Genomic DNA, 72,089 nt, shown 5'->3' with positions numbered 1-72,089 from the left:
AATTATCATGTTGCTTTATAAATTATAATTTGCATTCACTTATAAATTATAATTTGCATTCACTTTCTCTGCATGCGTCTAATAAAATGTAATTATTATATGGAATCAAATGATAAGTCATAAATATAACAAACTTTTAAGTAACTAGAGTTTGATAATTAATGAATAATATGAAAATAGTTATATAATTACTGTAAAAGTCGAAAATATTCACTTTATGTATGAGAAACCATAACCTGTATAGTACTAGTGCGTCTGTGTATTGGGCACAATGATTTGTATAGTACTAGTACATGTCTGTGTATTGAGCACGATACTTGATATAGTAATAGTACATGTCTGTGTATGGGGTACGATAATTGGTATAGTAATAGTACATGTCTATGTACTGCGGCACCATAATTGGTATAGTACTAATATATACATTTGTATTTTTGTATGAAGAAAGGTAATTTGTATAATACTAGTATGTGTGTATGGTACTAGTATAGGTCTGTGTATGAGGAATGATGAAATATGTAGCACCAGTTTATGTCTGATTATGAAGAACAATAATTTGTATAGTACTAATACATGTCTATGGGGCACGATGATTGGTACGGCACTAGTATGATTATGTCTGAAGGATAATTTGTATAATACTAGTATATCTGTGTATGGGGACATCCATAAATGATGTCACACGATTTTGACTGATTTTTTACCCCTCCCCCCACTCGTCACACGTTTTTTAAACAAATTCCTTCCCCTCGTCACAAATGTGTGACCCCCCTCCCCTCCCCAGGTGCATGACGTCATTTATGGACGGTTCCTATGGAAGTAGTGCATGTCTATGTATGAGGACTGGTATGTTGTGTAGTACTAGTATACGTCTGTGTATGAGGAATGATAAGTTGTATAGTATTGGCATATGTCGGTATGTGATGAACGCTAATTTGTATTGTCAAGTATGAATGTGCATGAGGCACGATAATTTGAATAGTACTAGTTTCATTGTATGAGGAATGATACCTTTTATAGTACAAGCATGTGTCTTTATATAAGGAACAATATTATGTATTGTAACATTATGTCTGTGTATGAAGAACGACAATTTTTATAGTACTAGTATACGTCTGTGTATCAGGAATGACTACTTGTAACGTACTAACATATGTCTCTGTATAAAGAACGATATTTGGTAAGTTAGTGGAATGTTTGTAATTAACGAATGACAAGTTGTACATTACTAATATGCCTGTGTATGAGGAATGATAATTTGTATAGTACTAGTATGCAGGTGTACGCGAAACCATAAATTGTATAATACTAGTACATGTCTGTGTATGAGAATAGATAATTTGTATAGCACTAGTATATGTCTGTTTATGAAGAAATATTATTTGTATTGTACAATTAAGTATGTGTATCAGGAACAGCAATATGTCGAGTACTAGAATATGTCTGTGTGTGACAAATGGTAATTTGTATAGTACTAGTATATGTCTGTGTATCAGCAATGATACACTGTATAATCTTGAATGACCTGATATAACAATGATGCAATCGAGAATGTCTTTGAATGAATTCACAAAACTCCCATGCCAATGAGCACTTCCAATAAATAATTTCAATAAATAATTCCTCCACAATTACTTTTTATTTCAGCAACACAACTGAAAACTGAATAGATTCTAAGAGGCTGATCTTACACCGGAAATGACGTTTTTGTTTATCAAACTCGCTAAACATATACAAATATATATGTTAAGGTTTAAGGCAAAACAAAATGTTACAGATGAATAGCTCAAGCCTTTTTCAGTTACTAGATCTCTCCATTGTATTGTAGTGTCAAGAAATGGTTCATTCATCACAAAATTTCTCATTCAGATTGTATCACAAAACAAAACACATAACTATTTAACACAGATTATTATATTACTTCCAGACGTACATGTGTTTCCTCACAAAATTTAGTGTTCAAAATGGTGAAATAGAATATTTGCAAATGTGCAGAATGACAAGTATAACACATGTGTGATAAAGCATGTTGAAATGACATCAATGATATCAGTAGTAAATTGCTTGTGAAAATAGAATACATGTTCAATTCATCATAATTCAAATAATCTCTAACTCAAATATTTCCAAACTAATCTTACACAGGAAAGTAACTTAATAGTTCTCGAAATTCGTTCCTATGGCATGCCGAAGTAGTAATGAGTTTGTGTGTCAATTCAAGATTCGGAAACAGCCATGGACTTGTGTTTTAGAGTCCAATGGTAAATTTATTAGAGGCACAGTATCTAGCCAGATATAAATAGTGTCTCGCGTGCGTTGGCTACGACAAACTTGCCGTTTGTAGCGACACAGTCTAGAACCGGATGTCACGAGAGTGTCGCGTGGGTTGGATGCAGTAATATGTCACTTTGTAGCAACAAAGTGAGTCGTTGTGTCGGGTATATTATTTTGACATCCAAATGACACCAAAACTACAAAATGGCTGTTGTTGTTGTTGTTGTTGTAGGGTTTAACGCCATTTATCAGCACACGATAGGCTATACATGGCGGCCAGTATTAATGGTGGAGGAAGAAGCCGGGAAAAGCCTGGAAAGAACCACTGACCCGCAAGAAGCTACTGGCACGCTTTCTCATATACAAACATTGACTACAAAATGGATGCATATTTGTGATTTCAAAATGATATATGTAATTGAGTAGGTAATTCGGTTGTGCCAGTCAGAATACCAATTTTCCAATGGTGACAATTGTCGTCAGTCAAATCCCTCAGTGGAAACTTTTATCTGATATACAGAGTGAAATAAAAGTTTAAACAAAGTGAGCGAAGTATTTTGATCATTATTAGTACTAAGGTGGTGTGTCTCAATGACAAAGTCTATATTGGAGAATGACCAATGAACCACCGTTCTCAGCCAGTAATCGGCAGTGTGTGAAGACACTCGAATAGTCAGAATTAATAATTACTGATTGAATTTAGGCATAATACACTTCTAATAATTTAATGTGTCGGTAGTCACTAACCTACCTTAATTTTAATATTTGAAGAAATTATCATTTGAGATCAAAATAGAGACACCTTTGTTTGTTTGGTCTTTAGACCTTCACTGGAACCCAGCAGAACCACAACTAACAAAACAGTGGATTTCATCCCTATTTAAAGGTTTAGGGAACATATTCGAGAAATTGATGACAGTTTTTATGAATATTACTAAATATGGAAGAATTGGGAAAGATATTAAACTGAGTGCCTCCTAGTGAAAAGCCGAATGGTCAATACACACAGTAGTGAAAATGGTGCCCGATTTCAAATGCAAAACTAGCAAATATTTCACAATAAATTATAAACAGATTCAACATTGATGATGAACCATTTTATCACAGGGCTAAATAAAACTTACGAAAGTATATGAATATAACCTTAATCCTGGAATTGCCTATTTCTCTCGCAGAAAAGACGGTAAGAGACAACAGTTTACAATAATACCATGTTCCCAATGGGGCTTCAAAAACATATCCTCGGATGATGAATATCTAAACAAATCCTTTATATATAATTTATATATTGTACAAAATTACATTTCTTTTGTACAAGAGTTATATGTTACACAACTTTGATAATAATTAAACTAGAAAGGAGATGATTATGGATGATTATGGATGGAAAAAGACATTTTTAAAAGATCTAATACACATACTATACTTATCATTTGGAACTTCATGCTAATATATAATATTCCACATACAAAAGATGTCATAATCATTCAATTATAGTGGTAAGTATCCCCGCCCTTCACGCTGGAAACCAGGGTTCAATTCCCCGCCAGAAAGTCAATTATAATGCTGGAAACACAGTGCCATTTGATAGTTATATAATTCCACTTATTTTTCTTCTTACAGTTTTGAATTTCCATTTAGAGTAAAGTTTTGATTGTCCCCCTCTACCAAAGAAAATGATCGAAACTCCAGAAGAAGATGACTATTTTGAGGGATAATGATTATTAACACTAATAAAAGCAACAACAAACAAATCCCAAAAATCCAAATTAACCTAGTTCAAGTTAAAACTGAAAATGGAACACTGCTTACTTTTCTTCAGTGGTCTTGGCAAACAGTGCAATTGATGCTGAAGATTCCTCTGTCTCTGTCTCCATATGTCTGGTTCATGGTCTTTCATTATCAGCCATGGTGCATCTTCTCTCTATTTTGATGACGATGGTCTGGGAACCACATAGACGTTAATATGCAAACTGTCCTGTCTGCCAGAATTGCTTCTCAATTCTCTTCAATGAAATCTAAGGGATGAGTAAGATGGGTATGTTGGGTCGACTCGTCCAAATAACTTAGTCTTCATTCTTATTCGCCTCAAACATTCTGCCAGGGGAATTTTGGAGTAGATGCTGAGAGCTCCTGCTAATGCCTCTCTCGGATCAGCATCGTGATGGGGGGAGGGAGTAGAAAACGGTCTGTATATTCATGTACGGCACCTTGAGTGGGCATCTCCATGTGGATCGACCTGACCATATAAGTCGGTGCTGGCGGCAGAAGTTCAACCTGGGGGGATGGGGGGGAGAGCTAGATGTATATGGCTACCACATTTCTAGGGGTGTTGGAAGGTATGCTAGCACTGATTCCATGCAAGAGGATCCCAAATACGGTTCATAAGGTGAGTCATATGTAGATTATGATGTTAGTGCCAGGGCTGGTTGGTGCATTGACTTCTCCTCTTCTTTCACAGCAAACTTCGACGCCGGTTCATTGCCAGATCCAATTAGGACTTGAGGTCCCTGGGGAATATGTAAAGAAATTCCTCTTGCATCTTGACACCATGGCTCTCCGCTCTGGCGTTGAGGTAAAATCTTCTAAATAAATTGGGGGTGGGTGATTTAAACGGCATTATTGGTACAACGGGGTGATATGGGGTGCTCACTGGAGTCTGCCTGATGATCTTCTGTAGTTTTCCTAAATCTGGCGGAACTCGAAGCTGATGGTACACAGGGACTGGCTGAGGAGACTCTCCCGTGCTTCGTTTCTTTCCCACCTATCAGGTCGAAAGACTCTTCTAGGGTGCTTAGCAACACAGTGTACCCTCATCCGGTACTGAGTAATCCTTGTTACAGTGTATGTGCAATATTCGCATTTGATTTTGTCACCATGATATCTGCAGTGTCCATGGAGCAGTTGCTAGTTGGAATGGGACATGCCACACTCAGCACACAACCATTCTGAAAAGTATCCAGAGAGACAATATTAAAAGGACTTAAATCCTATGGCATTTTAAAAGCTACAATATAAGGTTTGCAACAGCCCGATTCATTTCAGCAATAAACTTTACTATTAAATATTTTTCTTTTCTGTTTCCGTGTATAAGAATGAATTAAACTCAATAAAGTAAAACTACCATACGCAGAGAGTTATTTTACTAACTTGTATTTTTTTTGTTGGGGGTAAGTGTTAAAAAATGCCTTGCCATTTCTGTCATAATTATACAAAATGAGTGATATTCAAAATATCTCAATTTCTTGTAATCAAGAGCACCAAAACGACCCCACAATACAATGGACAGAACTGCACATACCCTGCTTCAACACGTATTAAAACGTATCATATAAAATGCTACTCTGTCTATCAGCCTCCACTATGTGAATAACAAAGCCTTCAGGAGTGAAAGTCCTCACTTCCTTGACTTCATTTTCATGTTCTGGACTTTCCTTCAGGAGACTGAGAATACAACAAAACTACCAGGTAACCTCAGCACAAATATCTGCGAGCATTTGCTGACTAATGCCTCAGAAAACAAATAAGTACATTAATGCCGGTTACCCAAAATGAGCCCTGTTCACTCCAGGAATATAATTTACAAGAACACCAGAACTTACATGCTTAATCTCTGTATCTTGTTAAACAAAAATGGTCAGGCTGAACACAATTTAGAAGTTTCGATTATTGATTTGGATCCTGCCATAAAATGGCTTCAATCTGGACAATTTTTGTTACTGCTTTAAGGTCGTTCTGTACTTTATATACATTACTAAATCAGACAACACTCCAATTACATGATATAAACATTCCCAGTTTGTTTTCAGATTTAGAATATGACCTTTCTTCATTCTTTTTGTGTGGAGCCAAACAATGTCTCCTATTTTATATTGTCTTACCCCGTATCTTATGATCATAGCATCTCTTCTGTCTGGCGCTTGCTTTCATCATATGATTCCTTGCCTTTTCGTGAATTTTCCACATTCGGGTAAGTAGATTTTAAATATGCTCATTTTTGGAGGGTCATCAAGTTTCTTGTTCCACTTTTGTGGGAGGTCTGAAAATTAAATCAACAGGTAGTTGAACTGGCGCAGCAACAAATGCGCGCCGACAACTGTGCCCAATGACAAACAACCCGGCAAATACATGCAAGAAAACAGCGCGCATGTATACAAAGATAAGGTTGAGAAGACAATACAAAAATGTTAACAAGGAAGACAATATGCACAAGTAAATTGTACGGTCTTCTTTACAATTTAACTGTGTGGATCAACTAACTTTTTGGTCCCAACATATGGGACAGTACCGTGAGAAGATTACTTGCGAGGAATACCTCATAACATTATTATCTAACATTTCTACTTATGATTTATACATAAATCAGGCTAGTTTTTCACAATATTCTCCTTTTTTAGTATTTTAATAAGTGAATAACTGGTTTGTTAACATTTCACAACAAGTTTGTATAGGGCGCCCACCGTGTATAGTGTAATATACATTCTAAGCAAATTTATATGTTTTATTTATTTAATGCATTATATTGTAGGAACATTTGTTCCCACCTTCTTAGGCATGCTTATGTCTGCGCGCTTATGTCCTGCATCCATTTGTCGCTGCACGCTTTTGACTACACCCTTATGTCAGCGCGCATTTGCCTTGCGCGCTTTTGTCGGGTCACCACTTGAACATCTCATCCCATCATCAGCATGTTTGGAGTTGACCCGTGCTTTCATGTGCCAACGATCTGTATGCAAGCAGTCAGTTGAAGATGTTCATTATTGTCTCGCTGATCTTGTGTAGTATACTGGCTTAATTTATCTTCAATAGTACGGTTAAACCTTGCAATAATACTGTCACTTTGAGGATGAAAGGCTGTTATCTTGGTTTTGTCAATTTTCAAGTATAAAGCTGAATTCACTAAATACCTTTGACTGAAACTGACCACCCTAGTCATTTCTTAATTTTTGTGGTAGCCCAAAAACGGCAACAAAATTCTTCTACAAATAAATTAGCTCTAGTTACAGTGTTTTTTGTTCTGGCATAGGAAATAACTCTGTCCACCGTGTGAAATAACCTGCAATTACAAATGCGTACTTGTTTCCTCAATTTGATTTCGTTATGGGATCTAGCACATCCATGGCTACTCCTTCTAACTGGGCACCAATAATGTATTGTTAGATAGCTACTCTTAGGCATAGCTTGGGACCTTGCGGGATTGACATATTTCACATTCTGGACACCATAGTCTAACAGTCTCCTTATAGCCCACACAGAAGAAACGGTTTCGTACTCTGGCAATGGTGCGAGTAACACCAAGAAGCCTAGAACTTGGGTCATCATGCAGCATCTTCAAGATATCATTTTCTACCAGTTATGCAATAGAGTTTTCCATCTAGAAACTATACGATCCCATTGAGTAAGTCTTAACTATTGAATTGTATGGAGATGCATGTTCCCACGATGGTTTTGTGTCTCTAGTCTGCTTCCATTTCATGATAAAAGAAAGATTTTCATCAACATGCCTGTGCATCTGAAATCAATTGATATTTGCTTTGGGCAAACCATATTTCAGCTGGCTCCACTTCTTCAACTGCATCATCAGTATAAGGATCTGTTGAAGTTTGGGCTTTTCTCTTATGGAAGGCCATGATTGTGTTTGTTTCTGCCTCTAGGGTGTGCGCCTGGTCAAATGATGCATCCTTCAGTTTTTGGCATTTCCAGTAGTCACATGGCATGCAAGGTCGCTTTGACAACCCATCTGCATGCTTTGAGTTTTGCCTTTTCTGAAAGTGTAAGTGTTGAGTACTTGCAGCCATCGGGCAATTTGGCCCTCATGAATTTTAAACGTAACAGCCAAGTAAACGTGCCGTGACCCAGGCCATGACCTATTGCATCTGTATCAAGGATGAAATGTTATGGTCATATCTGGGTCGCTGAGAATTAGAGCTTATGTTAGGAAAGTGTTTGGAAAGCCATTTCGTGGTCTGCGTTCCAATGAAACGGAAGTCTTTTCGGTAAGGTGATGAAAAGGTTTAGCTCTGGTGGAGAATCCTTTGATAAATCTGTGAATGAATGAACAGGCTCCTCCAGTGCAAAAGAAAGCTGCCCTATGGGCAGCTAAATCATGTTTTCACATTTGTCTATAGGGTTGGGACTGCAAATATTTTCAGGAATGTAGTCCTACAATAAAACTTTTAAAAATTATACAGAGAACACTGTAATAAATAAAATGATGTTTCTCTATATCATAAATAAAGGATCTCAAATGGGCAATGATTCAATATTAAATTTATGAAACAAGTTGAATAATGTCCAGATTTTGGGAGTCTTATTATTAAATCATTACCTATTTGAGATTATTTCTATCACATAGTTTTTATGTCAGTGGAAATTATTTAGATAAAAGAACAAATAACTTCGTTCATTCTGATAGAAGGTACACCTTTCATTTATTGTGCATAAAATACAGTCCTAAACAAAGTTGAAATAGTAAAAGTATATTGTACCTTTTTCAAACCATAAATCAAAGAAAAAGCTTCCATTCAAATAAACAGAACCTTTTATAACAACGAAATCATTTTTCAAAACAGAATGATCAATGCGATGTGATGCCACATTGTTTGATATAGTACATATTTACCCTAAAATCTCACTTTCTGAACTAAACATCACACTGTTGCAAGTTTCATGTGAAATAGGATTACTGGGTGCAGAAATTCCCACATTTACTGCAATGCATTTGTGACCAGATATTTGCAGTATTTGACTGGAACATTAGACTGTACAGAAGACGTAAACAAATTTCTTTTCAAGTCTGATTTGCATCCCATATAAACTGCGTAAAGATTCTGTGATTGGATAAAGTTCTTTCAGTTAGGAGACCCATTTATGTCTAAATTCTTCTGTGAACAGAGGTGAGTTTATTTTTTTCTGTAAGTTAACATTTAAACCAAGCTTGTATATATGGTGGATTCTATATGTTGCAGATATACTGCACCCTCCCCCACACCACCATCAAATACCCTTAGTTTTACTTCTTATTGTTGTTCTTTGTCTTGTAGCTTTACGCCATTTTCCTCATTATGATGATGTTATACATAACAAATCCCTGGGGAGGTAACATTTCCATATTCTGACAGCCAAGATAATTTTTCCTCAATTTCTTTACGCGAGTTAAGTTAAAAAATGGCCACCAAAAATGTCATTCAGAACAAAACATTCTAGAAGGCTGGGTTAAGAACGTTTTTCCACTATCCCAGCCAGTTAGTAAAGAGGATACTACACAATAATTTCATGGGCTTATTCAGACCTATCAGAATGATCACATAACATATTTTAATGTGTGGTATTTAACATAAAAAATATGAAACTGCCCATACTGTAGGAAAACTATACCTACTAAGTGATAATTCCTAACATTTACAACACCTTAAATGCAGTGGTCTGCCCTTATTTTGTCTGCCTTTGAAACAGAACAATGTCAATCATCTGCAGCCAAATTGCTTTGTCCACAAAGCTTCACCAATGGAGATAACTCTGCATGAAATATGATTTTTTTTAAAAACTAGATTGTTTTCATTTCTACTAATATGTACAATATAAAATGCTGCACTACACAAAGTATAGCTTGTATCAAGTTCAAATCTTACACTGGTGCCGAGACACCATTATTTGGTTTTGGACTCACTGGATTCTTCAGGAGATTCCCACCCCCCACCCCCCAATTTTGAGAGCCAGAATTCCTTGAGATTCAAATGTCAAAACCAGTACACATTCTAGGTTTAGTTACTGTTTTGAGTTCACAATCATGATTAATAAATGTTGAATACAAAACTGAACTGGTTTCTGTTTGATATTATCATTGAAACTAAGACACCAATAGCACAAGTTTTAATTTGGTCATACTGTCAGTTAGTGAAAAAATATCTTAATTTAGATTACTGATAATGTGTTTCAAATATGACAAAGAATTCTTGACAAAAGAGAAATTTAATTTTGATTCATATTACACTTACAAAATAGGGAACTTTAATCATTAGACATACATAATACATTGCACCTTCACCTGAACAACCTTTACCTGAGAGACTGACTTTGATGATTGGCAATTGCTTACATTAATTAATTAATAAATTCACACGAGAATCTTATTTCAAACACCAATATTGTTTGATGCTTGATTGTGTATACCAGTAGAATGATCAAACATCTTTTGGCTTTTTGTTTGAGAATGCATTGAAGACAAACACAAATAAGTCTTAATTTCTTTATTTTTCATGGGCCAATTATAATAATATTAATACTAACCAGCTGTAGGGGCCCTGAGTGGCCAAGTTGTCTAACATGCTCTCCGTTACGGATCACCACCATCTCACCTCTGTCTGCGTTGGTTCGAGTCTCAGATTTGACCAATGTGGGTATGTGAGAAAGCTTGCCAGTAGCCAGTGGGCCAGTGGTTCTTTCCGGGGGTTTTCCCAGGTTCTTCCTCCACCATAAATACTGGCTGCCATGTATAGCATATTGTGTGCTGAAAAATGGCGTTAAACCCTACAACAACAACAAGCTGTGTAATTGGCTGAGGTCTTTTGAAAATAAACAAAGTTCAAAGTGCAGTGATTGACACAACTGAAATAAACATTCACAATTTAAAATGTTTAACATCTTTACTCATATCCAGAAAGATGTTTTTCAAAATGCAACTCATCTTGCAAAATTGTAAATCAAAATCTTTTTCTTTATTTTGGCACAAAACCATGCCGTACATGAAGACATTATTATAATATTTTAAGCTATGCCACAACATGCATTATTCAAATGTGTTATAATGAAGGGTATTATATAGGGGTTTCACTGTACACACATAAACATATGCACATATACACACACACATATATAAATGTACCTAAATACATATACACATGTACACTTCCATACCTCCATGCATACATATATATACACACAAACACATACACGTACATACATATGACAGCAGTCAGTTACCATTCCCCTTTCATGCACCTAAATTCTAAACAAAAATAATGGAATTATAAAATAAGGAACTTCCATTGTCTATTCCATCTGAATAGTTGAGAAAAAAGTCAGTATGATTTAAATCAAACAGTTTTAAACATTGTCTGGTAAATTCTGTCTCTTTTACTCCTTATTTGTCATTATGTGTGACCATGTGTCTCTTCAATGTAATACTCTGCCTAAACATTTTATTGCAGACTTCACATTTGTATGGTTTATCTCCAGTATGTATCCTCATGTGTACCGTCAAAGCAGCACTCTGCCTAAACATTTTATTGCAAATTTTACATTTGAATGGTTTATCTCCAGTATGTATATTCATGTGTGTCTGCAAAGAAACACGGTGCCTAAACATTTTATTACACACATTACATTTGAATGGTTTATCTTCAGAATGTATCTTCATATGCATCTTCATAGAACTCAACTGGAAAAAAGTTTTATCACAAATGTTACATTTGAAAGGTTTATCTTCATCATGTATCCTCCTGTGCCTCTCCAAATCATTGCTCAAACGATAAATTTTATCACAAATTTCACATTTGAAAGGTTTCTCTTCACTATGTATGATCATGTGCACCTTCAAATTGCTATTCTGCGTAAACATTTTACCACAAACTTCACATTTGAATGGTCGATCTTCAACATGAAGCAATGATTTATAACCAGTATGTATCTTCATGTGCATTTCCAAATTACTATTCTGCTTAAACATTTTATCACAAACTTCACATCTGAAAGCGTTAACTCCCGTATGTATACTCATGTGCCTCTTTAATGAAACACTCCGGAAAAACAGTTTAGCACAAACTTCACATTTGTATGGTTTATCTCCAGTATGTATCATCATGTGCATCTTCAAGTTACCATTAGTTCTAAACGTTTTATCACAAACTTCACATTTGAATGGTTTATCTCCAGGATGTATCGCAATGTGCCTCTTTAAATTACTACTCCTATTAAACATTTTGTTACAGATTTCACATTTGAATGGTTGATCTCCAGTATGTATCAAGGTGTGCCTCTTTAAGTTACTATTATCACTAAAAGTTTTATTACAAATTTCACATTTAAATGGTTTATCCTCAGTAGGTACCATCACGTGCTTCTTTTGCCTGGACATCCTCCTTGCCTCTTCAAATCACTACTCTGGCTACTTGAATCTGGTGGTTTTATCAATGGAATAAATTGGTGATATTGGGGTCCAAGTTGGAATAGGCCATTACTCCAGAAATTGCGCGCAACAAATTGGAATTCCAAATTGTTGCGCTCTTTCTCGAGAAATTGCACGGCCGTTGGCACTACCATGGACAGGCCATTTCTCGCGAAATTGCGCGCAACAACTTGGAATTCAGTCCAAATTCGCAGGTCATACTGGACGTCTTATCTGGAGAATTTTCATCCGACAAGGACCTATGGCAGAAAAATGAGAATAATGTTATGCTGAATATACAAATAAAAACAAACTAATTATTTTTTTTTAGAAAGCATGCATGTGAGCTTTTGACTGCGGTAATCAGATTAATTACTTTTACAACAGGTGGCTTTTATGCTGAACCAACATTGCCACCATCCTATCTTATTACATTCATTTCTGACAGCAAAGATCTATTTTCAATATTTTCCTGTGACATGGCAGCTAAAGAATCAGTATGTGTCTTATGCATGAATAAAGTTCACTAGTACTATAACAAATTAGCACACTTTTCAACAACCCTAACCATCTCGATTTTTAGATATTTTCCTCTGTAGTAGATATAAGTAAATACGTAAGCCAAGTTGGCTGTTCATTTGCAGCCCAAGTTACGCATTTGATCGGCGCTTGTACTTAAATCTACCGTGTGTGTGTGTGTGTGACTTAGATTTTTTAACGTAGCTTAAAAAAAAAAAAATCAGTCATATCGCTACGATGTCTGCAGTGTAGCAGGTTATAGTGATGCCTAGCACTGGAGCATCATGCCGCAGACATGTAGCATGATTTCCCACCCTGTCACATTATCCTGACACTGGGGCGGACCAGTCCTAACACTAACCTCTTAATGCTGAGCGACGGTTAGTACCATTTTTATAAGTCTTTTGTATGATCAAACCCACAACCTCCCGCATCCGAGACGGACGCTCTAACTACTAGGCCACCTGAGCGATATGTATGTATGTATGTATGTATGTATGTATGTATGTACGTACGTACGTACGTATGTATGTATGTATGTATGTATGTATGTATGTATGTATGTATGTATGTATGTGTCCCAAATGAATGTGTTGAAACCAATAATATTTATTTATATCTATTTTGTTTTCTTTTCAGTTAGTGTTTGTGTGTAAAATATGTCATTAAGGACAGCAGTTTTTGTGTTGTTGTTTCCATGAATACATGCAGAAAATTATACCTCCGGACAAAATTTAATTCTATATATCTTTTAATTAAGGAAATGTATTACCCACGTAGTATAAATATAATCAACCAGTCCTGCTCTTTTCTACACCATAACTCTGACGAACATAATGCATTCTTATTTGTTCTAAACTGTCATTCAAAACTACGATTTGTTTGTAAAACAGTTAAAATAAATTTACTCTCTTCTTTTCTTAACTTTGTTACAGATTAACACATCAGAATCAGAAAAGGTTAATAAAATTACTAACGCATAATACCAACAAAACAAACAAACAAACAAACAAATAATACCCCAAAACATACATCGATGCATTGTTTTTAAATATATGGAATATCTATGCAACATTTCTAGAGTATACAAACTATCACATCAAATAAGCAGAGTGTAATTTTATGCGCTAAACAAAATGTAAGAAATGGTCACTTACTGTGTACACACCTCTCTATTTAAAACATGAATAACACATAAGAATACTTCACTGACATTATTTAAGGGGGGGGGGGGGCTAGCAGTTCTCATGGAAAATGTAATTGTATATATCCTTTAATTAAGGAAATGTATTATTCACATAGTATAAATATAATCAACCAGTACTGTTCCCTTCAACAACATAACTCTAATGAACATAATCCATTCTTATATGTTATAAACTATCATTCAAAATTAGGATTTGTTTGTAATATGACATTGAAATAAACATATAATTTTTCTCTCTTCCTGTCTTAGCTTTGTTACTGATTAACACATCGGAATCAGAAAAGGTTAATAAAATCACTAATGCATAATACAAATCCCACCCCCACCCCGAAAACATCGATACATTGCTTTCAAACTTATGGAATACATATTAAACATTTCTAGATTCTACATGCATAATATCACATCAACTAAGCAGAGTGTAATTTTGTGCGCTAAACAAAATATAAGAAATAGTCACTTTCCTACATACATCCCTCTCTGTATGTATGTTAAAACATCAATCAAATATAAGAATACTTCATCGGCTTTATTTAATGGGGTGGGGATGGGGGTGGCAGTTCCCTTGGAATTTTCATCTCAAAATATTCAGGGTATATCTATCGGTGATGAAATGCAAGCAATTTGTGTATTATACTGTTCTAGAAAGATTCATCTATTTTGATTATATGATTTATACAGTCTGCAGGTTTAAGCACCACTGTAACAAAATATTGGAATGCACATCTGTATTCAGATGTACAAATTTAACGTCTGTCACGTGGTTTTCAGTAAGAACAATAATACAAACAATATCATGGAAAAGAACACTGAATGCCATTACACCGGTTCGCCTTGTCCGAAAGGCTATTTTTTTAGAAACTGACATAAAACAAGCCAACCCACTTTCAAGCCTAACTCAAAGTAAATCTAAACCACATTACAGATTTAGCTTCTGTGTGAATTTATAATGCTAGGCTTATCATAATTAGGTTCATGCCTTCTACCTTAACAATTAAGGAGGTGTCAAAATATGAAAATATCCAGTGAGACCTAAACCCGAGACGGATGCAGGATTCGGTAATATTAAAAGACAACTCAGACTCTGCTCCATGATCAGTATGAGTATTAGACTGTAACGCTTATTTACTGCAGAGTAGAATCTGATGAAATAGGCATATTTTTCATCACTCCTCAACCGCCTCGAATTTTTAGATATTTAACTCTGTAGCAGACATACGGGGGCCCCGATTTGCCGAGTGGTCTAAAGCGCTCTCCGTTACGGATCATTGCCATCTCACCTCTGTCTGCGTAGGTTCGAGTCTCGGATTCGGCTAAGGTGGGTTTGTGCGAAAGCTTGCCAGTAGCTTCTCGTGGGTCGATGGTTCTTTCCTGGGTTTTCCCGGGTTCTTCCTCCACCATTAATACTGGCCGCCATGTATAGCATATCGTGTGCTGAAAAATGGCGTTAACTTCTACAACAACAACAACAACAGACATACGTAAATGGGTAAGCCAAATTGTCTGTTCATTCGCAGCCAAAGTTACGCATTTGATCTCCAGTGCTCTTATCCATGTTCAAGCATAACTCAAAGTAAATCGAAACCACATTACAGATTTAGCTTCTGTGTGAATATAAAAATGCTAAGCGTATGATAATTAGGTTCATGACTTCTACCTTAACAATTAGGGCTTTGTCAAAATACGAAACTGTCCGGTGAGACGAGACCTCAGAGGTATTAATCGATGTGTGTGTGTGTGTGTGTTCTGTACTTTGAAATTACATTATGTATACGAAATTTACTAAACGTTTATTTTCCGGCATTTAGGAAGCAGAAAATCAAAATGATAAGCAATAAATTTAACCAAATAAGAAAGAAAAAATTAAAGCACGAAAACAATTAATAAAACAATATAAAAAATGAACCTGGGGAAGGAAAAGAAAAAGCAAAAACAAAATTACAAGAAATCTTAGATAAGAAAATACAAGGAAGATAAATTAACGCTGGGGAATTTACAATATTACACACTAAAAAGCCCCAGAGGGTTTATATAAGAGAGGCGAGCTGAGAAAGGGAGAGGGAAAAAACCTAGTGGTGTACACGAAAAGAAGAAGAAAGTCTTAGAACACATAAAGAATTATTATCAAATTTTATATACTACAGAAAACATAGAAAATACAGAAATAGACAACTACCTTCAAGGAGTGGAATGTGAGATGATCTCATCTGAACAGATAAACATGTGTGATGATTTCATCTCAAGAGAGGAAATTAAAAATAAAAACTTTCTCACCAATGACCATAGGGAAATCACCAGGGTTGGACTGTCTAACGGCAGAGTTCTACGTGAAATTTCAAACAGAACTTAATGCCAATACTGGAATCCCTATACAACAATTTATTTTTAGGTCATGTCCAAATGTCTAAAACAATGAAGGAAGTGTTAATCACGCTTATCTACAAAGGGAAATGAGATAGAGAAAAATATTAAAAATTGGAGGCCAATTTCTCTATTAAATAATGATCATAAAATACTAAGTATAATTCTGTCCATCAGAATAAAAATTGTACGGAGACGATAATCAACAATAATCAAAGTTATTGAGAGAAGAATATACAGAGTAATATTTTAAATATACAAAAAGTAATGGACTTTATCTAGATAATTGGACAAAAGGGGACCATGGTCCTCCTTAATCAAGAGAAAACCTACGAAAATTTGATTTAAATTCGTTTGTACTTACATAATAAGTAACATTCATTGGCCAGGGCTATTCTACTTACAGGTAGGCATGCATCAATACAGGTACACTTACAGTCATAAATACATATAAAAATAAAACATTTTAAGTACAAATCTAGGTTTATTTCTACGCTAAAGATATATCTAAAATAAAATTTAATTTATATTAAGGATTTCATGAGGATAAATCAATTTGTAACAATAAAACCTAATTAACAGCTCACCTAAAATTAACTGCAGTGTTAAAAATATGCATGCATAATTGCTAGCAAATATACACTTGCGTTGCAGTTTTACACGCATGATAAAAATTTCATTAAACACAATGTCTACAAGTTGAACAAGACTATTTAAGCACAGAATGAACATACACGCCCGGGATCACAAAGTCACCTACAAAAAAGGTGAAGTTAGGCTTAAGTTTGGAAGGTGAAAACAACTTCGCTCTTCGTTTTTTTTCCCCCGTTACTGCCGTACATTGAGGAACAGTAGTTGATATTCTTTGTGCTGCTCCTTCCACCTAGCATGGCAATTTTAGTGATGTGTTGTTGCCAAGGGCAACATGTATTGAATGCATTCAAAGAGCTGGTCTTGTCAAATGCACCAACGATGATACCTTTGGACAGTGACACGCATGCGTTGCAGCTGATAGTGATGTCTAGCACTGGGGCATCATGCTGCAGACATGTAGCATAATGTCCCGTCCAGTCACGTTATCCTGAAACCAGGCCGACCAGTCCTAACCCTAACCGCTTAATGCTGAGCGCCAAGTGAGGCAGCTGTCAGTACCATTTTTAGAAGTCTTTGGTATGACTTGGCTGGGGTTCGAACCCTTGACCTCCAGCATCTGAGGCGGATGCTCTAACCTCTAGGCCACCGGAGCGGTCAATAACGAAACAAACAGATGTAATGAATGAGAAAGTCAAATTATATTTATTAAAAAAAGTCGCTAACCACAGCACTCTAGCTTCTATCCTTTCCAGCAACTACAACTCCAGTGGTTTCACTTCAGAGATACTACAAGGATTTTATCCAATCGGTGTGGGTGAGGGACTCTCACGTGCCACGAAAATGAGCGGAGAGTAGAACAAAAAGGAGAAGGAGAATGAAACAGTCATACTTCAATATTTACCTAACACTTCAGTATCCATCTGTCTTTATTCCAGCTCCACTCTGTTAGTGTCCTATTTATATAAAAATCTCTAAGATGACACTCCTAGTTGTATTTAATCTGTTGATTTATTCTGAGCTTAGTCTGTTTATGAAGACTGCTGAGACCTCTGCTGAAAGGGCATAAACGTCACTAGTTTAGCCAGTTAGAACAAGTTTAGAAACTGTTCTGTATGGTTGTTATGTACAAATTTATACAGCTCACATGTAATGGCTTTTGGATACTTCTGCTCCAAGATAAGATTTTTCACTAACATAAATTCTGCTATAGTTTCACTCTCGTTAATCATTGGGTTACTGACTACTTTGCCAAGTTTATGATCTATTCCATAATGCTGTATTAGGATTTTAAATCCATCAATACCAAATACCAGTCTGCTTGTTCAGACGGTGATATTGTGATCAAGTAATATCTTTTCTTTCTTAACTTAATTTCCTTATTATATTCTGATCTATCAAATGTATCTGAACCATTATCGGACTATATGTAACTATGCTAAAGGTAGTTTGAAATATGCAGTTTTAAGAAGAACTGTTAACTATTTTATTTACCGGGGTTTCATTATTACATACTTACATTACATTAACCCTAACACATTATGGAGAAGGAGATCAGCAGTTTTCTTGTCAACAAAAGGGAATTTGTAAACATGTCAAAACTGAAACCCTTTTTTTTATAAATAAATGTTGTGATAGCCCTACATTTCTTTAAATGAATTAAGAAGACAGTGAAAACATGAATCCCCATGTTTTTTTCTATCTAGGATATTTAAGCATTAAATAGTCCCAGACTTTACATTAGAATTCACCTTGCATTGACTTACACAGAAGAAAGAAAGAAAAAAAAAACACACAATCAAGGTGAATCAAAATATATAAATTCTTGTTACTATTCTTTGTTTCAAATGCATGCATTCTTGCACCTGATAATTTAAAACACACATTGAAAAAAAACTTCCATGATGCAGGGTTCAAACTATGACACAATGTTTTGTCCAGGATCCATTGTGCCAATATATTAAAGCTAGTAAAGTGAAAGGTTGTGCATGTCTTAATGTGGTCATGTGATTGTGAATGTATTAATGTGGTCATGTGATTGTGCATGTATTAATGTGGTCATGTGAATGGTGTGGTACTCATGATATCCAATTACATCCTGTGGATTATGATAATGAGTGAGATGCTAGCATATGATGGAAAACCTAACTGTACTTCCAATCATCGCACAATGTACAATAAAAGACTCAGAATAATATTCTCCCATCATAGTTTAATTTTAATCAAAATCTCCAACATTAAATGACTTTCAATTTCCAAGGTGAAATTTTAATGACTTTCAAGGCCTTTAATTAATGTTTATGTCTCAATGAATTTCAGTGACTTTAAATGAGTATGTGCACTCTGTTGATAATTTTGTAACTGAAAATAAAGTTTTGCTTGAAAGCAATCAAAAATAGAAATATGCATCTTGATAAATACAAACATATAATCTTTCATATATATATATATATATATATATATATATATATATATATATATATATATATATATATATATAAATATAAATATATACACACACACATAGGTAGGTAGGTAAGTAGAAGTGTGTGTACTTCCTGCTGTGCTCCCACTTCTCCCATTCTGTACAAAAGGAGAAGTTTCCCTAAAATTGGAGTCTAGCTTGTCCCATTAAAAAATGGTTTTGGACATTTATTTTAAGAATTTATTGCTTTTCAGAATCTGTTAGGTATTGAACATTTAATTCATGAGGGTTGCAGTCGTGGGGCAAGGATTTTATTTTGAGTCAATGTATCAACCTTAATACGCTACCATGGAGTGTCTTTGAGCAGGACACTTTACTCAATTACCTCCATATTAAAATAACTTATTTGTGTTGCTGTGGCATAAAGTACCAAACCAAACCAGTTATAACACTTTCTGTGTACAAAGCGTAGCACGTGAGGTATGTATTTGATAACAGTTATAACACTTTCTGTGTACAAAGCGAAGCACGAGTTATTTATTTTATAACAGTTATAACACTTTCTGTGTACAAAGCGAAGCACACGAGGTATGTGTTTTACAACAGTTATAACACTTTCTGTGTACAAAGCGAAGCACATGAGGTATGTGTTTTATAACAGTACCAACTGTGTTCTCATTACATTCTTGGTTCTCTATAATTAGCACTCACTTGAATAGCACGAATAATCATAAGCAATCCCATGACTACTTACTAGTTACATATGACGAAGAGTATATAATTATTTGACAATACAGTTAAGTTAGGGCTTTGGTGACTTGTGCAACTTTTATACGTATATAACTGTTCCTTGCGTTCTGTTTCGGGTAATATGTTCACCCAGTAATATACCTCGTTTATGATACGTATGGAAGTTACAACGATTCAAGTGTGAAGTTTGTTATAAACAACTTAGGAGCAGTAGCAATTGAAGACGACCATGATGATATATATATACAGGAAATAAACCATTGGATTATGGAAAATTCATATTTTGACCGTGGTAATTAATCCATAAATTTTAATTTTGGTCACGGACCGGATATAGTAGGTGCATAAATCAGCCACACACATGCAATGATACTGACAGGCGTTTTAGTGGATGATATCGCCTTTTCATTAAAACTGGCTGTTGAGCAACCGTCGGGTAAAGGGTTATTTTGATGATATATAGATAATATTTCCAGATCAAATCCTACGTTTGGTGACTTGTAAATTTATGTGGAATAACACAATCATCTTTCCTGCGGCCATCTCAAATTTCGCGCTAAATGTGGCAATTACAAAGATGTGTCTAAACTGAATGTTTACGTGCAGCAATGATTGCACATGTTAATAAACGTGTGACATGATCTCGTGCTTATTTTTGTTTTTGTGGGGTGGGTTGATTATCCGACTACAAATATATCAGTTTTCGTAGAATTAGTTATAACTTCGTATGGCAAAGTACACTCTGTCAATTTGCATGACAGTTACTGCAAGGCTGTTTTTGAAGGTCAAGCGCGTATAGTTTTATTTTCAGTTTAGTTGTTAATTTGTTACATTTAGAACCGATTATACTTTATAAGAAGTTATCGTGAATACAAAAGAAATCACGCTTACTCTAAAGAACACGCACAAAATGTATATTTAGACAGCATTTTAAGCAATTGCTGTATTTTGCTGTGTGTAATTCAGTTGATAAAGGCAGAATACCTCTGATTATGGCTAGGGTAATCGGAAGTTCAAGAAGAAAGAATGACCCTCTTTTTGGACAAAGTATATATTAGCTACCAAAATAATTGTTGATACATATTTTGAGGATGTCAAGATAAAAAGAAAACCTGGTACACCAGTCAAAAGAACCAAATTAACAGGAAATTATAGGGAAGTTCATTTTGCAGGACTGATGATCCATGAACAAGCGTTGAACATACACATTGCAAAACATCATACTTACCTCATCGAGAGTAGTGAATGGGGACACCCTAGGGACAAGGGGACTTTAATGTTAAATAGGGGTATATCCACTCTGGGGACAATGGAAATTTAACATGGGAAGCAATATCCACGCTGAGGACAATGGAAATTTAACATGGGAAAAAAAGACATCCACTCTGGGGACAAGGGAATTTAACATGGGAGAAAGGAAATATCCACTCTAGGGACAAATGCATTTGGACAATGGGAGAAAAAAAATATCCATTCTAGGGACAAAGGCAATTGAACATGGGATTTTTTTTTTAAAAAAAAAAATTAAAAAAGTAAAAAATAAAAAAGGGGTAGGCAATGGAAAGTCAATCTCTTTTCGAGAAATGTGGGTGGCCCTGAAAAGGGCCTTTGGATTTATGTTAATATGCCCTTAACATAAAGGGCATCTGCGGCATCTTCTTGTCCTCAAGCTGCGTCTTACTCGAGGGCCATAAATCAGTGTCCTCTTGAGGCAACCTTGTCTCTCCACGTACACTCTTTGTATCCACAGACTGGTGTCTGACGTGTGGACAACGGTCCACTTGGATCGGACATACATGAGCATGTCCGTCCTAAACATCATTGAAGACACAAGGGTGGATGATTCGACTGTGGTCCACATCTTGAGGCGACGAGAACAGGTGAATCAATGCAGTGAACTGCGCTTATATATAGGTAGAGGAAGGATTGAAATGGATTAAGTTCATTGACCAATCCAAACACGCGTTACAAAATTCAGTCAGTCCGCATCCAATCCGAAGAGAACAGTCTGTGACGTCACGTGGTCTATATAGATTCGCTAGCGACTGTGTGCAGTCAATCTATGCGACAGTGATTCAACATGACGGAAACTCAGAAAACGATTCATTGGGGTGAACCAGCAGTGGAGACCGCCCAAGGGAACCCGGACTTACTTTCAGAAGAGGTAAATTGGGATTTTGTGGATTTTCTTACCTCGCAAGAATTTGTTCCGGAACCTTCGTCACCTTCATTACCGCAAGTGGAGAATTTTAGACAGAGACAGAAAGAAGAATTGGAGAAATTTATACAACGACAAAAGGAAGCGGAACAAGCTTTTCTCCTACAGCAACAGCAGCAAGAAGAAGAGGTAAAAAAAAACAAGAAGAAGAAGAAGTAGCAGCAAAGAAACAAGAGGGTGAAAATCAAAAGGTCACGGTACTGTTGGACATTTTAGCGGAGTTAAGAAGTCTGAAACAAATGTATCAGACTTCTTTATTACGACCGAAGAGAATACGACCTTCCCGAGCTAAACACGTCAACCCTGTGACTAAGCCTACCGTACCACCCTTAGTGATTTCAACCAAATCATCATCATCATCAACAGTACGCAGTCCAGAAGTAGGCCTTGGCTGTGGCAAAGGCTTAAGGCAGTTAAAGTGGATTGCTTAAACTCACCCCTACACCAAGAAAGGCCCTTTTCAGGGCCACCCACGTCTCTCGAAAAGAGATAGCCTTTCAATTTGCCAATAACTCAAAAATCAACAACAAAAAAACATTTTACCCCTATAGTACGTGTATATGAGTGCGTGAGTGTAGCTTCTTATTTAAAATCAAAACTTAAAGGCACTTACCTTATATAATTAATTTATTCTTTTATCCATAGTTACAATCCAATTCACAACTCACAACAGAGCACTTTAAAAAGTTTATACACTTCTTCTGTCTCATTGTTTAGTCTCTCTGTGTTTTCAATTTCTTCACCGTCACAGGCTTTTCCTCTTCTTCCTCCTCACTTTCTTCCCTTCTTCTTTTCTTCTCCTGTTTCTTTTTCTTTGCCTCTTGTAAATAGAATTGTCTTCTTTCTTCCTCTTCTTCCTCTGAAGAATCCCTCTCTTCTTCTGACTGCTTTTGTTTCTTTTTTGGGCAATCTGGAGACCAATGCCCTTTTTCTTGACAATAATAACAGGTATCTTGACTTTTGTCTTTTCTAGCCCCTTTTTTCTTTTTTGACGGTCTGGACACTCTGAAGACCAATGCCCTTTCTTTTGACAGATATAGCAAGTATCTTGACTTTTATCTCGAAAGGAAGGAGAGTAGTCCGTCGGCTGGTCTGAAGAGAATTTTCTAATGACCCCTCGCAAAGCTCTGATGAAACGTTCGATTTGGCTAGTCTCTTCCATCGTTGTGCTCGGTTAGAGAGTGAAATGAATAGTGAAAGGACAAGCCACATACCCTTTTATATACGCTGGTTTGCCATGACTATAAATTAGTCTATGGTGTTTAAACTTGAGTCATTTGACGTTTTGCACTTAAGATGAAACGATCCTATTCATTCGAGAAGAAAGAAGAAGAAGAAAGTAAGAGGCAGAAACGTGATCTATCGCCTCGTACCAGAGCTGAAGTCTTGGCACAAATTCATGCCAGTGATTTTGAAGAGGACATGAGTGAACCAGAATCCGAATCCTCTAAACAAAATTCACCACCCTTAGTCAACCCTGAAAAGTACTATTCCATTCGAGAGACGAAAAAGCGCTCCTCTAGAAAATTTAGAACCACCGCTTACACCTACACAGTGAAGTTTAAAGATTTCAAGTCCGACGTACCATTGGAGAAAGCAGAAGGGTTTATCACCGAGATGTGGGATTCTTCGCTCACCGCACTCAAGTGACAATGTCAACCCAAAGAAGACGATCGCTTGACACTATCCATAGATCACGACAGCTTGAAATCCCCTGTTTGGATCGAGTTTAGCAGACCCGCAGAACTAACCCCTTCCAAAGTCATGGACAAGATTCAACACGTACAACAATCTAATGACCAGTTTGACATCACCGATGGAAAAGCCACACTGAAAATGGCCCACGTCTCTCCTCCTCAAGGGACTGGACGCAAAAAGGTCTTATTGGTGGACGACCTTCGCAACACCAAAACAAGTCTCGTCCGAATTAACAACCCTCAAGACCAGATGTGTTTAGCCCGTGCCATCGCGGTGGGACGAACCTATGCCAACAAAAACGACACGGTAGAATGGAAAAGAGCCTGAGAGACTATTCGAAAATCGGACCGAGCCAAACAACGAAGTGAAGCAGAACTCCTGTTACGACAAGCCGACTTGCCCAAAGACAAACCCCGTGGCATTCCTGAGATGCAAAAATTGCAAGATGCCCTAGCTCCACGATACACCTTGAAAGTGTACCCTCAAGAAGTGCGCGGGTCTCTGTTGTTTCGAGGGAAAGACTTTAAGGACGGAAAATACATTCACCTTTATCATCACGATGACCATTTCGATACCATTACCAGTATCACTGGATTCCTGGGATACAAATATTACTGTGAGAAATGTGACCGTGGTTATAATAATCGAGAGCAACACAAGCATTGTGGATCGAAATGCCCAGGATGTTTGGCCTCTCCACCCTGTCTGAGCAAAGGACAAGAAAGAGTACATTGTCCTGCTTGTCTGCGCGCGTTTGTCAGCCCTGCCTGTTACCAACAACATCTGAAGACGCAAGGTTCACAGCAGAAATGTGCTTGTCAACTGCTGAGATTGTGCCCTACGTGTGGACACGGCCTACGTACCAATAGTGACAAGGCACACGTATGTTCAGGAAAGAAAAAATGTCACATTTGTCACCACATCGTGGACTTGGAACACGAATGCTACGTGCAAAAATACCAATCCCCACCAGAGAAAGAGGACGGTCACAAGAAGAAAGGCAATTTCATCTTTTTTGATTTCGAATGCATGCAAGAGACCGGCATTCACATTCCTAATTTTTGCGTGGCTCATCGAGCGTGCGAGAAGTGCGTTCAAGAACCTATCTTCAATCATTGCCCTCACTGCAGCAAGATTCCTGGAGGACGTGAAAAAATCTTTCGAGGACCGAACACGCTAACCGATTTTGCCCAATGGGTCTTAGACCCCATCGACAAGACGTGGAGCCAAGAGGACACCGGACGTTACGGAGATTGTCATCGCCATGCCACGGTGATGGCTCACAATTTCTCCGGATACGATGGACAGTTTCTTCTCAGATACTATACGGAACATGGCACCGAACGTCCTAAAGTGACTTTGAACAGAGCCAAGATCATTTTCATGCAAGTGGGACAAGTGCAGTTTAAAGATTCGATGAGCTACTTGGCCATGCCTTTGAGCCGAATGTATTAACGTTTGGAATGACAGAAATGGCTCAAGGGTACTTTCCACACTTTTCAATACGGAAGCCAATCAACACGCCGTTCTACCCCATTTACCTGAGGCTCACTATTACGACCCCGACAACATGCGTACCGAAGAACGAGAAGCTTTCTACGCTTGGTACCAGGCTCATGCCTCCGACCCCTTCGACTTTCAGGAAGAAATGTTAAAGTATTGTCGTTCCGACGTGGACATTTTACGGCGTTGCTGTGGAAAATTTTCGAGAACTGTTCATGGAACACGGAGGGGTCGATCCTTTGAAAGAAGCTTGCACCATTGCCAAAGCGTGTTCCTTAGTGTATCGAGAACGATTCATGCCTGAAAACACCGTGGCTGTCATCAGCCCTCAAACGACCAACTTTGTCAAACGTCAATACTCGGTCAAAGCCCTACGTTGGTTACATTACTTGTGCGACAAGGAAGACAAATGGATTCAGCATGCCCGCAACGGAGGAGGCGAAAAGACCATCGGAACGCATTCGGTAGATGGCTGGGACTTAGAAAACCCCAAGATCGTGTACGAGTTTAACGGTTGCTTATTTCACGGATGTCGCGTCTGTTACCCTGACCGTGGCACTAAAAATCAGTTTTTACAACGAACCATGGAAGACCTGTACCAGGACACTTGTCAGCGACGCCTAAAGTTAGAACAGCAAGGATACCAAGTGGTGGAAATGTGGGAACACGAGTACGATCACCGTTTGAAAACCGATCCCGAGTTTAAACGCCTCGTGGAAAGTTACTTGCTGATGGACCCCCTGAACCCGAGGGATAGTTTGTACGCAGGAAGGACCAATGCCACCTGTTTGCTGTACCAAGCCGACGAAGAGAAAGGAGAAGAAATCAAATACTTGGACGTGTGTTCGCTGTATCCCTACGTGTGCAAATATTGTCGCTTTCCTGCAGGGCACCCACAATTGTTTACGGAACACATCGACCTGAAAAACATTCGACAATACGAAGGCTTGATCAAGTGCAAAGTTTTGCCTCCCACGAACCTATGCCATCCCGTCTTACCTCACCATTGACAAGGCAAACTGATGTTTCCTTTGTGCCGTACTTGTGCTGAAACGTGCAACCAAAACCAGCCTTGTCATCACACCCAGGAAGAACGGGCCTTGACGGGACCAGTATTTAAATTTCATTTCAAAAACGATATTGAATCATTACCTAAAGAACTACAAGAGAAGATTTACAAGAAAGTTTGGCAGGGACTTGCCAGAGTGAAATCTCAATGGGTGACTGTAGAACTTTTGTGCCGAGAAATTCACAAGAGGAAAGTGAAAAAAGTCAACCAGTGTGTTAGATTTCTTTGGGTAAAGTGTGCATTTGTCCTATTATATTACTCTAGACCGTTTACATCAAAAGAGTTCAGTGACATTCTTGGACGTTACCCTGAGTGGCAGTGGTCAGAAATTACTCACTATGTGGATTACTTTTGCTCTAGGAGAAGATTGTGAATTGTACGGACTGACCTATTCATGGATACTTTACAAGAGAACATTCGTGCTTTGCCTGTGGAGTTGAGAGAACGTATTTACCAAGAGCTGGTCAAAATACAAGTGAAACGTAAAGAATAATTGCATCCGTTACGTCACCAGATCTTTAACCACTGGTACCTGAATGGTATAAGAGAACTGATTCGTCAGAAATTGTGTCAGTGGTCAGACCTTGTTCAATACTTCCAGGGCCCGGATGATCCACGTGTTGATCATTTTGGTTACTTCGAGATTCACCTAGTGCAACACATTGAGAAAGACAAAGTAAAGGATTACCGACATATTTTACGTGGAATCTACTTAGTGGAAGAGGAAACTTCTAAACGAAGTCTGACGTTTAGGTTACAGTATGCAACATTTAGATTCCCCACTGGAGAACGAAGATGTCTGGCTAGAAAGTACGTGTATTGTTTCCGAAACAAAGAGACTATAAAAACAGGCTGCCATGCCACGACTTATGTCGTATGTAATCCAACAGATTCCGTGGAAGGAACTCAATGACCATATTCAAACCGTGGATCATTACCATCGATTATTACATGAACTGTATCCATTCAATTTGGGACGACGCATAGTGTGTGTCTTAGTGACTTGTTTTCTAGGATTTCGTTTACCAGCCGATTCCTTGTGGACTCTTTCCGAACAGTATTTACCACCCATTCAACATGAAAGTGGTGCCTTTAAATGTTCACGAGAGACTCCTTTTGCTCAAAGCCTTACGTTTTCATCTGGATACTTCTCGACCTCTACGGGAAAAAAAGATTCGTCAACTTTTAGCTACCCAAGACGTGTATGACGATGTGTGTGTAGCTTGTGACTTACATCCCCATTGGACAGATGTCCGTGCCTGGAAAGAATGGGATTTTGAGGCTTGGACCCAAGAAGTGGCCCAGTATGCACGAGAGTTGTTCAAGGAAAAAAGTTACTTTTCAACCTGTGTTAGTGACGGTGCTAGAAGAAACCGTCACCCAGGACAGGACTGTCGTGGACAGGCCTGAAAGACCCTTTCGGGAGGACACTTGTGTGACCTTACCCACTATAGAACTGGTCAGAACTTTACCCAAAACATGTTGTACAGACACTTGTTTTTATTCCACGTTAATGGTTATCATGTGCCTTTTATCCTTGTACTTAAGCCTTTGGCTTTTATGTATTTTTGTCTTTCGTATTCATGTTTAAAATATTCAATAAACGTGTTCTGAAAAAAGTCTATAAACTCTTGTCTTGTTTGTTTTCGTGTCACAAGTGACATTCCTCACACTATGGCTACCTCTGCTGTCTCTGCTCCCTCTTCCTCCACTGTCAAAGTCATCGACGAACACTTAGATCGTGCCAGTTGGGAGGCTTTGTATCTTCGCCATCCCTTTAACATGCTCATTGCTGGACCTAGCGGTTCAGGCAAAACCGAATTCGTCAAACGTTTGATCGAACATAAATATCATTTGAACGATCGACCACCTCCGCGGATCGTGTGGTGTTACAAAGAGTGGCAATCGGCGTACAGCCTCTTGCGAGAAAGTCAAGGCGATTCCATCGTGTTTGTGGAAGGCATTCCTAAAGAAGACGACGGCATCGTTTCTGACTCCCGTCAAACCCATTTGGTCATTTTCGACGACATGTTAGGAGAAGACGAAGAAGAAATTAAACTGTGGTTCACGCGCAAAGGGCATCACCGTAATGCCAGTGTCGTTTACATCACCCAAAATTTGTTTCAACAAAGTAAAGCCCATCGCACCATCAGTCTCAATGCGCATTACGTGGTCTTGTTTAAAAGCCCTCGAGATAAATCGCAAGTGCAAGTCTTAGCCAAACAGTTAGGAACGCCTTGGCTGACTCAGGCGTACGACGATGCCACTCAAACGCCACACGCCTATTTACTCGTCGATTTGAAACCTACGACTCCCGAGGATTTGCGATTTCGTACCCACTTGTTTCACCACTGGTGGCAAGACGGAGGACCTGTCCTGTACACGTCTCCGTCCTCGACTTAATTTCATTCCACAAAAAATCTATAAAAACCTCAGACCCTTTTCGTCTGTCTCACACAACGTCAACATGACGTCCCTTCAGTCGCATCTTCCCGTCAAATTGATTCGTGCCTTGTATGGCATCAGTCGAGAAAAAAATCCACAAATACGAGCTCGTGTCTTAGAAGCTAGTCTCAAAGAAGTCTTACGATGGTTCACGGTGACAGCACGTCAATTACTCCAAGGGATCATTCAGATTCCTCATCAAACCAAACGCTTTTTTGATCGAAACAAAGTCGCTTTGACCCAACTGGCCGATCCTCGCATCGACACTCAAACCAAAAAACAAATCATTTTGAAACCTGGAGGGAGCGGTACTCTAGGAGGGGTCATCATTCGCTCTCTCTTAAGATGGGATCCTAGTGCCCCCAAAGTTCTCCCCAAGAAAAAAGTCAAACGAAGCTGCAAGAAGAAGAAAAAGACCAGGTCCCCAAGGAGAACTTCTCCAGTGGCGGGTCCCTCCTCTTACCAGACACCACCCCGGAAAAAGAAAAGAAGCCCCCAGAAAAAGAAACAGAGAAAAAGTCCCCAGAAAAAGAAAAGTCCACAGAAGAAAACTACTCGCAAAAGAGGCATTTCGGCCAGGACGCAACCTAACACTCGCAAACCACGACCTGCCACGGCGGTGACCGCGTCTCCGGTAGCCTCAAGTTCATCCACTTCTCCGTTGATGACACCAAGAACTGAAGAGTACTTGGAGACGTTGATAACACCAAGAACTTCTCCGTTGATGACCAGAAGAAGAACTTCCCCAGTGGCAGGACCCTCCAATTTAGTGGCAGTGGCTGCTGCTCACAAAGTACCTTCTCCCAAAATCAAAATCCAAGAAAGATCGGGCATGTTACAAAGTTTACTGGATTTGTCCAAGCAAGAACTGGCTCGATTTAGTCCCTTGCGTACCCCTCCACGACGTGTCATGCCTGTCCTCAAGTTGATACGACGTAAAGACAATCAGTGGCGACGCGTTCCAGTATAAAAAAGGTGTGTGACCAAGTAGGGTATCAGTGTTTTTGGTGCTCCTCAAGACTCAAAGATGTCACCCTCCAGAAAACATCCCTCTTCTAAACAACCCCAAGGAAAGAAAAGAAAAGGACTGCCTCCTCGTTTAGTCAAACATGCGGAGATGTTACCTGTCCTGTCCAAAGCTTCTCCACCTCTACGAAAAAAACTCATTCAATCAGCCTCCAAAGAGGTCATCGATACCGTGTGCGAATGTTGTTTGAACGTCTTGAAAGGCACGATCCCTTTGTCCAAACACCAGAAACAATGCTTAGGCAAACATCGTCACGCTCTTCGCCAAATGGTTTAAAAGAAAATTCCCATTCGTCAAAAGAAGAAGATGTTGGTCCAACGTGGAGGCATTTTACCCCTCTTGTTAGGTCCCTTACTGAAAGGAGACTTGAGAACCATGTTGGGAGGACTGGTGGGAGCAAGATAAAAAGGCCCTCTGAAGTCCCAAGATCTCAGAATCGACCGCTGACAACCCCATGGAAGGACGAAAACTGGCTTTAGTGCCTTACAAACGATGGATGGAATACCATCGATGGCAAGAACAACGCACCCCGCATTTACCTCCCAATCCCAATTTGAGCGAGATGTCCCAGTTACAACACGAACTGCAGTCCTTGATGGATCGCCAAGATTTGTCCGGAACAGAAAAATCGCAAAAGTACGGTCAACTCTTGCAACGACTGCAACTCTTTCACCAGAAAGCTTTAGACGAAACAGCTCTACCCACTTTGAAAGATTTTAAGACCTTGATGAAAAGTCCAGCACCATCACCAGTACCAGTACCAGTACCAGTGACCAAGACAGAAAAAGGAGAAGAAGAAGAAGGGTTTCAAACTCCACCAGAAAAAGTACGCAAGTTAACAACACCACCTACCTCCAGAATTGGATGGATTAAAAAGATGATGACCACCCCTTCTTCATCACAAGAGAAAAAGAAAGTGAAGACAGAAGTGGAGACAGAAGTGAAACAAGAACCGATATCTCCCGCTCAGACATCCTCCTCCTCGACACCTATTGCCGGTCGCACACGCAAAGCATTGCAATCCAAGAAAGTACCCCAAGAGAAAAAGAGTAGCATCCTCCAAGAGTGGGTGCCTTATTAACACACAAACACAAAAAAAAAATGGAAAAGGTCTTAGCCAGCATTTACTACGATCCCTCCCATCCTGCAGGTTACGCAGGAGTTCAAAAATTGTATCGTGCTGCCAAAAGTCGACTGAAAAGTCTCCGTTTACCTCAAGTGCAACGATGGTTACAAGAACAAGCTACCTACACTTTACACAAACCCATTCGACGCAAGTTTGCCAGAAGTCGCACCCCAGTGGAAGGCATCGATCATCAATGGCAAGACGATTTAGCCGATGTCTCTCATTTGGCCAGCTACAATCGTGGCTACAGATATTTGTTTTGCGTCATCGACGTCTTTTCCAAATTTGCCTGGGTCGTGCCCTTGACTTCCAAATCGAGCAGCGAGTTAGTGCGAGCCCTGCAACGGATGTTTAAACAAAGTGGTCGTCACCCTCTTCGATGGCAAACGGACAAAGGCACCGAATTTCTGAACCAAGCTTTCCAAAAAGAATTAAAGAAACGTGACATTCATTTTTTTACCACCGAGAATCCCGAAACCAAAGATAGCATCGTGGAACGTTTTCAACGCACTTTGAAAGAACGCATGTGGAAATATTTTACGCATCACCACACTCTGAAGTACATCGACATCTTACTGCACCTAGTGCAAGCGTACAACCAATCTTACCATCGAAGCATCGGACGTGCCCCGCAAGAAGTGACTCCCGACAACGAAGTGTTGGTGTTTGAGCGCCTGTTTGGTACGTCCCCGACGAGGGCTGTCCCCAAGAAAAGTGGAGAGCTGGCCATAGGAGATTGGGTGCGCATTGGCAAAACCAAACGCACTTTCGACAAAGGTGTACTTACCTAACTGGACGACCGAATTGTTTCGTGTCACTGGACGAGTGCATGGCCGTCATCCTGCCGTCTATAAATTGGAAGACATGAACGGAGAAGTGCTCAAAGGAACGTTTTATTTGTCCGAGTTACAACGTGTCACCAAAAAAGAAGACGACGTGTACGACATCGAAAGCATTCTCGAACGCAGAACCCGTAAAGTAGGCAAACGACGTGTCAAAGAAGTCAAAGTACGTTGGAAAGGATATCCACCCAGTTTTGATTCTTGGATCGACGCTTCGCAAGTCATCGACTATAAAAAGAAGTGACCATCATCCCCTTTCACACAGACGCAGCTACGTCGACCAGTCCTTCACCCAGTTCTTCTCTACAAGATTTGCAAAAACAACCCTTGTGGGTGTGGTGCGGAGAACGTGTACCTAAAAAGCAAATCGTCTTTTTCTGCCAAATCTTCGTGGTGTATTGTGTTATCGTGGCAGCCATCGAGAATTTGAGTTTGCAACAAGGAGACAAACAATTGTGGACCATTTTATTGAGCAGTTGCATCGGTTACCTGCTTCCTAATCCCTCCCTGAAATTCTCCTCGAACGGGAACCACTGGAACCTTGTGTCCAGTGCCAGTGCCAGTCACCAGTCCAATAACAACAACAACCAGAACCCCATTTTGGGCGGAGACACGCCTCTGACGTCCAGTAACCCCTCGGACAGCCACAGAACTCTGGAATTATGAGTCACCAAAACCAATTGTACTTAACCTTACCCAGTGACAGTTCCATGGAGGTGTTTCCCAATAACACGTTGTGCTGTTACACGGCCAAATTACCTCAGACCATCCCATTAGATCATGAAGCCCATTGGGAAGTGGCTTTAGTAGAAATCATTCACCCGACCCAAGTCCTCAATGTCCTTCCCAATCAAAATGTTTTTGATGTAGAAGTTCATGACGATTCATTGCAACAGTACTTGGATACCTATGGCAAATATGACAAGAAAACCCCTAGCACAAATAATCAAAAGTACACCACCTATCACTTGTTCATTCCTCCAGGCTATTATTTTAGTTTTCAACATTTGGTCAGCACCATAGCCTCCAGGTTTAATGTCGTGTTTTTGAAAGCTTTGGAAAGTGTCAAAAAAGTGTCACCATGGAATACCACAAAGCAGCTCGTCGCTTCTTGATGAAATTTGACGGGAGTAAAATCCTGTCCATTTTATTTTGTCCTGAATTGTTTGACATGTTGGGCGGAGACATGGACATGAGAATGGCCATGCTGAAGAAAAACGAATTACCAATCGTTTACGACAACGAGTCTTTTAGCAAGTTATTTCGTGCCCCGGTAAAACTGAACCAAGGACTGAATTTGATGTTAGTGTACTCCGATGTGGTGGAGTACAACGTGGTGGGATACACCTCCGTACCGTTACTGCATGTCATTCCTTTCAAAGTGGATTCTGCCACGAACGCTGACGAGGAAGGTGGAAACACTTACCATGTTCACCGCAAATTTGTACATCCTAACTATTTGCCTGTCAGCAAGTCGTATTTGGACACGGTCAACATTGCTATAAAAGGAGATCTGGGACAAAATATTCTATTCACCAAAGGAAAAGTCACGGTGAAACTCCATTTTCGAAAACGATTCTCTCACGACTCGTAAGTCATGTATCCAATGTACCGAGGGGTTGCTCGACAGCGAGGACACAGTTTAGGAGATATGTTAAAATCGGCTTTTCGTTCGGTGGCTCCGGTGTTGAAACCGATGGTGACACGCGGATTGCACGCCTTGAAAGATGCGGCACTGACGCAAGGCAAAGAATTTCTCCAAAATGTCATCATCGACAAACAAAACTCTAAAGAAGCCTTCATGAGGGCTGGCAAAAATGTCTTGCTGCAAACGGGCAAGGACCTTTTGGGCCGACGCGAAACACCTATAAATTCCCTGCACGCTACTGAGTCAGGCATTCAGCAAGGACAAGGCAGAAAGAGACGACGAAGAAAACACCCTTTCACCAGACTTCACACTTCTAAAGCGAGAAAGGCAAAGAAAAGAAGAACCGTTCGAGACTTAGACGTTTTCGATTATTGAGACACAGAACAAAATGATGCACCGAGAGTCTTGTGCTTGTTCCAAGTCGGAACTAGATCTCTTTGCCATGCCCTCTACCATGATGACGATGCAAGAATCTCAGTGGGTCGAATTTCATCCCGTCTCTTCTTTGACGGAATCAGCTCCCATCGAGTTTGAAATCAAAAGACAACCCGAATATTACATCGATCTGAATAGCAGTTACCTGTATTTGAAAGTGAAAGTGATCAAAACGGACAACACCAATCCAGGAGGCGATGCTAGAGTAGCTCCTGTTAACAATTTCATGCATTCCTTGTTCAGCGAAGTGGACTTGTACTTGAATAACAAACTGGTCAGTAGCAGCATGGATACTTACCCATATCGTGCCTACTTGGAAAATCTCTTGACGTACGGAAAAGAAGCCAAGAATACTCATCTGGATGCTTGCGTGGTATGGAAACCTGACACGGCAGGTGTAGGCACGTTTAGCGACACAGTCCTGACAGAAGATGACAATACTCACAATGTGGGGTTTAACGACCATCGTAAGAAAATTCTGCAAGGGCGAAGTTTAGAACTGATGGATCGTTTGCATTTGGACATGTGGTTACAAGAAAAGTATTTGCTGAACGGGGTGGATATCCATCTGAGACTGAATCGTAGCAGTGCCGCTTTCCATCTGATGGCCCATGCCAATGAATACAAAACTATCATTCAAGAAGCCCGACTTTACGTGCGTCGTGTGGAAGTGTTACCTAAAGTGGGAAACGACGTCAGTCAGACGTTGAGCAGAACGACCGCCAAGTATCCGATACGACACGTAGAAGTGAAAACGTTCACCATTCCCAAGGGACAGCGATCTATGATCGAAGATCATCTGTTCCAAGGACAGTTACCCAAACGTTTGATTGTTGGTATCGTCAGGAATTCAACCTTCAACGGAACCCACGATCAAAATCCTTTTGAGTTTCAACATTACAATGTGTCCAAGATCGAAGTCAGTCGCGACGGCAAGACCTTGTGTACCCGACCCTTTGAGCCCAACTTTGGTGTCGCAAAGAATTATTTGAGATCGTACTTGTCCCTGTACGAAGCCACGGGACAGTTAGGAACCAACACCGGTATTTCGTACGACGATTATGCAGGAGGCTACGCTTTGTGGGGTTTTGATTTCACTCCAGACCAAAGCAGCGACGAGGGACATTTCCACCCTATAAAATCGGGTCAGATTCGTGTGGAACTTCAGTTTGCAAATTCACCTCCAGATCACACAGTGAACGTCCTCCTGTATGCAGAATTCGACAATACCATAGAAATCAACAGTTTGAGAGAAGTCATTCTAGACTATTAGAAGCCATGGAAGACTGTTATCCCTCTTTGCCTAGTGGAGAAACTTTGGAGATGGAATGTGAGGAGACCGGGGAAGGAGAATCCCAAGACAAAGACGAAGAAGTTGTCATGATGAAGTCAAGATGGCCAGAACAAGAAGCCCATTTAGTCTTCTGTTTTGCCAAACACTTGGTCGAGAAAATGACGGATTTGATCAAAAAAGATTGCTATGGATGTCAAAACGATCATCCCAGTCAAATTCAACACAATAAATGCCTGATGCTGAGTCAAGAAGAAAAATTGAACGAGTATCTGGACGAAGCTTGGAGTCTCATCTCGGACGGAAGTCGTGTTGCACCAGTGGTATAAAGACTTGCGGGAACATTCTTGTCCACCATTAACCACTCAATAGATCCATCGTATCGAAGCTCTTCTGAATCAGAGTGAGGAAACGAAACGAAGAAACGGTTATTTGTCAGACATTTTCAAGCAAAAAGTCAGGATCGAATTGATGACTTATTATTACCTGTGAAGAAGAAAAAAAAACACACAAAAATGGATGCCTGGGAACTTTATTACCTTTTGAACCACAGTTCGTATACGGCTTCTTGGAATCCTGTCGTCTGTGCTAAAGATGAACTCCCTCATCGCAAACCTCAAGACCATCTAGCTTACGTGATCAACACGGACGACAGTCATCTGCCAGGAACCCACTGGGTAGCCGTCTACTTTCCTCAAGAAGGATGTGTGGAATATTTTGATTCGTACGGATTGCCCCCTTTGGAAGACGATATCATTGACTTTATGAGAAGAAATGCTCAGACCACCCGATTCAATAATGTGAAATTACAAGGCACAGATTCCTTGGTGTGTGGACAGTACTGTGTGTATTTTCTGCATCATCGCAGCCTGGGCTATTCCTTAGAACATTTAGTGACTCATTTTGATCCTCGTTCTTCTTCAAGAAACGATGTGAAAGTAGATCGATGGTTTTGTGACCATTATGCTTATCTTTTGTCTCAAGCTAGGAAACGTAGTGTCCATCAATGGCCTAATGACTTCCAACAGTGGAAATCACAATTTCATTCACAACGTTGTCAGCCCTGTTTAAAGTAGAGTGTGAATTGAAAAAAAATGTTTGTGATTTGAAAAAATGTTTGATGTTATATTGTTGGATTATTGTTAAAAATGTTATTGTTGTTGGTTAGTGTTAAGTGATTTTGAATAAAAAAATGTTGTGTTTTGAAAAAAATGCCTTTGTCTTTTGTTTGGCTATAAGAATGTTGATTCATGCTCTTTGACTTCTTACTATCCCTCTCATGACACTCATTGAACGTTCCGGCTCGAAAACCGTGGAGGGATGTTTTCCTTCACGTCCGCGCTTTGACTTTAAGAACCGGGTTGTTTCCAGTCTAACCATCCATTGTCGACTCATCCTCCTACGACGATGTGCTCCAAACTAGCTAAGCTAAACGAAGCCTACGTGAATTTGCATAGGGTCAGACACAGTCTGATACCGAAGCCAGAAGAGATAGAGAATGTGAGAATGTTAAAATTCACTGAAGACCTTATAGAAGAGCTCTTCAGAGAAGAAGTGAACAGGGAGAAAGAAGAATGGACAGAGAAGTACAGACTTCAGAGAAAGCAGCAACAGCAACAACAACAGCAGCAACAGCAGCAGCAGCAGCAGGAACCTGAACCTGACAGAGGCTTTGTCGATTGTCGTATCGACACCAAAGAGTTCTTCTTCTCTTTCCGAAGAAGCAGACCTATCGTCAGAAAGTCTATCCTCAGAGGACGTCGCATTCTTAGAAACTAAAAGATTGCCATAGCAAACAAAAAAAAAAAAAAAAAAGAACAGCCTTTTTCAGGGCTACCCCAAACTCTAGAAAAGAAATAACAATCGATTTGCCAATGTGTGTGTGTAGAGTAGTGTGAATATAAACACTAACTCTTTTTTTATAGTGTGAGGGTATGTGTTTGTGTATAAGATTGTGTGTTTGTAAGTGCTCACGTACGTTGGTGTGGATAGTAGATTAAGATCATGTCTTTTTTCTTTTTTTGCTGTTTGAGGTGTGGAGAGAGTAGATTTGGGGGTTTGATTGCTTTGCATATGTGGATAGTATATTCAAGTGATTAATGAAAATTTTTTAGAATAGTAATGGTAGTATAAAAAAGTGAGTGTTTCTTTTAGGTCCGCGCGTTGTTTGGCCATGATCTAGGTAAGATCAATTTTATGTTTTTAAGGGGATGTTTTCCATCACGTCCGCGCTTGTACTATAAATTAAAAGTCGCTGGGCAGTCTAGCTACCCTTGTTGATTGATCAAGAGAATGAACACCAGAATTGTGAAACTGCTAGAACTCCAGATACACCTGGAATATGCCAGGCGCCTGTTAAATGAACTGGCCGCGGAGGCCTTTGTCGAAGAGGGAAGGATGAGAGAGGAGGAGGAAAGAAGAAAAAAAGAAGAGGAGGAAAAGGAGAGAAGAAATTTCAGAATCCCAGAGACAGAAAATTGGGATTCTGAAGCCACTTATCCCGCCTCTGCACTCCCAAGAAAAAAGGTAAAAGGAGACTGGGGAAGAAGATGTGTGTGTGGTGCCAGACCAGGAAGGTGCCAGCATTAGATAGGTGCATCTGGAGTTAAGAAACAAACAGCCCTTTTCAGGGCTACCCAATACTCTAGAAAAGAAATAACAATCGATTTGCCAATGTGTGTATGTCGGGTAGTGTGAATATAAACACGTGACTCTTTTTTTCTTTTGTGTGTGTGTGTGTGTGTGTGTGTGTGTGTGTGTGTGTGTGTAAGCGCTCACGTATGTTTGTGTGGATAGTAGATTTGGGTTTCATTTTAATGCTTTGCGTGTGTGAATAGTAGATTTGGGGTTAGTTATTGCTGGTTCACTTATGTGGATAGTATATTATATGAAATGAGAAAAGTAGGGGGATGTTTTCCTTCACGTCCGCGCGTTTTAAGTGATGATCTAGGTAATATCAATTTTGTTTAAGGGGGATGTTTTCCATCACGTCCGCGCTTTAACTATAAAGCTAACAGTGTTAGCCATTAGAACCCATTCCACGGAATAAAGACAAAGAAAATGGTGGTAGCAACAGCGTTACTGAATCATTTGATAGGCATTTATTATTGGATAGTAGATGTTTCGTTTGTCATGGAAAAGATAGAGAAAGAATTCAAATTTGAAAAGTGTCTCGACTGTTTTAATAATTTGAAGGAAGCAAAGGAGATAGTAACAGGAATGATGGAAGAAGAGGAAAAGAGACTGAGAGGATTGATTGACCCGCCTTATGTAAGAGTGGGAAGTTTAAAGGAAGCACTTGAAAATGTCATCGAAGTCAGGTGCTTCTTAGAAAAGATATTGAATTGGACGGAGTGGCGATAAGTAAAATGGGGGTTGGACCAGCTGACAAAAACGGAAGAAGTAATGAGGAAAGTGATGACGGAAGAGGTAAAGAACATAAAAAATAGAAAGAGAAAAGAAAGCTTTGAGAAACTCAACAATAACTGGATACGAATGCAGGAGAAATTCCGAGCGATAGGTCATCCTGACTGGATGCCTGAATCAGAAATAAAGAAGAAGACAGGAATAATGGCAAAAGTTAGAAGATGGCTACAGAAGTGGAGAAAATAAAAGAAGAAGATGATGAAACCAAAGGCCCTTTTCAGGGCCACCCACATTTCTCGAAAAGAGATTGACTTTCCATTGCCTACCCCTTTTATTATTTTTTATTTTTTTAATTTAAAAAAAAAAAAAAAAAAAATCCCATGTTCAATTGCCTTTGTCCCTAGAATGGATATTTTTTTTCTCCCATTCTTCAAATGCATTTGTCCCTAGAGTGGATATTTCCTTTCTCCCATGTTAAATTCCCTTGTCCCCAGAGTGGATGTCTTTTTTTTCCCCATGTTAAATTTCCATTGTCCCCAGAGTGGATATTGCTTCCCATGTTAAATTTCCATTGTCCCCAGAGTGGATATACCCCTATTTAACATTAAAGTCCCCTTGTCCCTAGGGTGTCCCCATTCACTACTATCGAGCTCAACCATTATGTCCAGCCTATTCTACGACTAGAGTTTTTACTGTTTCTCCTTTGATAACTCAGCCTAAAATTTTAAGATAAATGCTTAACATTTATATATATATATATATATATATATATATATATATATATATATATATATATATATATATATATATATATATATATATATTAGTAACAACCAAATGTTAGACATGAATCACCTATATCAACTTCGCAGTGGGGTCATGAAGGTAGGGCCTTAGTCGGTGTGCTAAAACATGGGTCGTACATGCATGTAGTCTTCAAAGATATTTTGGAGTTACATAGACCGCTCATTACCATATTAAACTGAAGATCTTCATTCATCCTCTGTTTTCACATTATGAATACATTTCCAAGAAATAGAATCAAATGCTTTTTCAAAATCGATTAATAATAGCACACCAAGAAATTGTAACTCTTCTGTAATATTCACACTATCATATATGATTCATATATTTTCGCCAATATGTGTTTATATTACAAAATGATTTTGAGTGTCAAATATTATCTCACTCAATACTGCCTAAATTCTTTTAGCATTAGATAGTTGCCAATTTGCATATAACATTAAGCAGAAAAATCGGATGCCAGTTACTCCGGTACTGCTTTGTTATATTCTTCTTTGGTTTGCAAGTAATAACGCCTAGTCTCAAAACAGAAGAGAAGAATCTAGTTACAACAGTTATAGTAATTGTTCTAAGAAATTCCCAACGTCAATCCAAAAGACTGAAAATTCGGCTGTGTAATCGTCCCAGACCTTTGAATTTTTTCATACTTTTGAAACAACCAAATACTTTGAATTAGGTAACGTTGCTTTCTTAACTTAAATACTAGCCTTTGGTTAAGCCCACGAACGTTTGTGTTTTAGAAGGACTTTAAAGACTGTATCTTTTACCTATTTTTTCCTCATTATATAATATCTCATGAAACTCTTTAGCTTTTCCATTGCATATCAAACTCACGAGTTACATTTTCGTTTTCATCTTTAATTAATTTTATAATTTTGTGTTTATTTTATTCAGCTAGTTTCTATTTTCTGGATACCAAAAGTATATTTTTGGTTTCTCGCCCTTTTCGTACCAATTTTATTCTGGATCTAATAATTCTTCCTCGGCTTTTTTTTCCCCCTATGCTTTCAAGCTTATGTTGTTTCGAGTCCACAAACCTTTACCTATTTTGAAATTATCTGAATTTAAATGCAGTATTATTAACGAGAACTCAGACCTATAACTTGGTTCAATTGTTACCTTTCCTAAGCTAGTCATACGAGATTCAGATGCAAGAAAGAAATTCAGTCTAGCTTGTTTTAGAGGACATTTTTAAAAATTTTCCATGTACATTTCTTTAATCTTGCATGTAATGCTCTAAATGGATCAACGAGACCAACCACAAAAAATTCCTTCTTAAATAATGTATTCTTTGCTTTAGAGTTTTTTATACCTCCAAAATGATATGAATCTAATATCGGATCTTGAACCAAGTTAAGGTCTTCACATCTTATATTAGACTAATTTTCTTGTATTCATGTATAACTGCATTTATATTATTGTAAAGTTCTGAAATATCATTATTTGGACCATGTACATTAATTAAAGAGAAGTTCCTTTAACCAATGTTTGCACCTAATGCAATCGGAATAACTTCAGGATCCATTTTGCTCTTTTATATCACATTAATAGAATACAAAATCTAGAGGTTTTAGGCGGTAACAATTAGAAATTCAATCATAACGCAATTATGGCCGAATATGACATCGTATCATCTGCAAAATGTGTATCTTATAAGGAATATATATGACTTCTTTTAAGATAATCAAAAACATCCTTACATTTGTTAACATTTCCAAATTCCTAATAGTCGGCAAATATTACATTTATGTTTGAGCTATCCATTTTCAATGTAAAAGTATAAATTAGCCACATCGGAAATGCACTATGTTTTGAATCAACGGCGTAGTGTATATTTAATTTGCACAATTTGTTGGCTTTCCGTAAAGATTATATGATATGTAGGTAATGCTATTTGTTATTGAATAATAACTTCAGAAGGCGTTCTATACTATTTATTAAATACAAGACGTAACTACAGCTAAAGACTGCCCTGAAATTATTTTTCCGTTGGAACATAAACCCTAGTGAATGTATAACATCAACCAGCTGTTGGTGTGCATCGTTCTAATCCAGTGTGGAATATACGATTACTTTTACTGTCAAGTGATATTGCAAATCTACTTAGGTTAAGCATTTCACTACATTTCCCCTCCTGAGAAAGTTAACATTAAAACCAAACATGATATGATAACCGCATTTCTAAACAAGCTACATCAGCTTTCATTTTCACATTTCTCAAAGTGGTTTAGACAATCTTTCCGAACGTGTGAAATATCCGTTTTGTCTGGTTGGCACTGTTTTGTTTTCATCCGAGTCAAAGTATCAGGGTTTGACACAGTCATTCTGAGAGGCTCCGATAATGTAGTAGGCATGGGAATTAAATTTCTCCTATTACAACGTTATCTTTTCCTCGTCACTTACTACCGTGTATGAACGAGGTGTAGATACCTCAGATTTAACAATGCCTTAAGAAAAAATTATCTTTAATTCATACTTTATTCCCGACATGAAGTTTTTTTCATATTTCGGACGCGATGTCGACGATCATAATTTCTGTTTTGAGTTTGCTTTTGATAGTTTTCCGATTTCTTCAGTTTCATTACATCTGGCCATTTTGGCTCGAAGTTGTTTGGTCCCTTTGGCCAAGTAGTTTTTAGTTTTCTTCCCATCAATAATTCAGCTGGGCTATATCCATTTGGAAATGGTGTTGCGCGATATGTCAAAAGAGCTATGTAAAGATCTTTTACTTTTTTAATAATTCTTTTAATTGTTTGAACAGCTCTTTCGGCCAGACCATTTCTCTGTGGATATTTTGAACTACTTGTAATATGCATGAATCCATAATTTGTTGCAAATTCTTTGAGTATTGCAGACCAATATCTGCAATTAATACTTCTGGTATAACTAGTTGCATAAAGACTGATTTGAGATGATTGACTATTGCTTTTGAACATGTGCCTTGCAATTTCGCTATTTCCATGTATTGTGAGAAATAATCAATCACCAAGAGATATGTTTGACCATTCAGTTGCTGGATCACAGTGATTTGTCCGAAACGGAAAAATCATAATGGTACAATCAATTGTTGCGACTTCAACTCTTTCACAAGAAATCTTCAGACGATACAGCTCAGCCTACTCCGAAAGATTGTAAGACCCTGATGAAAAGTCCACAACCACCACCAACCCCCACTTGCGTACTTTTAAGTGTGAAGTTTCAACTGTACAGAAAAAACCATGACAGGTCCCTGCAACATTGGATATAAAAATGCACTGGAATCTATTGTTACCTAAACAAATCCTTGTTTCGTATTGAAAAAACACCCCAACAGTGCATTGTTATATCATAATCTGCTTACGCTGGTGTCCGGCCTTGGTACTGTATGCTGTAATATAACCAAAATAGCCATGCAACTGACTAGCTACAGTCGACCACTTCTGAAAGCGAGAATGGGAAATGACTACAGTCGACCAAACGAAAGCAATTTAAAAAAAAAAATGTAACAGAAAAAGTAGTTTTCATGCAGCTTCAATGAACAGAATATGATGGAATAATGGATAACAGAAACATAACATTTATACAAATTTTAATTGAATATAAATATAATATTGAACAGACATCTGTATTCTACGTGCTGCTCCTGCAAAACAGAAATGTCGAGAAACAGGAAAATATCAAAGCTGGAGAAACACATTGACACTAAGAGAATAGACACAAATGAAAGATCATTTTTAAAATGCTGCCATAAAAAAGGAACACGGAAGATTGACCTGTCTGAAATACCAACAGAGAGACCACCCACAATGTCCATAGTAACGGTAGCTATAGACATAAGAAACAAAGATTTCACCAAGTTAGTAAAAAAGGAAAGGAGACAGAGGATATATATTGAGGCCAAAAGGGAATGAACCAATTATACCATATGGGAGACTATCAATAGGAGGAGAAACAGCATTAGTCAAAGAACAGGAACCCATCATGAGGAAAATCAAAAGAAAACAGCAGAACTTCAAGTATCAGATTTACTTCTTGAAATCCTACTACATGTAGAATCTGGAGTTATGCTCTTTGACCAGAAATTCCAAACCAAAGTTACAAGGGCTAGAATGGACACCAACCCAGGATATCCAACAAAAATGGAATCAGAATATTAGAAATAGAAAGAGAAAAGCTCTTCACGATGAAAAAGTTCTCTTTTGCAACAAATGTGTAAAAGTAGGACACTGCCTAAGAAGTGCCCAATACAACAAAAGCAGACAAAACAACAAGAGACAACTCACATAAGTGAGCTAATGATCTTTCTCAAGCAGAGTTGGCAACAACAACAAACAGAGAAAGAAAATGATAAACAGTAACAGAAACAGCAACTAACTTAACAACACAAGGGAGAAATAAGATAAGGCAAACAACAACAACAATCATACGAGCAACATAAAGAAATACAAAAAGATAAACCACAGAGTCAACAACAAAAGCAAGGAAAAACAGCAAATGCAAACCAAAATAAGCAAACAGCATCAATGACAGGGACTGTAGAACAGAGACAGGAACAAAAAAAAAAAGAAAAAAACAAGAAAAAGGCAAGATCATTAAATCTGGAAAATCAAAATGAAGATCAGTCAAAAACAACATCTCAGGAACAAAGTGAAAATGGAAAGGAAGAAAGAATACTACATGCTTGCCTGTGATGAGATATTAGAAGAAACAGAATATGACAGTTGAGATATAGCTGTTTTATCTTAACTTATAATACAATTAAAAGGACCAACTAAAAAAAAAAATCCGCAAGGACAAACTTTAAACCAATCAATTAAACAATCCAAACAAATATACAAAAAATTAAATATTATAATCATTAAAGAACACAAAAACCATAACATACAAGGAATATAGCATACACTAGTGCCATTGGTATAGAATACATATTAAGCCTTTGGGTAATATTAGTTTGGGAGGAGAATACTTTGGATGGTCTGAAAAGATCAGATGGCAGAGATTCCCCCTCCCCACAAAAAATGAAATGTTGGGATGATAATATATACATTTGTCACGAACCAAGTCAGAGGTCAACTGTCTTGAAAGGCCACATTTGCTTTTTGACAATAATCTAATTAGCCTTAAGAAAGCTCTGATCTACAGAATAAATTATCTGTTTTTACTCTGAAGGTCTTGGAAGGCACTTGTACAGTATTAATACTCATGTAGATTGCTTGTTCAAAAGCTATACACTTTGCATGAACAAATAGAAGCACATGACCTACGTTTTATGTAGCAGCATAAATAGTCATCAGCTACCACTCAAGCTGATTTGTAAATACATCTCTGGTTAAATATACAAAATTAAACAATGGCATAACATGAGTACAATGTTTTTTTCATCTTAAAGAAACTAAGAATGTAATATTATATTTAAATCTACTTAGTTCAAATAGTTGGTGTCAACTGATTCTAGTTATATGGATGGAGTGAGTTCTTTATGAAAATGTGACAAATTCATATTACCACCACATCAACTAACTGTGAAATGGATGGTACTGTTTTATTGATATAAAAACGACCAAAACCTCTCAGACGGTATAAATATTTTCAACCTGAATGGAAAAACATGGAAATTTTTCCAAAACCATTGTATATTTATACCTTTGTTGTAGGGTTTAACGCCATTTTTCAGCACATGATAGGCTATACATGGCAGCCAGTATTAATGGTGGAGGAAAACCCCTGGAAAGAACCACCAACCCACGAGAAGCTACTGGCAAGCTTTCTCACATACCCACATTGGCTGAGCCTGAGACTCGAACCCACGCAGATAAAGGTGAGATGGCAATGATCCGTAACGGAGAGTGCATTAAACCATATGGCCACTCGGGGCCCCTATTTTTATACCTTTAATATATTATATTATAATATTATACAAATATTGATGACATACAAATTGTACCCCATTGAAAGCAAAGAAGAAGACATACAGTAGACACACAAGCAGATGTCACAACTATTCAGAATTTAGAGTCCCTCTTCCCAACCTCAAGAAAATGGTCATTCTTAACAGCATGTAAAGAGAAGCATAAATAAAATAACACACTGAAATCTACAGCTCTAATTAAAAGCAGACTGCAAAGCAAATTTTTAGCATTAAAACTAATTGCAAATGCTTTTAATGTTTATTCACTAGTATGTAATGACATGCCTCTTCAGAGCAAAAGTCTGCCAAAACATTTTATTACAAGCTTCTGCAATTGAAAGGTTTCTCTCCAGTGTGTATTTGAGTAGTTTCTCTCCAGTATGCATTCTCATGTGCATTTTCAAATCACTAATTCACCTAAATATTTTTTGATGGATTCCACATTTGATTGGTATGTATCCTCATGTGCCTCTTTAAATCACTACCCTGATTAAACATTCTAGCAAAAACTTCACATTTACAAGATTCTTCTCCATTATGTATCATCATGTACAACTTCAAATTACCATTCTAATATTTTAGCGCAAACTTTACATTTGAATTCCAGTATGCATTTTCATGTGCGTCTTCAAATTAACCACTCTGATAAACATTTGACCAAAATCTTCACAAGAATACTGGACAATCAGTAAAACTTAGCATGTATGCAGTAAAATACATAGGCCTGTGCTTCTGCCGGAATATACAAAAAACTCCAAATCTGAATGGTTCTCTATTCCATGTTTGAATCTGACTGTACTTCCTCAAATTACTCTCCACACAAATATTTTATCACAATGCTTTTCACATTTGAATTTCTTATTTTAGTTGCTTATTTCCAGTTTGTATTCTCATCAGCATATTTAAATTCTCTGGGCACTGTAAACATTATCTGATGTCCAGGTATTTTTTTTAAACCACTTCCCAAATTCAAGAAATTAAATTATCATGCTGAACATTATACAGTATAAATACTATAATCTGTCTTGAAAGACCACCCATTCTGCCAAAATATAATGGTCTCTCAAGAAAGGTGGTCTCTCATAACAGATTGTAACACTATATAAGCAATAAATCAGTACATGGAGATTCTGGTCTCTCAAGACAGGTGGTTTCTCATAGCAGTGGTCTCTCAAGACAGGCTTTACTGTATATATAGTGAAACATATATAAAAATATTCCAAAGTAGAAGCCAAATTCAAGGTAATTTTTCAGAGCTAAAAGTAACCTGTCAATGATTTTAACATTTATTCTCTAGTATGTATGTTCATGTGTCTCTTCAAATTAATACTCTGAAAAAACATTTTACCACAAATTTCACATCTGAATGGCTTATCTCCTGTAAGATTCATCATGAGTCTCTTCAATGCATTAACTAAAAGAAGATTTCAAAGCAAATTTTTAGAATTAAAATAAATGCCAATGCTTTTAATGTTTATTCACTAGTATGATCACGTCACTTCAGAGCAAAACTCTGCCTAAAACATTGTATCACAAACTTCACATTTCAAAGTGTTATCTCCATCATCATATGCAACTTTTCTGCACAAACTTCACACATGAATGGTTTATCTCTAGTATGCATCATCATGTGGGCCTTAAATGTACCCTCAAGTGTAAACATTTTACCACAAAGTTCACATTTGAATGGTTAACATCCAGTATGAATCAGCATATGCCTCTTCATATCAGAACTCTGCATAAATATTTTCCCACAAACTTCACATTTAAATGTGTTAACTCCAGTATGTGTACTCATGTGCCTCTTCAAAGCACTACTCTGACTAAACAGTTTAGCACAAACTTCACATTTGTATGGTTTATCTCCAGTGTGTATCATCATGTGCCTCTTCATATCAGAACTCGTCGTAAAAGTTTTACCACAAACTTCACATCCGAATGGCTTTTCTCCAGTATGCAGTCTCATGTGCGTCTTCAAACTACTGCAATGCTTGAACATTTTATGACAGATATTACATTCAAATGGTTTCTCTGCAATATGTACCCTCATGTGGCTCTCCAAATCCCATTTCCGAGGAAACGTTTTGGAACAAACTGCACAAATAAATGGTTTATCTTCATTTGGCATCATCAGCATATAAATATTCACATTCTCCATACATGTTTCATCACAAACTTCACCTTTAACTGGATTCTCTTTAGTATGCAGTATCATGTGTTTCTTCAAAGAAGTATTATGACTAAACATGTTAGCACAAACTTCACATTTGAATGGTGTATCTTTAGCATCTGTTCTCATGTGCATCGTCAAATTACAACTTTGCTTGCACATTTTATGACAGATTTTACATTGAAATTTTTCATCTCCAACATGTATCTCGTTGTGCCTCTCCAACTCATTGCTCTCACTAAATAATTCACCACAAACTTCACATTTGTATGGTTTATCTACCATATGGCTCGTCATGTGCCTCTTCAAACTACCATTCTGTGTAAATATTTTATTTAAAGCTTTACATTTAACCTGCTTGAATCCAGTACACATCGTCAAGTGCATCTTCAAATGAGACTTCCACAGAAACAGTTTATCACAAGCGCCACATTTGAATGTTTTAACTCCAGTATGTAAACTCAAATGTCTGTTCAAATTAGCACCCTGAAAAAACATTTTATCATGAACTCCACATTTGAATGGATGAACTCCAGTATGTTTCACAATATGCATCCTTAATCTACTACGCTGATAAAACATTTTATCACAAACTTCACATTTGTATGGTTTACCTCCTGTATGTCTCATCTTGTGAATCTTCAAATTAGAAATTCGTGTAAGAACTTTATCAGAAACTTCACATTTGTATCCATCACATGCAGTGTGTCTACTCATGTGTCTTTTTAACTGACCTCTCTGAATAAACATTTTGGCACAAATTTCACATTTAAATTTGTTATCTCCAGTATGTATCTTCATGTGCATCTTCAAAGTATTATGCGTGAACATTTTATCACAAACTTTACATGTCAATGTTTTAGCTCCACCATGCATTATAATGTGTCTCCTTAAATTACCAACCCTACTAAATAAGTGATCACAAATTTCACATTTGTATGGTTTATCGCCAGTATGTATCATCATGTGATCCTTCAAAGTACCACTTTCCCTAAACAGTTTATCACAAACTTCACATTTGAATGGTTTATATCCAGTATGTATCATAGTGTGCCTCTTTAAACCACTATTATCCTTAAACATTTTATGACAAATTTCACATTTGAATGATTTATCCCCAGTATGTACTTGCATGTGTTTGTTCAAAGAATAACTGTGCCTAAACATTGTATTACACACTTCACATTTGAATGGTTTGTAACCAGTATGTATCATCATGTGCCTATTAAAGTGACTCTTAAACTCTTTATTACAAATTGCACACACGTTGCATTTTAACTGTTTATCCTCAGCACGCATCATCACGTGTATCCTCTCCCTGGACATCTATCCGTGGAAAATGTGTCTTCTAATCGTTACTGTACCTTGATCACAAGCTTCACTTATCAATGTGTATGCCAGTGACTATAGTGTTATTGGGCTCCAACTTGGAATACGCCATTTCTCGAGAAATTGCGTGCAACAACTTGGAATTTCTAATTGTTGCGCTCTTTCTCGAGAAATTGCGTGGTAGTTGGCTCCAACTTGGAATAGCCATTTCTCGAGAAATTGCGTGCAACAACTTGGAATTCCACATTAATCGGCGTCTTTACTTTTGTAGATTCTAAGCACTAGTCTGCTATTTAATTATTTCATATTAGTTTTCAATGATTTATATATTTGTTTAAAATCTTTATATTTATTTAATCTGATTTTTGTTTCCATGGCATTTTTTTATATGTTAAATATGTTTCCAAAAAATATTTGTGCTTAAAATATATGTAAAAAATTTTAATAAAATAATAATATATTTTATTTAGATGTATTTTGTATTCTTTGTTTCTTTGTGTCTTCTGCCATTGTTTTTACAAATTAATCCTTTTAAATATCATTGTAACTCTAGGAAAAGTCTTGAAACATATGCATGCAACATTTTGGAATTTAGTACTGGAAAGATGGATTTAAATGTAGAAAATGTCTCAAGTGGAGATGTAGCACAAGATTAAAATCTGGAACATATTAAACATCTCAAGAGACTATTACTGTTGCCCCATAGGGTTATATTTCACAGCCTCGGGTGTTTATTCTAAGTTGTTGCATCATGTCACCATACCTTTTTTTTTAAATTTTAGTTCTGAAAAGACTAATTTCAAGGTAGGAGATACCTAGAGGGGAGATGTTGCATAACATTAATAGTAGGAAGATATTAAATGTCCAAAGTATCTATTACTATTGACCCATAGACTTGTATTTCACAGTTATGGGGGTTAACTTCAGTGAATGTTGTGTGATGCATACATGCCATTTTAAAAAAAAAATAATTCTTTAAAATTATATTGTAAATATAGGAAAAGTCTTAAACGGAGTTGTTGCAGATATTGAATATTTGGAACATATTAAAGGTCTAAGGATCTTGCTATTGTTGTCCCACTGAACTTATTGGAGTTATTCCAAGTTGTTGCATGATGCTTGCATGCAACATTTTGGAACTGAGTACTGGAAAGATGGATGGATGGCCAGTATGCTATGAGTGTCTTGTGTATATAATACTTTTAAATTCTAAAAATAATCAGAAATGACCTGTGTCCCTCTAAATTTTATCAAGAAAAGAAAGAAAGAAACAAAAGGGAAGGAAAGAAAGAGGAGCATTATGTTTATTAGTTTATTAGTAAGCATTGGGTTTCCCATTTTATATATGGTTGGTTAAATTTTATTGATTTAGTTGTATTATGTGTGAGGTACCGGAAGATCATTGACTGCAAAATAGGTAGGATTCATTTTCTCAAACAACAACTAGGTTATTATTTTAATTATTTTATTTGTGATATTATTTACAGCTGTATAAACTTTAAAAAACAGCAAGATATTCACATATCAAGAACAAATTTTCTGCTGACAACTGTCTTGGATGAGAACTTCAGCCTTAAGGTAGGAGATTCCTTCAACAGCTGCCATGATGTGTATCAGTACCTTGAAGTAAATTTTAATAAAAACACATTATACAAGATCATAGAGTTTATAGTTACCACAATGAAAGCGTGTGGTCAGGTATTAAAAATAGATAAGTAGTATAGGAGTCCTCCATGAGGAAAGTACAGACAAGGACGTTATGGGGCTATGTCACATGGCGCTACGCGAAGTGAACAGGCCCATAAAAGAGTCTGGAGAAGAAGAAAAAAACTCAAATGGACAACATATTTTATAGATATACCTTCATCAGATTACCTGTACCCCTCCCTTTATTTCTTCTTCCTTTACACATACTAACATAATGCAGCTGCAATGCTGCGCAAATACCCCGAAAGGGAAGACTATTGAGAATTTTTTTTTCCGACCTTTTGGCATATTTTAAAATGGGTGGACATGCTCTAGATGGGAGATATACAACAAATATTGACAATGCCCAATTCACATTTGACCATTAGTGAGGTCCGGATATTTTCAGTAATTCATGTCACATTTCATTATTCTTCACAAGGTAACAACATGCATAAACAAAGTGGTTCTAGTAGTGGTATTTCATTCTTCGTAGGTCTAGGAAAAATAGTAAATATAATTGCTTGCTTTTTGTCTTCTTTACCTCAGGAAACAGCACTAAGTCGATTATTTTGGTGTTCATTGGATTTAGAATCAATTCCTCTATGAACTTTCGTAGGGCTGTAACCTGGAAGCAAAAAATCAACAATTGTATCATTCACTTCAGTTCATTCTTGTTTAGAAAAAAAATTTAGTGAGTGAAAGTCATGAAACTACTTTGAAACCTAGTTTGTCCATCGTGAACAATAAAATTATTCACATAATGAGAGGTGAAAGCTATTATCTCAATACTGCCCTGGTTGAGCCTTGTACTTGATCATGATGTGCTCGAACAAAATCTATACATGAACTTTTTGAAAGCAAAACATGAGTTGATCATTGGATAATTATATTATTAACATCACCATACTAACTTCATAACACATGTAGGATCATATATGTTTTGCAACACAATTTCTCGTTATCTGCCGTCATTATTGTATAGATGTAAATTATAATATGCATACTTACTACACTTTCATTCGGAATCTCTCATTCTCCATGACTTTGATATCTTTGAATATGTTTTGACCACAACATTCTATCAAATAAGTATAAAAAAGTAACATTTATTACAAAGGTTCTTTTTCAGAAGGCTCCCATGTACAATGTTATCTAGATTATAGTTTCAGCATAAGTCTCTGTTATAATATTATGTTGAGGGTGTGCATTTTCGGTATCTTGTGGAAAACTGACAAATACTGGCTTGTGCAGAATAACCAATTTTTATTATCACTAATCCATGTTATAGCAATACAGAGTTGTGACCCACTGTCAAGAAATTGCTACCTACCTTGAGTTGACTACTCTGCTTTTTCAAAAATACATTGATCAAGGATGTGTTATTGAACACTGGAAACCTGAAAGTTAACAAAATGTAGCTATTATACATTCATACAGTAATTGATATATCAAGCATCATCATATTCATTATCATCCTGGATTTTCTGCATTAACAAGATATTGGCATTATGCAAGCAATGTTGCCCCCCAGGTAATACCGCTTTGTAAAACAATTATATTTTAGTGTGTAATGCAATAAACAAGAAAGATACTAATTCTGATTTACTGTTTCCATGTGAATGGATGGATTCTATCACAGTAACTTTCAAACTCTTACTAATCTCACTTACTGTTTCAACTGGAATGGACGGATTTTATCACATCCACATGTGGATTCCTTTTCTTGGTAGTGTTTAAAACTGTGTCTGCCTATGCAGGCACAGTGTGCCCATCGACAGCACACAATACAAGCCACCCATCCCATGCTGTCATCTTCATTGCATACTCCAAAAGAGTCACAGATGCACATGTCCATTGCATCTTTTTCTTTTGGTGTGAATGGTATGGCTGGTACCAGTTGACTAAGCCTGAAATAAGGAATGGAATCAAGCATACATACACTACCATCTACTGTATACATTATGTGTCATAAGAAAAATCTACATGATACAAATATGAACATTAATAATGTTCAATGACAAACAGCAACACATTCATGTCATTGAAGATAGCTATTGTTTCAATGGAGTACAGTAGTTTTAAAGAAAAGTAGGTGCAGGCAGTTTCTCCACTATTCATGGTGGAACTGAAAAGTTATTATTAATAAAAGTACTAGAAATTGTATGGGCGTACGAATACCGAATATTCCCATCAACAGACGGCAACTGTACTGGTACTCTAAGCAGGATGATCTCTTCTCCAATGCCAAATATTTCTTGGGGATAAATGTCTTCATTATAGTTTCTAACGGCGATCTTTTTCCTGAGTAACCCAGCCAAAGACATGAACTGTACCTGGGCTGTAAATAGAAATCATTTTGGGCATAAGCGATACAAAGTAAAACATGTTTATTATGTTTTTGTTTATTCAGGACCTAATGTTCATTGCATATCTTGTCATCAATATTTGCTATAATTTTACAAGGATTCATTACTTCATTACGCCTTCAGGTATGTTACTTCTATAATAACTATTTGTAAACAGTAGATCCATGAATGCAACAAGCTATGTTTTGATCAAAGTAGACAGTTACCCAAATAACTTAGGGTATGTTTTCGAACGCGTTTCTGGATTATATTTGATATGCCTCTCTTAAGACAGCTACTAATGATCATGGTTTACCTTGCACAACATTAAAATCCTCTAGTTGTACCTATCATTACACCAGGGGAGATGTGAATGATATCCCCATTCCTTTCCATACACAGTTCGATAGAAAGATGCTGTAAGCAGTTTGACTTTTAATGCTTGTACCAACGATCAACCTGCATCTTACCTCAACTTGGGGTTCAAGGCTGGCATTCTCATTCTCATCCTCTGGTGCACTGGCAGTCTGTCAAAAAGTACGTAAATAATTAATATCTAATATCATTCATGAAAGCTGGTGTCTTTATAATAAGAAATTGGTCTCAAAAAGGAGCAGGATAACATGTACATCAGAGTTTGTTTCTTAAATAATCAGGAATCTTATGACTCTCTAGCTGTACCTATCATTTCACCAGGGGAGATGTGAATGATATCCCCATTCCTTTGCAACACAGTTCGATAGAAAGAAGCTGAAATCAGTGAATGTTAACGCTATTACTAACGATCAACAACGTGCATCTAACCTCTACTTGGGCTTCATGGCTGACATTCTCATCTTCTGCTTCTGGTCCATTTGTAGTCTGCCAAAAAAATACACAGAGCATAAATGTCTCATTGACAACAGCTAGATGAGTTAATGGATGCCATTTTATAGCTTCCAACATCTTAAGAATATGATATACTGAAAAACCAAGTGATGAATATTATGAATACTTTTTTAAAAAAATCTTTCTTCCCAAAAATATATGTGATGGAAGTTATATTTTTTCTGCATAGTTTGCCTAGAGTGAAAACAAAATCCTTGGGCCAGCCCTAATTAAAGTGAAACTTTGGTGCCAAATCATTAATGCTGTACCAAACATTTCAAGCAAATACTTAGTAGTTGGAGAAAATGGCTTTACAAAGAAAAATGATTACTCTTTAAGTGAGGGAATAATAATAATAATAATAATACAGTTTTTCTTACTCCAGCATAGCTGTGGTCAAGCAACAGGTCACATTCTTGGCTATCCTCTTGTGACTCTTCCACATCTACCTCTTCTTGGGCAATCACTCTGGCAGGCCGTCCAAGTGGTGGTGGGGATGGTGGTTTTTCCCAAATACACACCCATATGGTGTCATCTTTATCACCCTGCTCACTATGGTGTTGAGTTGATCTGAAAGTGTTTACCGACATTTGAAAGATAGTACCATATACTAACACTTTTCTTTGAAATGGGCTTTAAAAAAGTACAACCTGGCAACATAATGTGCAGAGAAAGGCTACAGTCTTGAACACCAGTTTTAAGTGCACATCATTGCTTCATGGTGTCTTGTTAACATTTAGTTTGGTTGGTTACATCAGTGCCAGAAATGGATATGATATGTGCTTTATTCGGTATGACCATTTTACTAATTGAAGCTGTTGATGGTCAATCAACATTGTACCTATAACATGAGCTCTTTGATAACATGTGGAGGATGTAACTAAATGAAGCATAAACTTTATCAATGGATAAATACAGCACATATTAGACATTGATCTCATGCAATCAAACTGTCAACTGAATCACTTAACCTAAACAGAAACTAACATTGTATGAGAGGAAGCCACATATGCCAGGGAGCTGGGCCATCACCATGATAGGTGGCCTCCATTGCTGCAATTTTCTCCTCCAGTACCCGATTCTCTCTCTCCACCAATCCTTGAGACTGAGGATGACAGGTACGTCCATGAACAACATCACTTGACCCTGGCCACTGCTGCAGGAGTCTATCAAGAGCTCCAAACTCTGATCCATTATCTGTATGCAGAATGGCTGGTATTCCAATGATGCTAAACATATAGGACAAAGCGAGATTAACCTCTGCTTGAGTCTTCTGGACCAGTGGTGCCAGTAAGTGGAACTTACTGAAGTGATCCATCAGGTGGAGTATATACTTATAACCACCTGATGGCTTCCTCGTCATGTCGACAAGGTCAACCGCAAATATTGATGTAAAATTATTAATGATTTTTATCAACCATGTTTTTCTGCTGTTTTCATAAATTGCCAAATAGCAAATGTATATTTCGTTTGTTTGTATTTTTTTTACAACAATATGAAATAAAAATAATGATCCATAGTGATTAGGAAAAATGTTAACAAGTATGAATTTCCTATAATTTTGGTATGGAACAGGAGATAATAGAACTATCTTTGTACATGATATATACAGATAAAGGTATTTATCAATTAGTGATATTACTGTTACACATATATAGACTCAGAAATGCAGCAAGGTTATTAACCATTGTTGAACACACCTGATAACGAGAGAACAAGCCCTGGCTGATTATAACTCTGGGTGGGGCTTGTATAACTTGTGCCTTATTCCTACTGAATGTCCTGCACATGCTGATATACTTTTGAACAGCACTTTTGGGCAGGCCTTCATATTGATCAGCAACCTGGGTAAAAAAAATAAAGTACATAGCTTATCAAGAAAATGTAGTCCCAAAATATGTGACAAAGTTATGTATAGAAATAGAAATATTATGAGACAGTTTATTTTTTTAAATATGACATCATATTTATCAAATATAAAGAAACTAATTTGATAATAATAATAATATTAATAATTATGCCAGTCTTCAATTTGGCTAAAAATATAATGCATATTGGTGTCACCGGCCAGTACGAAATAAACCAACTGGTCAAGGCACGGATTTCTGATACCTTGTGTATTTTTACTCATTCTTTCCCATGTAGAGTGGTCTGATGGAGTGTGTTTAATGTTGGATGGATGAAAGCATAATACATTTTATTGTATTATACCTTGTGTAGCATTACGCGTTCCTTCCCATGGCCAGTGGCCTGATGGAGTGCCTTTAATGTTGGATGAAAGTCCTCGACGGGTACTACAATCAGTCGGCCACTTGTCTGAAAATATTAATTGCAAGATTTGATAAGAATTAGGCATCAAATGGAATAAAAATTCCAGGCCTTGTTATAGCCATTACTCACTTGATTAAAGCAGGCCTCATTACACTGATTACAGGCCTTGTTACAATACTCCAGGTGTTGATACAATGATTATTGACAAGATCTTTCAGGGCCTAGTCACAGTGATTGCTGACTTGATAACTACATGCCTTTTTACAATGTTTACTGACCTAATTACCACATGCCTTGTTGCAGTGATTGCTGATTATTTCCACCCTTGCCATAGTTAATAATAACTCGATTACTATAGAACTTGTCATAATGATTTCTGACTTGATTACTTTGAGTCTCATTATAGTGAATGAAAGTTGTAAATTTTTCTCCTTAACTTACATGAGCTGAAGTTGCTCCCGAGATTTTTTGGTCTCGGATTCGCTTGGGTACAGCCAAGACTCTGGTATGGACCCCATCTTCTCCTGGTATGGACATTGATCCATAACCCTTCTGCTGAACCTGTTAGTATAAGCAAATACAAGTAATCATTGCCAAGTTTTGTCATTTTTTTTATGTTGGTATTCTATTGTTCTCAACCTTCTTTGTCTTCTTTTTTAATTAATAGATCAACAAATAAGACTACTTAAAGAGATAGTTTTGTTTGCTATTTTTAAATACTTTTAAAAATGGTGTATTATTATCATTGTCATTTTTTGCCACCTACAATGCAGTATATTTTATACTGTTTTCATATCTGCATACCTTACCAATTATCAAGGTTCTTATAATTATATCTGATTTGTATCGGTAATTTTAGCATTTGGGTCTTTCAGCTTCCCGTAGATTATTCTGTCTATGAGATTGTGTAGGTACAGTCTTATAATTATATATGACTTCGATTCTTTTCTCCCATTTTCATACAAGTTTGCTTGATTTTCCAGAACTAAACTTTCTGTTGTATACAAAAATATTATGACAGTTAAATTATACTGATATAATGGAAATTCTTTTTAATTAACTTTACTATTTCCATTAGCAACTCCTGTGTGGATACATTATATATATATATATATATATATATATATATATATATATATATATATATACACACACACACACAAACACCCATACATATATAAATATTTTATACATTTCTTGAACTTCTGTGTTTATTTTTTTTTGGGCACCAGACAGATGCCCCCCCCCCCTCACCTAGCCAAAGAATAAAAGTGTTTTTATGTTTCACTGAGTCCCCCAGATATGTTGCTTTGTTTTTTTAAATTTAAACAGAATTTCGATCAAAAATTTTAAATGAATTTTTGACGGGGTATTTATTTCCTAGTGTATTCTATAGGATTGTTCTTCCGAGTCGGTTTCGATCACCTGACTCGGAGTCCCTCTCCTAGTATCTTTGTTACCTTGGCTAAAGGTTGCCTACGTCCCGTGTTTGCTATGTGTGAATGTGCTATATGTTTGTTCGTGCTATGGTTGTGTTCGTGTTGGGACAGCCGTCTATATCGAATTCTTCCCCAGTTGTCCTGTGATCCTTATAACATGGATCTTCTAGATTTTGTACATATTTATATTTCCAAGCTTTTAGAATAAGAATTTTGAATTTTGGGCGAAGTAACGGTGTAATAATAATTTTTTTTTTTTTGGGGGGGGGGAACTACTATTGTTTTAGTGTGTGCTATGTGTGTGTCGTTCTTCGCAAATCTATATTCTGCTGAGGTCAGCTGTGTTCGAGAGAGCTCCATATTTACTTTATTGTTTTTACTTCACTCTCTCGAACTTGGCTACCTTTATTTATTTATTATGTTTCCGAAAAGGGTTGCCAAAGATTATATTTCCTATACAGCTGAGTGACAGTATAGGTGTTAGTATAGATTTGTTTATTTTGTGTTGTATGTCTACTTTTCCATGTCGTATGTCTGTTCCTTCCTTCCTAGCTCCATGTGAGTGTAGGTCTCTGTCCTATAATTCTCAAAGATAAAAGAAAGGTATTAGTATTCAATATACATTTGCTTAAGTAGAAATGGAGAGGTATACGTTCTACTATTATCTATCAAGAGTAGGCAGGAGTAATGTCCCATTGGGGTAACTACCGTTGGTAGTTATCATTACATATGCCTCTCACTTTAGTTTATTTTCCTATGATTATTATTTGGCCACAGGCCATCATTGTTGTAACGATATAGTCAGTAATTTTATACAGCGTATTTTTAGTAAAATTTCCATCAAGATATAAAATGCTTTGTTGTTTATATTTATCTGTTTTGTTTATTTCAGCTATTACCTTGTCCCTATTTATTTTTGTTTTTTCACATTGTATTATCACATGGAATTTAGAAAACGGGCCTCTTTTACACAGTGGACATTTTGGCGGTACTCTGACCATACGCCGTCTCACTGCAGCCTCTCCTGTCAACCATGCATTGTGCATGTATTTAAAGCAGAGGCTTTGAATTTTAAGGGAGCCTAGTTTCATCCAGTGCCCCCATGCTCTGTCCCAGTTAACGTATAAATTTTCTTTTTCTGCCGTGCTTTTAATATTTTTTGTTACGTCCTCCCTTATCCAGTTATATGTTAAAGTTTCTTCTTTATTCCATAGTTCTTTTTTATCTCTATATTTTATTAGTAAATCTTTAATGCTTTTGAATTTTCTTGGAATTTCTAATTGTTTTATTAACTTATTATTTTTGTAAATATCGTCCCTATTTCTTATGGAGAATCCATAACGGTATATGTAAATACCTTCCCATGGACTCTTTGGTTCTAGTCTTAGCCTCTTAAATCTATTTAAAATATTGCCGGCTTTAAGTAGTATAGGGCTGGGGAGTCCTACCCCTCCCCTTTCTTTAGCTTTATATAGTGTTTCTTTATTAATATAATGAAGTTTAAAATCCCAAATGTAGTCTATTATATTATTATCTATTGTGCTTAATGCTTTGTTACTAATATCTATAGATTTTAAGATATAATTAATATGGGCGTGCATGTATGTTTTCGCTACTTGTACTCTCTCCATTAGGCATAGTGGCGTTAGTGCCCAGATTTTCACATTCTGTTCGATTGCTTCTCTTATTTGTCTGCAGTTCTCCTTCTCTTCATTTTCTCCAAAATTGACTCCCAAAACTTTGACCCTTTTCTTGATTAAATGTGGGGGCAAACCTGGGTGGTTACCTCTCCAGTTTCCTATTTTGAGTATTTCCGTTTTGTCGTGATTAATCTGTGATCCTGATGCTTTGCTAAATCTGTCAAATTCTTGGATCAGGTGTTTAAAGGAGTTATGATCCTTTATAAAGTTTGTACAATCGTCGGCGTGTTGTAACATTTTCACTTCTTCTTTTATATTCAGTATTTTAATACCTTCAATATCTTTATTTAGTTTAATGCTCATGCTTAGTATTTCAATCGCTATTACATATAATAGCATAGATAGTGGGCAGCCTTGCCTCACCGATCTTTTAATATCAAATTTACCCGTCTTTGCTCCATTCACCTGCACTCTTGAAGTTATTTTTTTGTACAGGATTTTGGTCCATATTTGAAATCTGTTTCCAAAGCCAAATTTCTCTAAGACTTTTTGTATATAGTTGTGTTCTAATCTATCAAAGGCTTTTTCTTGGTCCAAAAGTACCATGGCAGCTTTTTGTCCACTATCATTTATATGTTCAATAATTGTTTTTATACTTAATATATTATTTTGTATATCTCTGCCTTTGGGACCACATGTTTGATTTATTTTTATTATTTTCCCCATTTCCTTTTTTGTCCTATTCGCTAAAATTTTGCTTAGTATTTTATAGTCCGTATTTAGGAGGGAGATGGGCCTCCAATTTTTAAGATCTTCCCTATCCCCCTTTCCTTTAAACAGTAGTGTTATTATCCCTTCCCTCATACTCTCTGTCTTTCTAAGTAAAATATTATTATACAACCATTCTAAGATGAGGGACAACTCACCACAGAATTTCGCATAGAAGTCCGTGGTGAGTCCATCTCCACCTGGGGATTTTCCTTTGGTGAGGCTTCGAATACTTTCCACTATTTCTTTTTGCGAGATGAACTCATCACATAAGTCTTTATGTGCTGATGATATCCTCTCGCACTGAATATTTTTTAGATAGTCATCAATTTTGTAGTCTTCAATTTTTTGAGATGTATATATTTAGGTGTAGTATTCCTCAATGTATTTGAGTATTTTATTTTTATCAGTAGTTTTTTCCCCATTAATTTTCAAGGTCTCCATAATTTTTTCTCCCCCCCCCTCCTAATCTCTTCTCGCTTATACAGTCCTTCCGCTTTTTTGTATATATGTGTGAATTTTCCCGCTCTCATTTCTTTACCCCTGATATTTTCTTCTATTATTTTGTTTAGTCTATCGTTTAGTTTTTTTTCCCATATCTGCTGTGTTTTCCCTCTTTAACTGCCGTTCAATTTCCTCTTTCTCCATTTTAAGTTTTTTACTTCTGATATTTGAAGTTTCAATAGCTATACTTTTTATTTTTAATTTAAATTTATCCCATTCTCTAATAATATCCATGTTTCCTCTTTCAATAAACCTTCTTATTTCATTTTTAATTTCGTTTATAAAATTGGGATCCTCCAATAACTTATTGTTAAATTTCCAGCCCCCTTTTCCCCAGTTATTTTTAACTTTAAAATTTACTGTCATGTATATAAGTTTGTGATCAGAGATCTTAAAATCAATAATTCCAGCCTCTTTGTGTGTTTCTTCGTTAAAGTTTGTACACAAGAATTTATCTATTCTACTCCCTTTGTTTATTTTATATTCATATGTATATTGTTTCCTAAGTATATATAACTGTCGGTATACATCTTTAAATGTATGCCTATTTATGAAGTTTTCCATTTCTATCTTAAATCTTATATCATTGATTGTTAGTTCCCCCTCCCTATCTATATTATCCCCTACCCAGTTATAGTCCCCTCCTAATATTACGTCTTCCATTGTATATCTTTCTAGATATTTTGATAGATTTCTAATAAATTCCTGTCTTGGATATTTGTTGGACGGCATATAGAGGTTAATAAAATGTATTTTCCCAATTTTGACATGTAGTAGTCTCCCTTTAAAATCTTTACCCTCTTCTATTCTCTCCCATTGGATTCCTGGTTTATTTTAATTATTGTTGCCACACCCCCTTTCACATCATTCCCCTCAAAGTCATTTTTCAACAGAATTCCATTTAAGTGACTTTCACAAAAAGATAACACATCATTTTTAAAACCATTATGGGTTTCTTGTAAAAAAAGAATATCAAAATTTAGGCTTTTATTGAATATGGCAAGTTTTTCTATATTTATTCCATTTACATTTATTGAGTATACTTGGAAGTTCGTTCCTTCCATTTCTGGTTGCCTCCAGGTTGCCGCATTTATGGTTGCCACTTGATTTTATTTTGATTTTTATTCATAATAATTTTTTTTGATTTTTATTCAACGGGCGCACTGGCTTCAGAGTCTCCCCCCACCCCCGTCAAAAGGGTGGGTGGGGTTTCTTCTGTTGAATTTGTATTTCCTTTGCTTGCTTGTTCAGTCTTGTTCTCTGTCGTATTGTCTTCCATTACTTTTCCTTGCGTATCATCCGTCTCACTCTCGTATTCACGTCCTGTTTCATAATCATCATCATTTCCAGTTTCTTTGTCATTTTCCTGTTCAAATATAGTTTCATTTTCTGTTTCTGTTTCCATTGTTTCTTCTTCGATTGTTTCCTCCCTTTTCTTTTTAGTTATGGTTTCCTTCCTCTCTGACACATTTTTCCTTTCTTCTATTGTATAATCTTCATTTCTTCCAGTTTCGCCCTCCTGGGGTGATTCCGGTCCTGTGGCTGCTTTTCTTTTTATTCTCAACTTTGGTATTGGCGTGGATGTTAGAGGTTGAATTCCTATTAAGTCATTCCCAGTATGGTTATCCGGTTCCTCTTCCTGTGATAAGCATCCGTACCTATTTCTCAACGTTAGTCCCTCTTTGTTGTTTGGGGTTTTTGAAAGTCCGGATTTGTTTGGGCTAAGTACTTTTTGCCACTCCAGTGTCGATTGTTCTTCTCCCCTTATTTCTGTTAAGTCCATATTCGTGAGTGAGCTTGCCGTTACTTCCTAACTTTGCTCTTTTTCAGTTCTGACTTCTTTTATGAGTTTTAGTATCGGATCGGGTTCTTGCATGTTACGATTTAGTGGTGCAGCTGCCACCCTACTTGCGTACGTATCCCTGTGACATCTCCGATCTTGCTCTGCTCCTCTATACCAACTTCTGAGTTTGAACCCCATGACATAGAAAAATAGGGGTATTTTCTTTGCATCTTCTTTTTGCACATAAATAATTCTGTTTCCGGATTTGATCGGCGCAAAACCCCAAATTGTTGCCATCTTGTGGGTTACGACCTTCGCTCCGAATTTCTTTTCAACTTTTAGAACAAGTTGATCTGTATCCACTTCGAATGGAAGTCCCACTATATGAATCTCTGTTAACTTTGGCTCGGTATTTCTTGTAAAGGGTTCTGTCTCCTTTACTACTGCTCTCATCCCTTTTATTTCTATTTCCGTCATTTCTAATAACGGAGTTCGATCTTTTGTGTATATCACATATTTGTTCAGTCCTCCATTTTGAAGCGCGTCTATCTTCCCGATCTCCACACCCATGACATGCATTGCTATCAGTATTTCCGCTTGTCTTGGTGCTTGTGCGGCTCCTTCAAAATCCAAAGTCTGACATCCTGGTGGATGATGCACAAATAGTCGTCTATCTTCTACACTAGTTCTGAAGTACTGGTTCAGTGTAGATCTTGTCATTATATTTCTTTCCTCCATGATTTCCATTGTAGTAAGACAAAGCCTAAATCTCTTGATTAAAGTTCATATAACATAATTCCTTGAAAAAACAGGTACCACACCACTGTATAAAGATTCAATTTATATAAAGTTATTGTAATTTCAATACTAGGGCGGTCGTGTTACAGTAAGTCTCTTGAAATAGAGTAGCACTAATCTCCTTGAGTTGAGTTGAGTTGAGTACTTCTCAAACCTACCTTTGGCTGACCGTCCAACAAAGTTAATATGAACAAAATAAACACAAATGGCAAAACTAACAATACAATACAATAGTGCAAAGTTTCCCAACTGGAAACGTGCACAACAAAACCACAGTTAATGAATTTACAGAAAAAAATATATAATAATACCAAAAAGATCACTTGCCTTCTCACTAGACAGTTTGTTTTGCTCACATCATTTCGATACGTGCCACGATAGCTAATGTAGCTCAGAGCACACACAAAACACGTCTGCTCTCCACGACGATACAGCTACTATATCTGTACTTCTGTATTTGATCCTATATCCTTCACTATCCCTAAATCATGATACAATTCCTCATACATCTTTATAGCTGTTGGTTATTTCTACTGTTTTAAATTATGCATTATTCTAATATAACTCTGGCTTTATCAATTCAGACCATATGTGTATTTATAGTCTATGTAAAATAAATGTTTTCCTTCATTTATTGTTATACGATGTTAAACATACATTGACAATATATTGTTGGTTTCATGTACCTCTTCTATACCACACCTTAATGGTAATAGAGTGTATGATTTCATTGCAATTCACACGCAATAGGGTGTCTGTGTGGTTTTATAGCACACCTTGTCCAGGTAACAAGGAATTTCTGTATTACTGTGAAAACAATTCCATCCATAGTGTGAAATAAATGCACAAGGAAGGATATCAAGCCATGACCAAACTTAATCTCTATTAATACAAATATTCTGTAGGTTTGTTCAAGTAATTGTTCTGTATACAGGTCAGTGTATCAAACTGAAACTGCTGAGGTGACTTGTAGGATGGATAAATCTCATGACACTTGAATTAGCATATTTTAGTCATATACTGTGTTACTCTATGTTCATTTACAGGTTCCAGTTGCCAAGTGATTATGTTGAATATTTCTTACACTGTAAAACTCTTTAAAACATGGTTCCATCTGTGCTAAATGAACTTGAAGGCTGTGATTAATTTATTCATGAGAGCAGATTGTATATTAGACAACATATTAAAATGATTTAATTAAAAAGAAAAAAGATATAAATGGTACTATTATAGATAAAAATGAATTTCTAATATATCATTATGAAGATGATAAAACATTAATTTTGGTTGGATCGGAAAAAGCTCTTACAAAGATATCAGGCCTTAATGTAAACAGAGAGAAAACAAGACTATTATAGGAAGCATGAAAAACAGCTACATCCATTTGTGTATAGAGAATCATTTATGCTGGGTAGTTTATAGTTTCACAATATGAAGCATTATCTTCTCTACAGATTGAAGTCACATAAAAAATATTAATTATGATCGCAAATTAGATGACATCAATAGACTAATGACTCTGTGGTTGTAGATAGTTCTTATCCCCTATGGGAAAAAGATTGTGATAAAATCAATTTCTTTTTTTCAAATTAAATCAGATATTAATAAGTTTACCAATTCCTCCAGATTGGTTCATTATAAAAATTAAATAGTTTAATCTACAAGAACTTGTGGAAAGAATCAGTTGACAAGATAAAATGAAAAATAAATAAAAGTTATGAAGAAGGGGGGCTTGCAATGATTGACTTTAAAAAATGTCATTTGTTCAATCAAAACTACAGAAGACAAGACTTATGTAGAAAATGAATTGTAAGGTAGTCGTTGGGATGGCTACCAATGTACAGGGAATATGAAATTAAAATATAAAAAAATGATTTGCATTATGACCGTGTCTTCGGTGGATGCTACAGCTACAATCAGTAGTCAATACACTATTACAATTCAACTTCTGCCACAATTTAGCTGGGTCTTTACTATTCTCTTCAACTGTGTTACAACAATAGTTAGATTTGCCGCAGAATTCCTCTGCACTTGATTTTTAACTTAAAAATATACTTTTTAAAAAGCAGCATAATTCTTACGGTATGTTCACTGCAAGCTAAGTACAATGTATTTATTAGATAAATTGATTGATGTTATGTAAACATATTTATTAATATTTATTTGCGTAAATCAAAATGAATTTGTTAGGCTTATAAATGTTGATTCCAAATATAAACAAGACAACACGTTTCAAAGTTTTAAATCATTGCTCAGCAATAGCTGTTGAGTTTAGGAAATAAGGAAACTGCATTTTAATAGTCATTAATACAGTTTATAATCTATTTGTACAAGTGAATGTCACAACCTGTTTTAAATTTAACTTTAAACCGATGAAAGCGATGGGAAAATATAATTACTTTATGCTTTAACTTCGCCAATTTCGCTGACGAATTGTTGCAGAAACCTACAACATCTTGAACTTTCCCATCCAGAAGACTGAATACATTATTGACAAACACCTTCGTCACAGATTTATTTGTGGTCTTGTTGCTTACGTATTTTTCCGTATTTTTCCGTGCAGAACGATTCAAAAATATCTCTGTCAACATCCTCCATTCTTAACACTCCAGCAGCTCGGGTCTATTTATATCGGTTAGCAAGGTCACGCAATTTCTCGAGAAAAAGCGCAACAACTCGGGATTCCGAATCGTTGCGTTATTCCAAGTTAGAGCCCAACAGTGTGACGTGCAACGTAGATTTACAGTAACTTCCGCCAAGTGTTGCTGGGTAAAAAAATAAAATAATTAACAAATAAACAATAAGACTATTGACTGCGATTGTAGCATCACTTGTGAAGAATAAAAGCATGCATGTGAATTGTAGCGAACCAGCGTGTACAGAACAGTCCGAGTTTCCTCTGACCTTGCCACCCCATTTTTGATATTTGGACATTTATGTTGGGGTGTAGGGTCTGAGCGCATTCCCTATCGAAAAGTTGGAATTCGCTGACACTATCTGGTGTCGGCATGGGGTAGCCGCTTTCTAGCCGACCGAACACACTTGAACGACCTTTCATCGAGATATGCCTGCATGAAATCGATAGGAATATGATTTATTTTCTCAAAAATCGTTAGCATAGCATTTGTCATGTCTTTAATCCGCTGACAGACTAGACAAAAGTACGTCGTTGCTGAAATTTGACCTGGATCTGGCCATTTGCATTCCGAGTCACATATACAAATCTCGGAATCTACGGGACATGTGGTGAGGTGAGTGGTAATAGACCCTTACGCAATCACTAATACGACGAGCACAATATGTCCGGAAGTCGCAAGGCAGGGTCGGTGTTCACTGGAGGGTTCTGTATATGTGGGTTCTTTTTGATTCCCGTGTTTTCCGAAAAGCAAATGTTGTCGATAACAGTATTTATGAATTTTGAAATAGTATTTGTGCCGTTAGTAGATGAAGTGTTAATACAGTGGACCAACATAAGTTTTTAAAAATTTATTTATTGGGAAGTTATTTAAAAAGTTAATATTTGGACTCACGTATTTTAATTCTAATGGTTTCCTCCTTGTGCGGGGGTGGGGTGGGGTGATGGCTCGGTTTTGCCACTTTGTACATAGAATTTTGAGTCCTATATCCCAAAAAGTAATTAAGGTGCCACGTTGTGTGGCTGGTCCTGATGGCTTTGGGTTTTTAGCCACCCTATAAAGCTAATTTGGGGTCTTACGCTATGCTTATTAAGTTAGGTAATCGAGTCGTTGTGACATTGTGTAGCTGGTCCTGATGGCTGTGATTTAAGCCACCTTAAATTATTTAAATTTAGTGGGCCATTTTTTTTTATTTATTTTTAGATTATGATTTAACTGATCCACTATATCATGATGTGTAGAAAGATGGAAGTTGTTGTTAGTATGGTTGTATCTGTATTAGGAGAAATATTCATGGGGGTGATGTTGCTGCCAACCACTTTGGGATTCCTGTATTTATATTGCGTTGCCTAATGGATCACATTATTAATGCCACCTGCCGCGCCGTACGGAGAAGTAGACACAAGTGTAGCATCGGCCAGCGCACTGGCAAGTACTATCTCTATGTGGTTGATCAACCCTATGCCACCTCCATACCCACCTCACCCTTGGCACGCCTACACAGAAGGCGTTTATTTGAATTCATAGCAGCCTGTATGATAGCGGCACCAAGTACATGATTCGATTGTGTGAAATGTTGTTTCAAGCTTATAATACTATAGAAACGGAATGGGATGGTGGGAAGGGTAGGTGAGAGAGAATACATACTATCTTTATCTGTCTAGTGGAATGCTTGTACTTCTATTGCATTGCTTGACGGATCACTTTTATGATACTGCCCAGTGCCAAAGAGGGACCTTCTGATAGCACTACCAATTCATGATCCGTCAGTGTGAGGTTGGAAGATAATTAAGGTATGTAAGAATATATGGTAAGAATCTAAATGGTAGTAACTTTGGGCGATGTTGGACGGCTTGATTGGCCAGTGTGACTGGTAGCCGAGTGTGCTGGTGACGGAGTGTGTAACTCAATTCATGTAATCTTTTAGCCTTGGGCTAATTTTTGTGGTTTGTAAACTCCAGTGTGGTTTTGGCACTGTATAGATAACTTATATTTATGTCCCTTTTGTTTACATAATTTCACTATTTGAGTGAATACATTCTACTGAGTAAAATACTAAATTTGTTTTACTATTTGAGTAAAATACATCAATCTTTTCGTTGTGAAACCACTGTGAAGAATTCACCAATTGTCCTTGTGCTATGTAGGGTCATTTATTTATATTTTCATTACGTTCGTGCGTTTTATGTTAACTGATCCAATATTTGGATCAAATACTCGCATATATTAATCATAATTAAATGCTCATTCAAGTCGTTCCTTATTAAACATTGTATTTGTATCACCATCAAAAGTGTTCTGTTTTAAATCCGAAATCCCACCAGGTTATCATGTTACAGTCTAAAAGAGGATTGTTGATGTTGTTGTTGTTCTTGTGACCGTTGGAAGGGTGACTAACGTTGGGCTCAATGCCCCCGTTGTTACCGTTAGAGCATTTTCAGGGAAGGATTGGGGCGAAGGTAACCAATGAAACTTCTCAGTAAAATGGTCCACAACTATTTGTCTCCTTGTTGCAGATTCAAATTGGCAATGGCAGCATCGATGACCAATACACCACAAAGATGTGGCAGAAAAAGACGACTTGCGTTTTTGGCACAGGTTTTCCACACCTCACCCAGAATGGTTGCTTTTGTAGATCTTGCAGAGAAGAACTCGGTGAAGGAGTGGTCACTGTGGTGGTTGAGGCTTTGCTGACGAGCATGATGGTCACTTCTTTGTATAGTCGATGACTTGCGAAGCGTCGATCCTAGAGTCAAACCTCTGTGGCTATCCTTTCCAATGTACTTTGACTTCTTTGACACGACGTCTTCCCACTTTACGGATTTTTCGATCGAGAATCCTGTCCATATCGTACACGTCTTCTTTTTGGTAACGCCTTGCAACTCGGGCAAGTAGAAAGTTATTGTTAACACTTCCCCTTTCATGTCTTCCAATTTATAGACGGTAGGATGAAGGCCATGCCCCCGTGCAGTGACACGAAACAATTCGGTTGTCCAGTTGGTTAAATAAACTTTGTTGAAAGTGCTTTTGGCTTTGCCAATGCGCACCCAATCTCCCTTCGTCAACACTCCGCCTTTCTTGGGGAGAGACACAGTCGGGGACGTACCAAGCAGGCGCTCAAAGACAGTCACGTCGTCGTCGGGAGTTACTTCTTGGTGGGCACATACGATGCTCCGTTGGTAAGGTTGTATGTACGCTTTGACCAGGTGAGGTCAGACGTAGATGTACTTGATAGTGTGCTGTTACGTTAAATATTTCCACGTGTGTTTTTTCAAGGTGCTTTGAAAACGTTCAACGATGCTGGCTTTGGTTTCGGGATTCTTGCTGGTTAAAAAATGAACGTCTCATGTTTTTAATTCTTTTTGGAAAGCTTAGTTAAGAAATTATGTGTTTCTGTCGGTTTGCCATCGAAGAGGGTAATGACCACTTTGTTTTAACACCAGTTTTAGAACTCGCACGAAGTTCTCGATTTGGAAGTCAATGGCACCACCCAAGCAAATTTGGAAAAGATGTCGATGACACAAAACAAATATTTGTAGCTACGATTGTAGGTGGCCAAATGAGAGACATCGGCTAAATCGTCTTGCCATTGATGATCGAAGCCCTCCACTTGGGAGCGATTACTGGATTATTTTCGTCAAATGGGTTTGTGCAAGGTGTACGTGGCCTGTTCTTGTAAAATCGTTGCACTTGAGTTAAAGGGACACTTTTGAGTCGGGTTTTGGCAGCATGATACAAGTTCTGAATTCTTCCGTATCCCGCAGGATGGGATGGATCATGATAAATGCTGGCTAACAAATTCTGCATTAGGACTTTATTTTTCAAATAAGTCACCCACTCTTCACTGATGCCACTCGTTTCTTCGTTTAGTATTTCCTTGGATTGTAATGCTTTGCTTATCCGACGAGAGATAGGTGGCGATGAAGATGTCTGAACAGGGAGTAATCAGTTCTTGTTTAACTTCTCTCTTCACCTTCCTCTTCCCTTCTGTAGAAGAAGGGGTTACCATCATATTTTTAATCCTACCAATTCAAGATGTTGTTAGTATTAACTTGCGTACGTTTCATTGTGGAGTTTCGAACTATTCTTTTCCTTTCTCTGTCTTGGTCACTGGGGTGGGGGTGGGGTGGGATGGCGGTTGTGGACTTTTCATCAGGGTCTTAAAATCTTTCGGAGTCGGTTGAGCTGTTTCGTTTGAAGATTTCTTGTGAAAGAGTTGAAGTCGCAACACTTGACCGTATCGTTAAGATTTTTCCGTTTCAGCCAAATCGCTGCGATCCAGCAACGATTGCAATTCGTGTTGTAACTTGGACATCTCAGTCAAATACGGTATGTGAGTTAAATGCGGGTTCCGTAGGTCTTGAAAACTTTGAAATTTGTTCATCGTTTTTAAGGCACAGAAGTCAGTCTTCGTCCTTCCATCAGATTCCAAAGGTCACGTCTGAGATCTTTTCACCACAGAGACCCTTTTTATCTTCTTGACCTTTTTCATCTTTGAGCAATTTTGTGTAGCAGTAGCTTCCACGAGTCCTGTAATCAGTGGTGCCAATGAGGCTTTTAGTATGGGTGCTAACAACAGGTGCACTAATCCTCCACATTGAAATGACATCTATTTCTTTTGTCGGATTGGTATTTTCTTTTGGACTATTTGGCGAAGAACGAGTCAATACTTGGCCAAGCATTCTTTCTATGATGAGAAATAGGTGCCGTTCCTTTCAAGACATTCGGACTACATTCGCACTCGGTATCGATGATGTCTTTGGAGGCGGTTTGAAGTAGTTGTTTTTGCATGGGAGGAGGGGTTTTGGACAGGACGGACAACATGCCCCAATATTTGGCTAAACGAGGAGGATGTCATTCCCTTTTCTTTCCTTTTATGGTAGAAGACGAGTGGCTTCTAGGGGGTGACATCTTTGTTTGTTACTGAGCGTGAACAAAAATTACACTGGCGTCGCTGACTCTTCACACGCCCTTTTATCTTTTTTTTTTTTGCAGTAGGTCGAAAGGTTTGAAACCAGTCTTTTTGACGAACTCTTTGACATTCGCTTCGTGAAAAGTGTGACGAATATTTTTCAATATCCTCTTCCCCTTTGGCTGCTCCTCTCTTTTTTGTGTGGACGACTGTCTTTCTTGGAGTAGACGTCCATGCCTAGCTAAGCGTTTTCTCGGATGCGGGATCAAACGACAAAACGGTACGTTTCCTTTTCCATTCTGGACATTTAGAAAGATTATGATGGAGATGTGTACTTCTTTTAGATGACATCGTTTGTCGTTCAGTAGCACACAAAAAATGATACCCATAGTTTACCACTTGACTTTCTTATAGTGGAATGAGTCGCTACTGATTGTCGGTCCATCGTATCATTATCATAGCAGGCATAACGCATTGTGCAGGTGTTCGCAACTGACTAAATCGGTTCTTGCTTGGATAAATCCAGTAAACTCTGTAATATACCTGATCTCTTGGACGTTGATTTTTTGGGTGGGTACTTTCTTAGAAGCTGTCTCAGCAGCTAAAGGAGTGTCACCGCTGCAGGAGAAGTTCCTGGATACACTGGTTTCCATTTTTCATCAAACCAGGAAAGACGCTTGTCAAAGTGGATTTGGCTGGCATCACCAGCAACAGAGAATTCGAAGAACCCGAGCCTACTGGAGACGCGGTGGCCGTCGCTGAAGATCTTGGTTTGGGGATGTAAGGTTGCCGAAGTGTCTCTCTTGCGGGAAGAAGTTGTTTTCTGGTGTCTTTTCTGGGGGCATTTCTTTGGTGACTTTTCTTTTTCTGGGGCTGTGACTTGATCTTGCCACAGCTATTCTTTTTCTTCTGGGTACATTTTGTTTGGAGAGGGTATTTCTTCTTGGGGATGTCTTTGGGGGCATTGGGATCCCTTTTTAAGAGGGAGATGAATGATGACGCCTCCTAGAGAACCGCTACCTCCAAGTTTCAAAATGATTTGCTTTATGGTCAGAGTGCTGATGCCAAGATCTGCTAGCTGCGTCAAGGCTACTTTTTTTTCTCTCAAACAAGCGTTTGGTTTGATAAGGAATGTGAATAATGCCTTGCAATAATTGACGTGTTGTCACCGTAAACCATCATATGAATTCTCTGAGACTGGCTTCTAAGACACGAACACGTATTTGTGGATGTTTTCGCGACTGATGCCAAGGTACGAACCAATTTGAGGGGACGATTATACTGAGG

At 37.4% G+C, this 72,089-nt stretch overlaps 3 protein-coding genes across 3 annotated transcripts; all 3 read right to left on the bottom strand.

Annotated features, from left to right (window-relative positions):
• Nucleotides 1-43,315: 43,315 nt before the first annotated feature.
• LOC149784812 (uncharacterized) lies at nt 43,316-49,231 on the bottom strand. Its single transcript, XM_089932819.1, has one exon. The coding sequence runs from the start codon at nt 49,145-49,147 to the stop codon at nt 47,342-47,344; it is 1,806 nt and encodes a 601-aa protein (XP_089788945.1). The 5' UTR covers nt 49,148-49,231; the 3' UTR covers nt 43,316-47,341.
• A 5,802-nt stretch (nt 49,232-55,033) lies between these two features.
• Nucleotides 55,034-55,414, bottom strand: LOC149784811 (KRAB domain-containing protein 2-like). The gene has a single exon (XM_089933058.1). The coding sequence runs from the start codon at nt 55,412-55,414 to the stop codon at nt 55,034-55,036; it is 381 nt and encodes a 126-aa protein (XP_089789184.1).
• Nucleotides 55,415-55,676: 262 nt separating this feature from the next.
• LOC149784810 (uncharacterized) lies at nt 55,677-65,845 on the bottom strand. The gene is made up of 4 exons (XM_089933057.1): nt 65,654-65,845; nt 56,764-56,883; nt 56,263-56,367; nt 55,677-55,895 (listed from the first exon to the last, which is right to left on the bottom strand). Exons 1-4 carry the CDS (start codon nt 65,843-65,845, stop codon nt 55,677-55,679), a joined length of 636 nt encoding a protein of 211 aa, XP_089789183.1.
• Between the last annotated feature and the right edge of the window lie 6,244 nt (nt 65,846-72,089).

Source organism: Sinohyriopsis cumingii, chromosome 14, assembly GCF_028554795.1.
Source record: "Sinohyriopsis cumingii isolate HCF-2022 chromosome 14, ASM2855479v2, whole genome shotgun sequence".
Taxonomy (NCBI): Eukaryota; Metazoa; Mollusca; class Bivalvia; order Unionida; family Unionidae; genus Sinohyriopsis; species Sinohyriopsis cumingii.
The sequence above is the reverse complement of the archived record's forward strand: the minus strand, read 5'-3'. Positions and strand labels throughout refer to the sequence as shown.

Bases quoted from the DNA above. Each gene is read 5' to 3' on its own strand.
- LOC149784811 (XM_089933058.1), bottom strand. From the start codon at position 55,414: ATGACGAGGAAGCCATCAGGTGGTTATAAGTATATACTCCACCTGATG.
- LOC149784810 (XM_089933057.1), bottom strand. From the start codon at position 65,845: ATGTTGACAGAGATATTTTTGAATCGTTCTGCACGGAAAAATACGGAA. The intron at 56,368-56,763 runs GTAAGTTAAGGA...TAATATTTTCAG, and splicing joins CGGGAGCAACTTCAGCTCAT to ACAAGTGGCCGACTGATTGT. The intron at 55,896-56,262 runs GTATAATACAAT...TTTTTTACCCAG, and splicing joins AACGCGTAATGCTACACAAG to GTTGCTGATCAATATGAAGG.
- LOC149784812 (XM_089932819.1), bottom strand. From the start codon at position 49,147: ATGTCCAGGGAGAGGATACACGTGATGATGCGTGCTGAGGATAAACAG.